Source organism: Callorhinus ursinus, unplaced genomic scaffold (assembly GCF_003265705.2).
Source record: "Callorhinus ursinus isolate GAN/ISIS: 27379988/994484 unplaced genomic scaffold, GSC_fseal_2.0 scaffold7, whole genome shotgun sequence".
Taxonomy (NCBI): Eukaryota; Metazoa; Chordata; class Mammalia; order Carnivora; family Otariidae; genus Callorhinus; species Callorhinus ursinus.
In genome coordinates this window covers 73019839-73091927 of record NW_027397069.1, presented here as the reverse complement: position 1 = coordinate 73091927, position 72089 = coordinate 73019839, and positions in this window count along the sequence as shown.

The following is a 72089-nucleotide window of genomic DNA, read 5'->3' as shown; positions in this document are numbered from 1 at the left end:
GCGCAGAGCCCCACTCAGGGGTCAGTCTCACAACCTTGCAATCATGACCTAGGCCAAAACCAAGAATTGGATGCTTAACCAACTGAACATCCAGGCAGCCCAAGGTTCATTTTTTTAAATTGTTATAGTTCTTTATATATTCTAAATAAAAGTCTTTTTTCATACATGATTTGCATAGTTTTCATTGTGTCTTCTTTTCACTCTCAGTCTCTTTTCAGTCACTTCTGAAACACAAAAGTTTAAAAAAATTTTTTTAATATTTTATTTATTTGACAGAAATAGACACAGAGAGAGAGGGAACACAGATACAAGAGGCAAGAGGCAAATTTCCCTACATACACTTTTCTTATAGTTCAGCTTTTTCCCCCTCTGTTTTCCTGTTGTGATTACCATGAGGTGTTAAGGGCACTTAAGGCAATAAGTTAGGAGAGCTAGTGTCTTTGTAGGAAAGGAGGCAACTTTTTAAAAAATTAATTTATTTGAGAGAGAGAAAATACAAGCAGGGAGGAGGGGCTGACAGAGAAGGAGAAGCAGGCTTCCCGCTGAGCAGGGATCCCGTTGCAGGGCTCGATCCCGGGACCCCGAGATCATGACCTGAGCTGAAGGCAACTGCCCAATGACTGAGCCACCCAGGCGCCCTAAAAGTTTTAAATTTTGATAAAATACAACTTATCCATTTCTTTTGTCACTTGTATTTCTGGTGTTAAATCAAAGAAAACTTTGCCTAACTCAAGGTCACAAAGATTTATCCTATATTTTCTTGTAAGAGTTTCATAGTTTTAGCTCTTGCATTTATTTTTTTACTTTTTTTCTTGGTTAAACTTAGATTTCACTTTTTTTTTTTATTATGTTATGTTACTCACCATACCTTACATCATTAGTTTTTGATGTAGTGTTCCATGATTCATTATTTGCATATAATACCCAGTGCTCCATGCAAAACGTGCCCTCTTTAATACCCATCACCAGGCTAACCCATCCTCCCAACCCCCTCCCCTCTAGAACCCTGTTTGTTTTTCAGAGTCCATCATCTCTCATGGTTCATACCCCCCTCCAATCTCCCTCCCTTCATTCTTCCCCTCCTGCTGCTTCTTCTTCTTCTTTTTTTTTTTAACATATAATGTATTCTTTGTTTCAGAGGTACAGGTCTGTGATTCATCAGTCTTACACAATTCACAGCACTCACCATAGCACATACCCTCCCCAATGTCTATCACTCAACCACCCCATCCGTCCCACCCCCACCACTCCAGCAAACCTCAGTTTGTTTCCTGAGATTAAGAATTCCTCATATCAGTGAGGTCATATGATACAAGTCTTTCTCTGATTGACTTATTTTGCTCTAGCTCTTGTATTTAGATCTATAACCCATTTTGAATTAATTTTTGTGTACGGTGTGAAGTAGGGGTTCAACTTCATTCTTTTGCATGTGAACATCCTGTTGTCCGGGCCCATTGCTGGAAAAAGTCTTCTTTCCTTCATTGATTCATCTTGGAACCATTGTCACAAGTCAACCAAGCATAAATATGAGGATTTATTTATCTGTTGACTCTCAATTCTATTCCCTTGATCTATATTTCCAGCCTTACACCAGTAACATACTCTCTTGAAAACTGTGTCTTTGTCATAAGTTTTGAAATCAGAAAGTGTGAGATGTTCATCTTTGTTCTTTTCTAGTTTGTTTTAGCTATTCTGGGTTCCTTCCTTTTCTGTATGAGTTCTGGGTTCAGCTTGTCCAATTCTGCAAAAATGCTGGCTGGTATTTTCTTAAGAATTGTGTTGAATCTATAGATCAATTTAGAGAATTTTGCCATCTGAACAATATTGACTTTTGATCTATGAACATAGGATATCTTTCCATTTAGGTTTTAATATTTCAACAATATTTTGCAGTTTTTAGATTTTTCACTTTTTTGATATATTTGTTTTAAAATAAATTTAATAAATAAAATACTTAAGAAAAAAATAGTAAAGGAATAAAAAATTTTATTCCATTAATGCTGTACATGGAATTATTTTCTTAATTTAATTTTCAGGTCTTTCATTGCTAGTTTAGAGAAATACAATTGATTTTTTTATTTTGATACTGAATCCTGTAATTTTATTGATTTGTTTATCAGTTCTAGGATTTTTGTGGATTCCTTGGGATTTTCTATATGCAAGATCATGTCATCTGTCATCTGTCATCTGTGAGTAGAGATAGTTTTACTTCTTCCTTTCTAATTGGGGTGACTTTTTTTTTCTTGCTTTCTTTGTCTGGCTAGAACCTTTAGTACAAAGTTGAAGAAAAGTGGTGAAAACAGACATCTTTGTATTGTTTCTAATCTTAGAGGGAAAGCATTGAGTCTTTCACCAAAAGGTATCATGTTAACTGTGGGTTTTTCATAGATGCCTTTTATCAGTTTAAATTGATGTTTATTCCTACTTTTTGAATCTTTTTACCATGAAAGAATTTTTGGATTTGTTAAATGCCTTATATTTATTGATATGATTCCATTTTTGTTATTATCTTATTAACAAGATAGATTACATTAATTTATTTTCAGATATAAACATGCCTTGCATTCCTGGGATTAATGTCACCTTGTAGTGGTGTATAACACTTTTATATGTAAGTAGATTACATTTGCTTGTATTTTGTTGAGGATTTTTTTGCATCTATATTAGTAAGAGATATTTGTCTATAGCTCTTTTGTGTGATATCTTTCTCTGATTTAGATATCAAGATAACATTGACCTCATAGAATGAGGTAGGAAGTGTTTCCATTCTTAAATTTTTTTGGAGAGTTTGTAAAGAATTGGTATTAATTCTTTTTTAAATGTCTCATAGAATTGACTGGTGAAACCATTTGATACTGGGTTTTTGTTTTTGTTTTGTTTTTTTGTGTGGAAAGTCTTTTGATTGTTAATTTAATCTCTTGTTACACTTGCTTAGTTGCTTTACTTCACTTGTTATTCAGTTTTTATTTCTTCTTGAGTCAGTTTTTATAATGCGTTTCTTGTAGGAATCTATCCATTTCATCTAATTTATCTAATTTGTTGACCTATAGTTGTTCATAGTATTTTTAATAATCTTGTTTCTGTAAGGTCTGTATTAATGTCTTCTATTTCATTCCTGATTTTACTAGTTTGAGTCCTCTCTCTTGGTCTCTCCTTTTTTTTTTTTTTTTTTGGTCAATCTAGGTGAAGGTTTGTCAATTAAGTCAGTATTTTTGAAGAAAAAACTTCTGGTTTCACTGATTTTATCTATTAATTTTCTACCTTGTATTACATTTATTTCTCCTTTAAACTTCATTATTGCCCTCCTTCTGCTTTCGTAGGATTTACTTTACTATTTTTCCAGGTAAAAATTTAGGTTATTGATTGGAGATATTTTACATATATACATATTGGCAATTACAGGTATAAATTTCCTTCTAAACTCTGCTTTAGTTGCATCCCATAATGTTGGTATGTTATGCCTTTACTTTCATTTATCTCAAAAGTATTTTCCAACTTCTCTTATTATTTCTTCTCAGACCCATTTATTATTTAGGAATATATTATTTAATTTTCAAATATTTGTGAATTTCCCAAATTTCTTTCTGTTATAAATTTCTTTTTTTTAATTTTTTATTGTTATGTTAATCACCATACATTACATCATTAGTTTTTAATGTAGTGGTCCATAATTCATTGTTTGTGCATAATACCCAGTGCTCCACGCAGAATGTGCCCTTTTTAATATCCATCACCAGGCTAACCCATCCCCCCAACCCCCTCCCTTCTAGAAACCTCAGTTTGTTTTTCAGAGTCCATCATCTCCCATGGGTCGTCTCCCCCTCCGATTCCCACCCCTTCATTCTTCCCCTTCTGCTATCTTCTTCACTTTTTTTTTTCTTAACATATATTGCATTATTTGTTTCAGAGGTACAATTCTGTGATTCAACAGTCTTGCACAATTCACAGTGCTCACCATAGCACATACCCTCCCCAATGTCTATCACCAAGCCACCCCATCCCTCCCACCCCCCATCACTCCAGCAACCCTCAGTTTGTTTCCTGAGATTAAGAATTCCTCATATCAGTGAGGTCATATGATATATGTCTTTCTCTGATTGACTTATTTCATTCAGCGTAACACCCTCCAGTTCCATCCATGTCATTGCAAATGGCAAGATCCCATTCCTTTTGATGGCTGCATAATATTCCATTGTGTATATATACCACTTCTTCTTTATCCATTCATCTGTCGATGGACATCTTGGCTCTTTCCACAGTTTGGATATTGTGAACATTGCTGCTATAAACATCGGGGTGCACATACCCCTTAGAATCCCTACATTTGTATCTTTGCAGTAAATACCCAGTAGTGCAATTGCTGGATCATATGATAGCTCTATTTTCAACTTTTTGAGGAACCTCCATTCTGTTTTCGAGAGTGGTTGCACCAGCTTGCATTCCCACCAGCAGTGTGGGAGGGTTCCCCTTTCTCCACATCCCCGCCAACATCTGTTGTTTCCTGACTTGTCCTTTTAGCCATTCTGACTGGTGTGAGGTGGTATCTCATTGAGGTTTTGATTTGGATTTCCCTGATACTGAGTGATGTTGAGCACTTTTTCATGTGTCTGTTGGCCATTGGATGTCTTCTTTGGAAAAAAGTCTGTTCATGTCTTCTGCCCATTTCTTGATTGGATTATTTGTTCTTTGGGTGTTGAGTTTGATAAGTTCTTTATAGATTTTGGATACTAGCCTTTTATCTGATATGTCATTTGCAAATATTTTCTCCCATTCTGTCGGTTGTCTTTTGGTTTTGTGGGCTGTTTCTTTTGCTGTGCAAAAGCTTTTTATCTTGATGAAATCCCAATAGTTCATTTTTGCCCTTGCTTCCCTTGCCTTCGGCGATGTTTCTAGGAAGAAGTTGCTGTGGCTGAGGTCGAAGAGGTTGCTGCCTGTGTTCTCCTTTAGGATTTTGATGGACTCCTGTCTCACTTTTAGGTCTTTCAACCATTTGGAGTCTATTTTTGTGTGTGGTATAAGGAAATGGTCCAGTTTCATTCTTCTGCATGTGGCTGTCCAGTTTTCCCAATATCATTTGTTGAAGAGACTGTCTTTTTTCCATTGGACATTCTTTCCTGCTTTGTCAAAGATGAGTTGACCCTAGAGTTGAGGGTCCATTTCTGAGCTCTCTATTCTGTTCCATTGATCTCTGTGTCTGTTTTTGTGCCGGTATCATACTGTCTTGATGATGACAGCTTTGGAATAGAGCTGGAAGTCTGGAATTCTGATGCCGCCAGCTTTGCTTTGCTTTTTCAGTATTTCTCTGGCTCTTCGGGATCTCTTCTGGTTCCATACAAATTTTAGGATTATTTGTTCCATTTCTTTGAAAAAAGTGGATGGTATTTTGATGGGGATTGCATTGAATGTGTAGATTGTTCTAGGTAGCATTGACATCTTCACAATGTTTGTTTTTCCAATCCATGAGAATGGAACGCTTTTCCATTTCTTTGTGTCTTCTTCAATTTCTTTCATGAGTATTTTATAGTTTTCTGAATACAGATCCTTTGCCTCTTTCGTTAGATTTATTCCTAGATATCTTATGGTTTTGGGTGCAATTGTAAATGGGATCGATCCTTAATTTGTCTCTCTTCTGTCTTGTTGTTGGTGTATAGGAATGCCACTGCTTTCTGCGCATTGATTTTATATCCTGCCACTTTACTGAATTCCTGTATGACTTCTAGAAGTTTTGGGGTGGAGTCTTTTGGATTTTCCAAATAAAGTATCATATCATCTGCAGAGAGTGAGAATTTGACTTCCTCTTTGCCAATTTAGATGCCTTTGATTTCTTTTTGTTGTCTGATTGCTGTGGCTAGGACTTCTAATACTATATTGAATAGCAGTGGTGATAGTGGACATCCGTGCCGCGTTCCTGACCTTAGGGGGAAACCTCTCAGTTTTTCCCCATTGAGAATGATATTCACTGTAGTTTTTTCATAGATGGCTTTAATGATATTGAGGTAGGTACCCTCTATCCCTATACTCTGAAGAGTTTTGATCAAGAAAGGATACTGTACTTTGTCAAATGCTTTCTCTGCATCTCTTGAGAGGATCATATGTTTCTTGTTCTTTCTTTTGTTAATATATTTTATCACGTTGATTGATTTGCGGATGTTGAACTAACCTTGCAGCCCAGGGATAAATCCCACTTGATTGTGGTGAATAATCCTTTTAATGTACTGTTGGATCCTATTGGCTAGTAATTTGGTGAGAATTTTTGCATCCATATTCATCAAGGATATTGGTCTGTAATTCTCCTTTTTGATGGGGTCTTTGTCTGGTTTTGGGATCAAGGTAATGCTGGCCTCATGAAATGTGTTTGGAAGTTTTCCATCCATTTCTATTTTTTGGAACAGTTTCAGAAGAATACGTATTAATTGTTCCTGAAATGTTTGGTAGAATTCCCCTGAGAAGCCATCTGGCCCTGGGCTTTTGTTTCTTGGGAGATTTTTGATGACTGCTTCAATTTCCTTAGTGGTTATAGGTCTGTTCAGGTTTTCTATTTCTTCCTGGTTCAGTTTTGGTAGTTGATACATGTCTAGGAATGCATCCATTTCTTCTAAGTCATCTAATTTGCTGGCATATAGTTGCTTATAATATGTTCTTAAAATTGTTTGTATTTCTTTGGTGTTGGTTGTGATCTCCTTCATTCATGATTTTGTTTATTTGGGTCATTTCTCTTTTCTTTTTTGATAAGTCTGGCCAGGGGTTTATCAATCTTGTTAATTCTTTCAAAGAACCAGGTCTTAGTTTCATTGATCTGTTCAATTGTTCTTTTGGTTTCTGTTTCATTGATTTCTGCTCTGACTTTATTATTTCTCTTCTCCTGCTGGGTTTAGGCTTTATTTGCTGTTTTTTCTCTAGGTCCTTTAGGAGTAGGGTTAGGTTGTGTATTTGAGACTTTTCTTATTTCCTGAGAAAGGCTTGCATTGCTATATACTTTACTCTCAGGACTGCATTTGCTGCACCCCAAAGATTTTGAACAGTTGTGTTTTCATTTTCATTGGTTTCCATGAATTTTTTTAATTCTTCTTTAATTTCCTGGTTGAACCATTCATTCTTTAGTAGGATGCTCTTTAGCCTCCATGTATTTGTGTTCTTTCTGACTTTCCTCTTGTGATTGAGTTCTAGTTTCAAAGCATTGTGGTCTGAAAATATGCAGGGAATAATCTGTATCTTTTGGTAGCAGTTGAGACCTGATTTGTGACCTAGGATGTGATCTATTCTGGAGAATATTCTATGGGTACTAGAGAAGAATGTGTATTCCGTTGCTTTGGGATGGAATGTTCTGAATATATCTGTGAAGTCCATTTGGTCCAGTGTTTCATTTAAAGTCTTTATTTCCTTGTTGATCTTTTGCTTCGATGATCTGTCCATTTCAGTCAGGGGGGTGTTAAAGTCCCCCACTATTATTGTATTGTTGTCAATCTGTTTCTTTGCTTTTGTTATTAATTGCCTTATATAATTGGCTGCTCCCATATTAGGGGCATAGATATTTACAATTGTTAGATCTTCTTGGTGGATAGACCCTTTAAGTAGGCTATAGTGTCCTTCCTCATCTCTTATTACAGTCTTTGTTTTAAAATCTAATTTGTCTGATAGAAGGATTGCCACCCCAGCTTTCTTTTGGTGTCCATTAGCATGGTAAATGGTTTTCCACCACTTCACATTCAATCTGGGGGTGTCTTTGGGTCTAAAATGAGTCTCTTTCAGACAGCATATTGATGTGTCTTGTTTTTTAATGCAATCTGATAGCCTTTGTCTTTTGATTGGGGCATTTAGCCCATTTACATTCAGGGTAACTATTGAAAGATAGGAATTTAGTGCCATTGTATTGCCTGTCAGGTGACTGTTACTGTATATTGTCTGTATTCCTTTCTGGTCCATGCTGCTTCTAGGCTCTCTCTTTGCTTAGAGGACCCCTTTCAATATTTCTTGGAGGGCTGGTTTTGTGTTTACAAATTCCTTTAGTTTTTGTTTGTGCTGGAAGATTTTTCTCTCTCCTTCTATTTTCAATGACAGCCTAGCTGGATATAGTATTCTTGGCTGCATACTTTTCTCGTTTAGCGCTCTGAATATCTGGCCTGCCAGGTCTCTGTGGATAGGTCTGTTGCCAATCTAATATTTCTACCATTATAAGTTACATATCTCTTCTCCCGGGCTGCTTTCAAGATTTTCTCTTTGTCTCTGAGACTCGTAAGTTTTACTCTTAGATGTCGGGGTGTTGACCTACTTTTATTGATTTTGAAAGGGGTTCTCTGTGCCTCCTGGATTTTGATGCCTGTTTCCTTCCCCACATTAGGGAAGTTCTCTGCTATAATTTGCTCCAATATACCTTCTTCCCCTCTCTCTCTTTCTTTTTCTTCTGGGATCCCAATTATTCTAATGTTGTTTCATCTTATCATATCGCTTATCTCTCCAATTCTGCCCAAATGATCCAGTAGTTGTTTATCTCTCTTTTTCTCAGCTTCCTTATTTTCCATCATTTGGTCTTCTATATCGCTGATTCTCTCTTCTGCCTCATTTATCCTAGCAGTTAGAGCCCCCATTTTTTATTGCACGTCATTAATAGCCTTTTTGATTTCGATTTGGTTAGATTTCAGTTCTTTTATTTCTCCAGAAAAGGTTTCTCTAATAACTTCCATGCTTTTTTCAAGCCCAGCTAGTATCTTTAAAGTCATAATTCTGAACTCTAGGTTCAACATTGCACTAATGTCCGTATTGAGTAGGTACCTGGCAGACGGTACTACCTCTTTTTCTTTTGGCTGAGGTGATTTTTTGCCGTCTTGTCATTTTGTCCAGAGGAGAATAGATGAAGGAGAGAACAAAGTGGTAACAGGTTAACAACGTCCCCAGAAAATATACTCTAATCAAATCAGAAAAGACCTGAAACCAGGGGAAAAGAAAGGAAAGAAAGAAAAAAGAAAGAGAGAAAAAAAGAAAAAGATAAAAACAAACAAAAACAGAACAAAACAAAACAAAAAAACAGAATATGATCAAATATGATCAGGCTGGTGCATAGATCAGTGCCACACACTAGATATTGGATGTATTTTAGTCTGTTAGAAGAACGTGCCTCCTAAAGTTTTAAAGAAAGAAAGACTCATATATGTACAAAAGAAGGGTTGATATGCTGAGATGGAATATGACTATAAAGATGAAAATTATAAAAAATTTTAAAAAAGGAATTGAGAAGAAGATGTTTGAAAAAAGAAAGAAGAGGATTTAACAAAGGAAAGAAAGAAAGAAAAAAAAAGGTGGGGAGAGAATGTGATCAGGCAGGAGACTAGAACAAAGCCATACACCAGAGAGTCAGGGTATCTTTTGATATGTTAGAAGAAACTGTATCTTAAAATTTAAAGAGAGAACAACTTATATACATATCTGCCAAAAATAAGGTTAACTGCTATGAAGGGATAGAATATGACTCTAAAAGTGAAAAATAAAAATGTTTTTTTAAAAAAAGGGATTGACAAGATGTTGGTTGAAAAAGGGAAAAAGAAAAATTAAAAAAAAAGAAAATTAAAAAAATTAACTTTGAAAGACTAAAGAATCATGGTAAAAAAAAGCCATGAATTCTATGTGCTGTATTCCCCTAGCGCTGGAGTTCTGCCATTGTCATTGATCGATAAAGTTGGTCTTGGCTAGCTGTTAGTGTTGATCTGGGGGAGGGGCCTGTTGCCGTGGTTCCCAAATGTCTTTGCCAGAGGCTGAATTGCCCCGCCCTTGCCGGTCCGGGCTAAGCCATCTGCTCGGGTTTGCTCTCAGGAGATTTGTTCCCTGCAAGCTTTCCGTACAGCGTTGGAGGATGACAGTGAAAATGGCAGCCTCCCAATCTCCACCCTAGTGGAGCCAAGAATCGGGGCCCCGCTCCTCAGTGCGCTCCCAGAGAAAAGCAGTCACTCCCGTCTCCCTGGTCTCCGGCCGTACTCTGTGCTCCCCTGGCCTGTGACCGAGCATTTCTATCTCTGGCACCCGACCCCGTGTGGAGTCTCCAAACCCAGCAGATCCCTGCGGTGCGCTCCCGCACCGCTCCTCCTGGGGGAGGAAGGGGAGTCTCCCCAGCTCTGCCGCTTTTTGGGTCCCTGCTGGAGGAGCAGTGGCCCGACTGGGCGGCGGATCACAGTTTATGGCCACCCTGAGCTGAGAGCCCGCGCCTCAGCTCCGTCTCTGCAGCCGCTCCGATACCCGGGAGCTCTGCCGCACTCAGGCACCCCCAGTCTTTCTGTTTCCCCAACAGTCCTGAGACCACACTGTCCTGCGAGGTTTCCAACCCCAGTTTAGCCACTGGAGCAACGTCCCTCAGCGGAGCCGACTTCTAAAAGTTCCGATTTTGTGCTCTGCGGCTCTATCACTTGCCAGAAGTGGCTGACGGAGGCCCCCTCTCCTGCCGTCTACCCTCCTGAATATCGCCTCAGATTCACTTCTCCGCACGTCCTACCTTCCAGAAAGTGGTCGCTTTTCTGTTCAGAGAGTTGTTGCTATTCTTTTCTTCGATCTCCTGTTGAGTTCGTAGGTGTTCAGAATGGTTTGATCCCTATCCAGCTGAATTCCTGAGACCAGATGAAATCCAGGTCTTCTACTTCTCTGCCGTCTTGCTCCGCCCCCTGTTATAAATTTCTAATGTTATTCTATTGTGGTCAGAGAGCATATTTTGTGTGATTTCAATCCTTGTAAACTTAGTGAGTTGTTTTATGGTCAACTATATAGCTGATCTTATAGTTCCATTTGTACTTGAGAAAAATATGTATTGTGTTGTTGGGTGCAATGTTCTATAGATTTCTGTTAAGTTCAGTTTTTAGATAGTGTTGTGAACATGTTCTATTTCCTTATTGATCTTCTGCCTAGTTTTTCTATCCATTATTCAAGTTTCCAACTATTATATCACATTATCACTTTCTCTTTTATATTTACTCTGACTTTTTCAGATATTTTGAGGATTTGGTGTTAGGTGAATATAACATTATCATTGTTATCTCTTCCTTATAGATTTTAGCTTTTATCATTATAAAATGTACCTCTTCATCTCTCCTGTCCATTTACTTTCAATCTATTTGTCTCTGAATCTAAAGTGGAGGCAGTACAAGTTAGATCCTCTATTTTTGAGTCCAACAATCCTTGAGTCCAACAATCCTTGCCTTTTAATTGGGTCCAACAATCCTTGCCTTTTAATTCAATTTTACAACTAATTTGCATTTAATGTTATTATTGTTATAGTTTAATTTACTTTTACATCTTATTTTTGTTTGCTTGCTATATATGTCATGTCTTTTTTATTCCTATTCCTCCTTTCCTGCTTTCTTTTGCATTAACGAATATTTTCTAGTGTAATATACTAATTCCTTTAATTATTTTTCAATCTACAATTTTTCAGTTATTTTATGAGTAGTTCTATAGCTTATAATATACTTCCTAATTAATTAATTAACTTCAGACTTTTACTAATTTAATTCCAGTACATTATAGAAAAATTATTTCTATATACTTGTATTTATTCTTCCACCTTTTTTGTGCTATCACTTATATATAATATCTGTATATGTTAAAAGTTCAAATATGCATTGGCATAATTATTAACTTAAATAATTTTATTCCTTTTAGGGAAAGAGAGTAAGTATATATTTATAGACTTTGCTGTATTAACCTTGTTGTTTTCTATTTCTGGTTCTTCTCATTTGTTCTTGCAATTTCACTACACCATTTTGTGTTATTTCCTTACTCTAACATAGTTTTCCTCCCACCCATCTCTTTTTTACTGGTATTGTCAAAGATATTACATATCTATATTTTAGAGGTCCAATTCCAATCATATTGCTTCACATAATTGCTTTTAAATTAAGTCAATAGAAGAAGAGAGAAGAAATATGCAATTACATTCTCTATAATTACATTAATAATTACCATTGACAATGCTCTTTGTTTTTCATGTAGATTTCAATTATCCTTTGGGGTCACTTGCTTTCAGCCTCAAGAGCTTCCTTAAGTATTTCTTGTAAAGTGATATGCTTCCAATAAATTATTTCAAGTTTTTTTTTCTGTAGAGAGTGCACTGTCAGGTTGCCAGTTACCATTGCCAGATAGGCTTTAGATAAATAACCTCAGATCCACTGAGCTTACCAAAGGAAACATAACCATTAAGGATGAGTTACCCCCATATATAAAAGGTAGAAAAACAAGCAAGAATAAAGATAGATAAAACAGAGAGGGGAATGTAATCCACAAACTAAAATTTGAGAAATTGTAAACTTTGGTAAACAGCTGAATGTCCATGAAAATGTAATATGTGTGTGTTGATAGTGGAGATCAATGGGAAGAAGTGCTCACTAAGGTCCTTTATATGCAGTGGAATGCACCTGGAGGAATCAGTGGAATATAGGCTACCAAACAGTATTTGTAAAGGTGAGTAGGAGTCAGCATCCTAATAGTCACCCTAGTAGGGAGCAGCAAGATCAGCAATATGATGTCATTATTAAATCACTTCAAATAATTTTCCTGCTCAATAAGAGATTACTATTTATTATCATTTATTTTTTGTTTTATGTCAAGTATGTCAGATATTTGAGCTTAATCATCTAGATTCTAATAGGTCTGTAAACACATGAGATATTGCATTAGGCTTTTTATCTTCATCTACCGTGGATTTTTATTAGAATCTAAGTAGTCTTCCAAGTGAATAAATCTAACCTATCAGACATGTGTATGTTGGAGGGCAGGGAGGGAAAGGGGCATGAAAGTGATGACAGTCATGGATAACTCCAAAGTTGTTGGCATAGCCAGTTGAGTGGATGAATATGACATTTACTGAATTAGAATACTGGAGAGTGTAAGAAAAATCATATTGGGAGAAGAAAGATTTGTTCAGAGTCCACTCAGACTGTTTTAAGAATCTAAAGAAATAGTTAAGCAAGGGGGCCTAATAAAAGGTAGTACACAACACAAATACTGATGATGATGATGATGATGTTTGATTGAGTACTATCTTGCAGTCAGATTCCTATTGTACAAATATTTTGGAACCACTTCTATTATGTTCAACCTCATATTAAACACTACTGAAATGTTTCTAGTTGTCTAACCTGTTTTGGCCCTAAATATAAATGTTAATGTTAATTCTTTTACACTCATTGGCATCTCCGTCTTCAGCTCTTTCTAATTTCACTGGGATAAACATAGCCAAGTATTTTTTTCCAAAATATATCTACAGTATATCCAAAGGTTTTCCTACAGACATATTCCCAGAACACCGAGCAAAAACTAAAAGAGGTAGTATAAACAAAAGCAACTCTATTTACAAAAATTCAGCCTAAGATTGAACAGAGGAAGAATGAGTCAACACCACTCACCATCAACAGATGTTAGAGGTCATGTGGGTTTTTTTTGTTTTGTTTTGTTTTGTTTTGTTTTTTTAATCTCTGTCAGTTGTTGTTGTTGTTGTTGTTAACCTTAGTGTGCCTAAGATTTACCTGGTGGGCTTACTAAAATGAAGAGTGCTGGGACCCACAGAAAATCTGATTCAATAACTGAATAAGGAAGTTGCATTGTTAACATAATCATAAAATAATGATGAGATGGTGTTGCCCATGGATCAAAGTGAGAGAAACTGTCCATCATTTTGGTCATTGATATTTGGCATGCTTGCTGTCTCTCTGCTTTCTTTTGAAGATTACAACTGTTGATAAGACTAAGCATACCATTATACCTTAATGCCACAGCTGTGCAAGGGCACTCTGCCTTCCCTGAATATCTGTAGATTTCAGACTCCTGTTGTTATGGCTCCCACTGAACACTCTGGAGTGCCTTGATGCTAGGACAGCTGCCTTAGAGAGAAAATGAGAAATGTTTCTAATTAAACAAATCCAATGATCAGTTATTTTGAAAACATTTCAGAAGCTGTTTACCAGAGGACATGTACAGATTTAAATTTGACTTTATGATCTGTGTTGAGGGGAGTGTATGTCAGAGCCAAGTATTACATAATTGCTTAAGATTTCCTGCTGTGTCTTTCAGCTATGTCCTCCTTGTAGAAGGCTTTTCTGGGGAAAAAGAAAATATTGTCATGACCTCAATTTCCCCTTGTCTTATGCCTTATTGGTGGAGAGATGTAAAGGTTATAGATATCAAAATTACAAAACTGGGATTGTCTGAGGAGGAACAAATTAGCTTTGGGAGATTGCAAGATTTAGACATGTCCTAACAGAAGATGTGTCTGAACTGTGATGTGGGAACTCTCCAACTCAGCAGAAGTAAAAGGAGATAAAAACTTTTGAAAAAATGGAAAGCAATTTTAAAAACTATCAATTTATAATCAAATAGACTTCGCAAAGTCTTTCAAAGTCTAACCTGTTTTTTATTTAATTTAAATGTTTCCTAAAAATTGATTTGTGCTGCAGCTTCCTTGGGCATGGTACAAAGCTAATTAGGGTTCTGAGAGGAAGTGTTCATGACTGTGACCCTTAAAAACATGATAGTCACTATCTTTTCATTCGTGGAAAAGGTGGGAGGAATTCCTAGAGCCATGAGGGGAACATTCACAGTCATTTCAAGAATATTGGGAAAGTAGCTAATAGCTCCTTTTTTTTCAGTTTTATTAAGGTACAATTAGCAAATGAGATTGTAAGATATTTAAAGTGTACAGTATCTTTATTCATTCATCTGCCAATGGACACACACACACACACACACACTATATATGGAATATCCATCAGCCATACAAAAGAGTGAGATCTTACCATTTGTGACATGGGATGGACCTAGCGGGTATTATGCTAAGTGAAATAAGTCAGACAGAGAAATACCATATGGTTCACTTATATGTGGAATCTAAAAACAAAACAAATGAACAAACAAAAACAATCAGAATCATAAATACAGAGGACAAATACTGGAGGGGAGGGTGTTGGGAGGATGGGCAAAATAGGTGAAGGAGACTAAGAGTTCCTCTTATAAAATAACTTCCAGTTATAAAATAAAAAAGTCCTGGGGATAAAAAGTACAGTGTGGGAAATTCAGTAAATAATGTATGGTGACAGATCGTAACTACTTATCCTGGTGACCATAGCTTAGTGTATAAAATTGTCAAATCACTCTGTTGTACACCTGAAACTAATATAACACTGTTTGTGAACTGTACTTCGGTAAAGTAAAAGAATAAATAATAAAAATTTGAAAATAAAATATATAATGTGATAACTTCAAATACATACACGTTGTGTATACATACATATACATTTCTTTTAGAGAAAGGTTTTTAAGCTTTAAGAGCCTGTCTTGTTTATTATTATTATTATTATTATTATTTTAGTACCTTGGTACATAGTGGATAGTCCATAAATAACGAATGAGTGAAATTTCCTAATTATTAAATTATTTTGTAATTTATTCTTCTCTACCAAAATATTCTATGTATTCACCATTCATCTCTGAGTACTTCTACTATTATTCCAAATGTTTGGAATATCTCAATTTTTTTTAAAAGCTCAGATTCTAGTCCTCCTGGAGTTACCTCTCTTGCCGGGAATAGGATAGGATTTAGATGGAGAGAGAAACAATAAATAAGCTGAACAGCAAATTTCATGTTATGCTAGAAAGTGGTCAGTATTACAGATGAAGAAAAAAGAAGAGAGGAGGATTAATTGAGGTGAATCAAAAGTACCAGGCTCAGGAAACACAGAGGAAGAAAAGACTTGAAGGAGATGAAGAAATTAGCCATGAGCCATGTGGGGAGAAGGACATTCAAGGAAGAGGAATTTTCTCATGCAAAGACTTTAACGTGGAAGGGTATACCTGGTGTTTCAGGAAGAGTCAGGAAGACAGTGTAGCTAAAGCAGGGTGGAGGGGGATAGTAGGACTCTGGGGGGAGAAGGTATTATTTAGGGCCTCGTAGACTCGGGTTTTTTTGTTTGTTTGTTTTTTGTTTGTTTTTGTTTTTATCAAATCCCCCAGAACTCTGCATTTTTGTGCTATCATTCTGGCTACTCTGCTGAGAATAGATTGTAAAAGCAGGTGACCAGTTGTGAGGCTATGACCTATTCGGGTGATACATGATGGGGACTCACATGCAGGTGGTAGCAATGGAACTGGCATGAAGTGGTCAGCATCTTTGCCTTTGGTTATGATGGTGCAGATTTTTACAAACCATCCTGATGGTTTGTAAACTATAAAAAAGCTGATAAAATTCAAACAGAAGCGACAATCTTCTGAAGGCACTAGAGAACACCCAAGGCACCTACAACTTGAGTGATGGAGAAGCTCAGAGCAGGGAAATGGCATTGAGTTGAGCCTGACGTGACTTACCAATTTTCTCCTCTAGGGCCCTGCCAGTTTCTAAGAGCGTGAGAATGAGAGGATAAGATGAAAGCAGTGGCAGAGAACTATAAAAGTTTCACAGGTATGGGGAAATAAATGAAATCTAGAGGTAACAAGGCAGCTTAGATTTGAGAAGAGAAAAGCCAGAGAAAAGGTAATCATAGAGAGCTGAGTCTATTATTTTTCATGGAGGCATTTGCTGGTTTTAAGCTGGGTGGGGGTTAGGTGAGATGGGGCTGTGGTAAGAGGCCAAAAAGTCAAGCAGAACTACTATAATTCCATGCAAGTCAAATCATTTAATGAAGCATTTGGCTGAGAATGCAAACACAAGTTCAGAACAAGACAAAGAGGAGGGGTCGTGCAACATCATGAACTTTTGGATGAGATCCTTAAAAGACTATTTTCTAGGGGAAAGGGGAAATTAGAAATAGATTACCCATTATTAAGATAGAAACCCAATTTGAAACATCCATTCTAGAATGGGTCGAGTTAATCTGTCCCTATTCTACTATCTTCCAAATAAAAGGAAATAAGTCCTAGATTAAGGTAATATCTGTCATGTCTGTATATTTGCACACGGTGTCCTCCATTCCATATTTTATTATCAAGCTCTTAGGAGATAAAACCAGGTAATGAAAAACCAAGAGAAAAAATAGAAAGTAGCAGCAGCTCCACAGGTGATAGTGTTATTTGATTAATTTGTTCAAGTATATAAATGATAAGATGGAATTTTTTGTCAGATAATGGGAATCGATTAAACAGAATCAAATTGAAATTATAGAGCTATAAAATAAAACAACTGAAATCAGCAACTCCACAAACAATATCAGCAGCAGATCAGACACAAGACAGTGGGCAAATAAGCTGGAGGGTAGGTCTGGAGAAAAGACCCTCTTGTGAAACACAGAAAGAAGCTTCTTTTTTTTTTTAAAGATTTTATTTACTTGAGAGAGAGAGCATGAGTGGGGGGAGGCACAGAGGGAGAAGCAGACTCCCTGCTGAGCAGGGAGCCAGATGCAGGGCTCAAGCTCCAGGACCCTGAGATCATGACCTGAGCCAAAGGCAGACACTTACCTGACTGAGCCACCCAGGCGCCCCAGAAAGAAACTTTAAAAATGAAAGAAAAACAGTATAGAAAATACATAAAAGACATTGTGAAGGATCTAAAATGTATATATTTGCAGTTCCAGATGGGGAGAGGCCATGGAATAGAAGTAGTATTTGGGAACATAAGAGCTGAGAATTTTCAAAACTGTTGAAAAATGCGAGTCAAAGATTAAAGAAAAGCTATGGACCCCAAGCAAGTTAAATTAAAAAGAAACAGAAAAAGCACATACATCTGCACATTAGCAGCATAGTAAATATGCTAAAAGACAAAGAGGAAAATTTCTAAAGCATCTAAGGAAAAATAGAAATATTACCTTAAAAGAAGCAATTGAGAGCTGAATTCTCAACAGAAATTATCTAAGTGTGAAGAAAATGAAATGACAACTTTAATATGCTGAAAGAAAAAATTAGCAATAAAGAATCCTTTATTTAGCAAAAACAATTATTTAAAATGAAGTCTTTTAGGTACGCAGAAGCTGGGAGGATTTATTTTTTTATTTTTATTTTTATTTTTTTAAAGATTTTATTTATTTATTTGAGAGAGAGAATGAGATAGAGAGCATGAGAGGGGGGAGGGTCAGAGGGAGAAGCAGACTCCCCGCTGAGTAGGGAGCCCAATGTGGGACTTGATCCCGGGACTCCAGGATCATGACCTGAGCTGAAGGCAGTCGCTTAACCAAGTGAGCCACCCAGGTGCCCTGGGAGGATTTATTTATTGGTAGCAAACCTGCAATGAAAGACATAATCAGGGAGCTCTTCAAGCAATTGGATGATGGTAGAAACATGGAAGCACAGAAAGGAATGAAGAACAATTAAAAAAAAAAGCGAATATTTGGGTAAATCTAAATGGTGATTTTTATCTATAAAAATAATAATGTGATATGCTTGAAAACATGTAAATTGAAAGTACATGACATTAGTAATATTAAAAGTAAAAGGGGGTTAATGGAATTCAACTTTGCATTGATGAAGTGAATTGGCCATTTTCTGGGCCATAAGGCAAGTCTCACCAAATTTTGAACCATTGAAATCATACAAAATGTATGATTTTGTATGGAAAAATACAAAGTGGAATTGAGCTACATAGAAATAACAAAAACGTCTAGAAAATCCTAAATAAAACATAAACAATATAATCTAATGCTATATAAAAATGATAATACATCATGGCAAGGTTCAACAATTTTAAGAAAGAAATAGGAAAAAAAAGAATCTCAGAAATGAAGACAGAACTGGAAGTAGCACAAAGAACAGTATCTGTCTCATGTGCGTGACCTTTCTCATTCTTCTCCTGGCCAAGCACTGTGCACATAGGGCCGCATCTGCTGGGATAGAGCCCTATTTCCTAATTGGTACAAAGGCACTGGAGAGGTGGCTCTGGGAAACTTCAAAGGAAAACAGAGTAACACAGGTTACTCTTAAAGCATAAAAGCAACAAGCAAACTGGGTTGACTACAAAAGAATTCAGATAATCGTGTTCCTATGAGCCCTAGTTAGTGAAACTGAGGATGAGTTCTCTGCAAATGGTAGAAATTTCAGGAAAATAAGAAAATAATTCAGGAAACTGCCCTTGCAACCATATTACTGAAAATGAGCAAAAATTATATGTGTCTGCAGAACTAACAGAATTATGGTAGTTAAGGAAAATAATGTAAATGTTATATTGAGAATGCAGAAAATGTACAACAAACAAAAATTAGGAGGGGAAAAGATCCTGAGAGGTAAAATGTGCCGATTGCTTCATCTCTAATAGTTGAAAGACAAAGATCGTAGATCATATAATACTCAAAAGAGAAGAAAGGATTTCTCATAAAAGAAATAAAGGATGGACACTAAGAGAAATAATATTGTCTGAAATTGGGTGATACAACAAAAGAAAAAGAGAAATAAGAAATGAGATGATTTCACAATTGATTGGAGTTCAGAAAATAAAAGAAAACAAAGCATGAACTAAATATATTATGCTAATATATGATTCTAATAATAATGGTTATTTCCAGAACAAAAATATAGCCTTTCCTAATTATCAAGACTTCATAAAGAAAATCAAACAGAGAAAGGTGGTCACATAGTATATAAAAGTTATAAATATAAATCTGAAACCAAAACACATTGGTCTTGGCAATAATATAAATAGGCTAAATGAGCAGCAATCACGTGTTAAAGAAAAACAAAATTTCTAATTAGAATATTTCATTCTTGCCCAAGAAGCACACCTAAATCAATGTGATCAGAAAGATTGCCAATAAAAGTATGGCAGAGGTGCACCAGGTAAATGCCAACATACAGAAAGCAGAGGCTTCCAGTTTCTGGTCCAACGTGTAAAAAGCTTAGAAGTTGTCACTTTATCCCAAGAAAAAAGCTGAGTGAAGTAAAACATCAATAACTCTTCTTAGATTTGTCAGAGAAGTGAGGTTACAGCACAAATGCCTGCTCCCCAAATAGGAATGACAGACAGATACAGAGAACTGAAACTTATAGGAGCAGAAACCTCGAAGAGAACCAGCATGGGAGTAAGAAGCCCTGAACTGTAATTGATGATTACTGGAAGCCTAGTGTGGACAAGTCTGAGGTAAAACTCCAGGGGCGGCCGGCATTAGGGGCAATCTCACACCTTCGTGGATTTTAGCTCCAGGTTTTTATAGTAAATTTTCCCTCATGCTTCTGGCAAGGGAAGGGGAAAGAAAACATTTTGAAATAAGCCAGAGCCATTGTTTTTCTTATAGAGGTCTGCCTTCAGGAGAAACTAGTTAGCCAGAGCCTAGCCTGCTGGGATTTTATCAGAGGCTAAGTGACCCGGGGGAAGGAAAATTGCCAACTCCAGCTCCTTGCGGCCTTCAATATGGGAGAAAGAAATATCTAACTCCAGATGCCTCTAGCCATCTTTTCCCACATGAGGTGGAGAGACCTGAGGAGCAATGGTGAAGGTCATGTTCTAGGGACACAGGCTCACCCGAAGACTGAAACCTGGTCACAAGACTAGAGAATGCTCCCCTTTCCTGCATACCTTACCTCTACATTACTAAAAGCCAATTTACTCAGTTTCTTTTATCTAGTACCTCATGTCCAACTTTTAGCAAAAAATTAAAGGCACACTAAAGCCAAAAAAAAAATACAATTCGAAGAGACCGAACAAGCATCAGAACCAGAGTCAACATCTGCCAGAGTATAGTAGACATTTTTAAAACTGTGATTAATATGCTAAGGGTTTAAATGGAAAAAGTAGGCAACATGCAAAAAACAGATAAGTAATGTAAACAAAGAGATGAAAATTCTAAGAAAAATCAAAAACAAATAATGTAGATCAAAAACACTAACAAAAATGAAGAATGCTTTGGATAAGCTCATTAGTAGACCGGACAAAGCTGAGGGGGAAAAAATCTATGAGGTTGAGGATATGATAATAGAAATTTCCAAAACTTAAAAGCAAGGAGGAAACTTTTTCTGAAGAAAAAAACCCCCAGAATATCTAACAGTGAGACATCTACAAAAGGTATAACATATGCTTAATGGGAGTACCAGAAGAAGAGAGAACAGACTAGAAGCAATATTTGAAGCAACAATGAGAATTACTTCAATTAATGTCAGACACCAAAACACAGATCTGGGAAGCTCAGAGAACATGAAACAGGATAAATGTTAAAAATTCTACATAAATATTCAAACTTCAGAAAACCAAAGATAGGAAAAAAATTTTTGGAAGAAGTCAAAGGAAAATACATCTTACCTATGGAGGAGCAAGGATAACAATCACATCGATTTCTCAGAAACATTGCAAGGTAGGAAAGATTGGAGTTAGGTATTTTGAATGTTGAGAAGAAAAAAAAAAAAAAACAACTGCCAACCTAGAATTCTACAAAATTATCCTTCAAAAAATGAAGAAACAAGTACTTTCTCAGACAAACCAACTATGAAAGAATGTGTTGCCAGAATATCTGACTTGTAAGAAATGTAAGAATTTCTTTTTTTTTTTTTTAAGATTTTATTTATTGAGACACCTGGGTTGCTCAGATGGTAAAGCACCTGTCTTCAGCTCAGGTCATCATCCAAGGGTCCTGGGATCAAGCCCCGCATCGGGCTCCCTGCTCGACAGGGAGCCTGCTTCTCCCTCTCCTTCTACTGCTCCTGCTGCTTGTGTTCTCTCGCTCTCTCTGCCAAATAAATAATTAAATCTTAAAAAAAATTTATTTATTTGAGTGAAAGAATGAGTGCAATGAAGGAGGGGCAAAGGGAGAGGGAACGAAAGAATCCCAAGCAGACTCCACACCCAGTGCAGAGTCCCAAGACCCTGAGCTCAGGACCTCATTCAAAACCTAGAGTCAGATGTTTAACCGACTGCATCACCTAGGCACCCCAAGAATTTTTTTAGAGACAAGGAAAATTATAGAGGTCAAAAACTTGGATCTACACAGAGAAAAGAAAGTATTGAGAAATGAAGATGTAAAAGTAAAATAACTTTTATTTGCCTTATTCTTAATCTAACAGATAATAGTTTGTTCAAATTAATGACAGTAAAATATATTTAATTATGTGGCTTATGTATATATACATGCTTAGGTATGCTAACAGATGAGTGAAATGGCAGTGATGGTACAAAGGATGAAAAGCAAGAATGAGGAGTATTTTGTTACTCTAAGATACTTGCACTATCCACAAAGTGGTATAGTGTTATTTGAAAGTGGACTTGGATTAGTTGTAAATATATTTTGCTGACTCTAGGGCAACCACTAAAAAAAGGTAAAAAGGGAAGTAAAATTGATATGCTAAGGGAGGAGAGAAAATAGAATCATATAATAAAATGCTCAATTAAAACCACAAATGTCAAAAAAAGAAGGAAAGGCAAAAATAGGAATAAATAACAAGAGTGGTGAATAGAAAGCAATAACAAATATGGTAGATACTGATCTAACTATGTCAATAGTCACTTTAGATGTCAATGGTCTAAATATACCAATACAATAGTCATTTTCAGTCTCACTTATTTCACTTAGCATAATACCCTCTAGGTCCATTCATGTTGGTGCAAGTGGCACAATCTTACTTTTTTAATGGCTGCATAATAGATAAATATTTAGCAGTGGAATCATTGGATCATATGCTGTTTCTATTTTTAATTTTTTGAGGAACGTCCAAATTGTTTCCATGGTAGCTCATACCATTTTGCATTGCCACCAACAGTGTCTGAGGGTTCCTTTTTCTCCACATCCTCGCCAACACTTGTTATTTCTTGTCTTTTTTATTTTAGCCTTTCTGACAGGTGCAAGATGATATCTCATTGTGGTTTGGATTCGCATTTCCCTGATGATTAGTGATGGTGAGCATCTTTTCATGTGTCTTTTGGCCATCTGTAGGTCTTCTTTGAAAAGGTGTTAACTATTCAAATTAAAAAAAAAAAAAGACAGATTGCCAGAGTGAACCAAAAAACAAGACCTAATTATGTTGTCTATAAGAAACACACTTTAAATATAAAGACACATATAGATTAAAGTAATCAGATGGAGAACGATAAACCATACTTTCACTAATCTAAAGAAAACTGGCTTGGTTATATTAATTTCAGATAGAGCAGTCTTCAGAGCAAGAAAAATTATAAGGGATAAGGAGAGACGTTAACATAATGACAAAATAGTCAATACTCTAAGAAGACATAAAAATCCTTAGTGGATGCACCTAACTAACAAAAAAGCATCAACATACAAGAGACAAAAATTGATAGAACTGCAAGGAGGAATAGATTAATCCACTGTTAGAGCTGGAGACTTCAAGACCTGTCCTCAGGAATGGACAGATCCAGCAGGCAAAGAATCAGTAAGAATATAGTTGAACTCAACAGCACCATCAATCAACTGGATATAAGGACATCTAAGGACTACTTCAGCCAACAAGAGAGAATACTCATTCTTCTGAAGCTTACATGGAATACAAGCCAAGATAAATCACATTCTAGGCCATAAAACACATCTTAACCAATTTGGAAGAACAGAAATCATGCAATGTCTGCTCTCAGAATACTATGGAATTCAACTAGAAATCATTAACAGAAAGATAGCTGGAAAATCTCCCAAATACTAGGACATTGAATTACATACTTCTAAATGGGTTAGAGAAGAAATCTCAAGAGAAATTTTAAAACACTAAAATTAAAATTAAAATTAAAGAAACCTCAAGGGAAGTTAAATGTTTAGTTCAAAACATTTGAACAGAATGAAAATGAAAGCACAACTTATCAAAATTTGTGAGATGTGGGGAAAACATTGCTCAGAGGTAAATTGAAAGCATTGAATACAGATATTACTTAAAAAAAAAAAAGAATTGGTATTCACTAGGAAAAAATAAAAAGCAGGTGCTGCCAATAGTATCCACACAGCGGGAGTGACCATGGTTCCCAGGCCTGCCCTGCAGTGGACCCTAGCACCTTTTACCAATAAGAACCTCAACAGCCCTTTCAGATGCTAGAGTATCCACAACTTTCATTAATGAGAACCTCATCATGGACTCCAGTGAACAATTCAACTGAGGGCCCCAGCAGCTTTCACCACTGAGGAAACCAATAACCAGCACAGCAGTTGTAGACCTGCTATGGCATTCAGTGCTGAGGGCCCCACAGGTTTTTGTACTCATAGACTCTAGGTCTCTGAGTTTCTCCTCACCCCACCACAAAAGCCTCAGGCCCCAGGATGCAGTGTAGCCACCACACCTTCATGTTGCTGGATCAGGCATGCAGCTGTTTGAGTGCATGCAGATGACCCCACCACTGTGCCCATGCCCAGCCCCTGAAGAGCAAAAGCACATTACCAGCTATGGCCCCAGCAGCATCCTGTCCGCCAACAGTTGGCCCTGGGCCCAGCCACCTGCCCCAGCCCTTACCACTGCATGGGTGCCTGTAGCAAGTCTCTACCACCACACAAGTACTTTCAGTTGACCCCCAGAGTAAAGCATGTGTATGCCACTGGCTCCAGCAATTACCGGACCTAGTCCCATACCACTGCACCTGGAGGTATTGCTTTGGCCTTAATAATCCTTGCAGCCACTGAGGATCCTCCCCAGCTCTCAGCACTAAGGACCATGCAGTCGTTGAAGTCATGGACCCCAGATTCCTGAGCCAGAGACACCAAGACCCCGGCCCTACAGGTACCACATGTCCCGATACTTGATGCTCCACTCCACCAGTCTCAATGTGCCCCCACCTGCATGTGAAGGTATTTCCTTACTGAAGTGTGTCCTGAAAGTCTGGAAGAGTGACTGCTTCTTCAAATGCACAGACACCTATGTAAGCCTACAGGGATCATGAAAAGCCAGAGAAACATGACTGGACCAAAGGAATACAATAAACTTCCAGTAACTGACCCCAAAGAAATGTAGATACAAGAATTGCTTGACAAAGAACTAAAAATAGTTGTTCTACAGGAGCTCAGCAGCTATGAGAGAACACAATTTAATAAAATCAAGAAAATACAAGAACAAAATGAGAAGCTCAAAGAAGTGACAGGAAATATGGCAAAGAACTAAACAGAAATTTTGGAGCTGAAGAATACAAGAAATAAACTAAAAAATAATTTAGAGAGCTACAATAGCAGATTCAATCAAGCCGAAGAAAATCACCAAACTCAAAGAGGTCATTTAAAAGTATTTAGTTAGAGAAAGAAAAACTGTCAAAAAAAAAAAAAAGAGTGAAGAAAGCCTATGGGACTCAAGGGAAGCCATCAAAAGAAAAAATATTCAAGTTTTGGGAGTCTTAGAAGAAAAAGAGAGATAGAATGGGACAGAAAGCTTATTTAAACTGAAAAATTCACAAATATGGGGAAAAATATGGACATCAAGGTCATGAAGCTTAAGGATGCCCAGTCAGTTTCAATTCAAGGAAGTCTTAACCTAAACACATTATAATAAAACTGTCAAAAATCAAAGTCAAAGAGGAAATCTTGAAAGTACCAAGAGAAAAGAAACTCATTACATACAAAGGAGCATACATAAGGCTGCATGCAGACTTCTTAGCAGAAGCCTTGCAGGTCCAGAAAGAATGGGATAATATATTCATAATTCTGAAGAAAAATAAGCTGACAACCAAGAATATTTTACCCTGCAGCTATTCTTCAGAACTGAAGAAAACATAGACATTCTCATACAAACAAAAGCTGGAGCCTGTTACCTCTATAATTGCCTTACAAGAAATGCTAAAGGGTGTTCTTCAAGCTGAAAAGAAAGGATGCCAACTAGTAAAATAAAATCATATGAAAGTATAAAACTCACTGGTGAAAGCAAATATATAGTCAAGTTCAAAATACTCTAATACTGCTATGGTAGTGTATAAATCACAAATAACTCTAGTGTAAAGGTCAAGAGACAAAAAAATTAAAAGTAATCATAGCTACAATAATTTGTTAGAGGACACACAATATAAAAAGATATAAATTGTGACATCAAAAACATAAAATTAGAGAGAATAAAAGCATTGAGCTTTTATACTCAAACTTAGGTTGTTTTCCTCTTAAAATGAACTGTTAAAAGACTAAGTTTTATGTGAGCCTCATGGTGTCATACACTAAAGACTAAAGGGATTAATATTGTTAAAATGTCCATAGTACCCTAAGTGTTATACTGATTCAAAGCAATCTCTATCAAAATTCCAATGGTATTTTTTACAGAAATAAAGAAAACAATTGTAAAATTTGTTTGGAAACACCAAATAGCTAAAGTGACTACCTAAAGCAATCTTGACCAATGAGAACAAAGCTGGAAGCATCAAACTTCCTGACTTTGAACTAATTTTAAAGCTATAGTAATCAAAACAGGATAGGTCCAACATAAAAACATACCTATTAGACCAAGAGAACAGACAAAAGAGCCCAGACATAAACTAATGAAAGCACAGTTAACTGATTTTTAAAAATGGTACCAAGAATATACAATGAGGAAAGGATGGTCTCTTTGCTAAGTGGTGTTGGGGAAACTGACTATCCACATGCAAAATAGGAAATTGAACTCTTATATCATCTAAAAAAAACAACTAAAAATGGATTAATTAAGACCTGAAACCATACAACTTCTAGAAGAAAGCATAGGAGGAAAGCTTCTTGGACATTGGTCTTGACAATAATTTTTTGGATTTAACACAAAAAACAGAGGTAATAAAAGCAAAAACAAATATCAGTCTACATCAAACTAAAAAAAAAAAAAAACACAGCAAAGGAAATAGTCATTATAATAGAAAAGATACCTACAGAGTGGAGTGGGAGAAAATATTTGCAAAGCCTATATCTGATAAGGGGTTAATATCCAAAATATATAAAGAAATCATAGAACTCAATAACAAATGTCCCAAATAACCTGATTAAAAAATGGGCAAAAGACCTGAGTAGACATTTTTTCCAAATGGCCTTAGGTAGATGTAAAGATGCTTAACATCACTAATCATCAAGGAAATACAAATCAAAACCATAATCAGATATCAACTAATACCTGTTAGGAATAGCTATTATCAAAAAGTCCAAAGTATTGGTAAAGGAGTTGAGGAAAGGGAACAGTTGTGCACATTAATTGGAGACAATGGATAAAGAAAATGTGATATACATATATATATATGTATATAAGGAAATATTATATTAATATATTATATATAATGTTATAACATGTTATAACATTACACAATACTATTATATTAACATACATGTTACATTATTATGTTATATACTATATGTTATGTTATATATAACACATGTAATGTGTTATATATAACATTTATATTATATGTATATATATGTTATATATAACATTTATATTATATGTAATGGAATATTATTCAACTCTGAGAAAAAGAAATCCCACCATTTGTGACAACAAGGATGGACCTTGAGGGCATTATGCTAAGTGAAATAAGTCAGACAGAGAAAAACAAATACTGTATGATCTCGCTTGTGTATGGAATCTTTTTTTTTTTTAAGATTTAATTTATTTACTTGAGAGACAGTGAAAGCAAGAGAGATCACAGAGGGAGAGGGAGAAGCAGACTTCACTGTAAGCGGAGAGTCCAGTGTGGGGGTCAATCCCAGGACCCTGAGATTATGACTTGAGCTGAAGGCAGACGCTTAACTGCCTCAGCCCCACTTGTATATGGAATCTTAAAAAATACCAAACTCCTACAAATGGGGAACAGTTTAGTGGTTGCCAGAGGCTGGGGATGAGGAGTAGAGGAAATGGGAGAAGATGGTCAAAAGGTGTAAATTTCAAGTTATAAAATAAATAAGTTCTGGGCATAAAATATACAGCATGGTGACCATAGTTATTGTACACTTGGAAGTTGCTAATAGAGTAAGCCTTAAAATTTTTCATCACAAGAAAAAAATTTGCCACTATGTGAATGACAGATGTTAACTAAACTTATTGTGGTAATCCTTTTGAGATATATATATAGACATATAGATATAGATATCTATATATATAGGTATATATATATAATCATTATGTTGCAGACCTTAAACTAATACAATGTTATATGCCAATTATATCTCAATAAAACTGGAAAAATATTGAAGACAAATTTTTAAAGAAATGATTATTCATGGCAAAATATAGGAACTCACCTGAAAGGATATCAAGAGTCTGGTTAAATAAATTATGGTAGACAAAGAGGAATCTCTCTTTTTATTGAAGTATATTGACATATGATAAGATGTCTTATCATATGAGATAAGCCTCTTCTCATAATTGTGTAGAATAATCTTCAAAGGTATTATTGGGTTTAAAACTCAAGTGAAGAACAGTACCTAAGGTATGCTACCATTTATATAAAAGAAGAGGGACAGAGGACAATGACAGAAGATGTAAGCATATTCCTTCCATTTGTGCAAAAATTTCAGGAAGGATTAGGAAGGATTTTAGTGTAAGATAAACAATGATTTTACTTTAGTATATGTATATCCCATGCAATAATTAGGGCATGCGAATACTAAAAAAGTGTTCATTGTTTATCTGAAATTTAAACTGAATCGGGAGCCCTTTGTTTTTTCCATTAAATCTGGCAATGCTAAAGAGGACGCACAAGTAACTTACAATAGTGTTTGGGTATGGGTTTGGAGAGGCTGGGGTACTCATGGACGTTATACTTCTTGACTTTTAAACCCTATAACTGCATTACCTATTAAAATAACAAAGAAATAAAAACAAGTATAATTAAAGCTAAATATTCATATAAGTGAACTACTACAAACCATGTGTCATTAGATAAGATTTCTTTTATATTCTGTTTATAGGAGGACCAGGTCCCATCCATCACCTTATAATTTGAAAATATATATATATCCACAATTGGGTGAAAGTTGAAACAATCTGTGATTTTTACAAAGTATCCTAATTCCCCCTAGGCTTCTTGTTGCCCCCATTTCAGCAGTGGAAGGAAAAAAAAATCAAACATCTGAGGTTTGGGATAGAGGATAAAAATGTCATAAAGTATTATTCTTGAGAGGGCATGCTCAGCCAGGTTTTTGAAATCTTCCCAAATCTTCCCAGCCTCTTGACAGCTTCTCAGATAAGTCAAATGGCCAGTCAGACATGTTGCTGTAGCAAGCACCAGGTGTGAAAAAAATCAAAGGAAGAGTATGACACAGACTTGTTAGCGAGGCAGGCTGCACATCGACACCTGGTGGACTCATATACGTGTGCACACACAGAAATTCATCTGCATGCGAACCAATCTGTAAAAATAACACAAAAATCTCTTGATCATTAGAGACTAATACAGTAAATGTCATACTTAATTGGTGGGGAAAGTGAAAAAAATGAAGTAATTCTGATTAGCTTTGTTCCCTCTTCTTAAAAAATAATGTTATGAAGTTAACACAATGAATTAACTTTTTGACATGAATATCTTTATTGTGTTCCTTTAAATTTAATTTTTCTTTTTTTTTAGATAGGATGTATGGCAAAATTACAATCAGAGGCCTCTTCACTGATAAAAATATAGCTTTAACATCTATTTTTTTCTCTTAAGCAGGGTCTTAAAAATATATAAGTAAATGACTTGTTCTAGGGGTGCAGGAAATATGAGTTAGAAGAGATATTTTGAGCTGAAAATTTCTGAAACTGTCATTGCTTGGCAAAATTGTAGGGCCGCCAAGGTTGGTTTTTTCATCATTTGGCATTTTGAAAGTAGAGTTTATGAAAATGCCATAACCATAGTCCTAATCAGCTGAGATTCCCAACCTCCAGCCTTGTGCCAGCTGGCTCATGTAACCTCAGACTTTTTTGGCAAATGGTCAAATACAACACACATTTTAAGCAGCTGGATTAATCATACGCTAATTGGAAAACACACACGGTTTTATTCCTAATCCATAGAATTACTTATGGAACAAAAGTGTAACTTTGACATTTCAATTGAAAAATGTTATTAAAAGTAAAAGCTCATAAATTTACAATTGTTTTCAATATATATTTTTATTTTCTTTTTCATTTTTAGTTATAATTTCATTTGAAAAGCAGGAAAAAATGGCAACAGTACCTTTCTGTATTAATTACCTGTTCTTTAAAATAAAAATCAAAAGAACAACATAATACAGAATAGAAATTTCTGATAAATAAGACACTAGAATTCTTAGCTGAGCATACAGGGTGGGTTTTTTTTTTTTTTCTGTCTGAGATTAGAATCAAAACAGTATTGGTCTTTCTTAAAATTTCACAGTCTCCATCATGATGATGTTTGCAGTGTTTTAAATGAGAACCACATGTTCTTCCCTAACCTATTTAACAGTGGTAGCCAGATGTTTGAACAAATTATGAAGGACAGCTCTACTAGCTTATCCTAACAGTTAAGCATAATGCTGACCACTTACCAGTTCTCACGATCTGTCCTCGCCTCAGCTCACAGAAAGAAAAAGAAAAGTATGCCTTTAGTAGCATATATGACTGGGACTCATTATTTTGATCAATGTTAAAAGGTGACAAGCCTTCTGAGAAGTAAACAAAAATACCTTTTAAAAATATTTATGGAGTTCAAATGGATTATAAAAACTAGTATCTTGGTTGCAAAAATACTGAAGTTGGTGAAATTCACAATAGTTTTATTATCAGCTACAGCTGTAATTTCTCAGTAGACAGTCTTTTGATTCTGCAAGTTCAATAATAGATTCCTTAATGTTAAAAGCTTTTGCTGCTGAAGCCATGCAAAGCAGGTAAAACAGATTAGACATTATCTCTTGAAGCATATGTCTGAGGTAACCAGCTCAGCATGTAATACATCGCTACCACTTCTTTCTACACATTAAGGATTAGATTTACTTGCAGTTGTAACTAATTATAACTAGTTACTTAAAACTATTACTGTTTGGGGAAAATGCACATATTTAAGGTATATTTTAAAATAAATGAAGAGACAAATACTTTTATACATGTGTTTATAAACAGCTCTGGACAAGCAAGTTGAATCTCTGGCTATTACTAAAAAGGATGATACATCACTACAATCTTCGTTATTTATCATATGGTTGTATTTTTTTTAACATTTCAAAATCAGTTCTCATAACTAACTACAATAATAGGGAATTGATTACAAAAAGAAAGTCTCACTAAAGTAAGAATAAAAAATCTATCTCAATATGATAAACCTAGAGTTAAATTATATTTAATGGTCAAACATTGAACACTCTCTTTCAATATTTGGAATGATTCAAGGAGGTCCTCTTTTATCATTTCTACTAACATTTTATTAGAGGTCATTTTCAGTGTAATGAGGCAAGAAAGAGAATCAAGAGACAGGTGGAAAAGGAAGAAGTAACATTGTCTTCATAGTTAGAAACTATGATGACATAAATAGAATAACCTTAGAAATTTACAAAGAAACTACTGGAACTAAATAAGTGAATTTAGGAAGGAGGAGGGAGGTAGATACAAGGTATATCTCTAAGATCAATTGTATGTCAATATACCAGCAGCACAAAAAGTAAAATTGTAACATAAATAACATTAAAATAGCAATAAAATCATGAAGAATTTAAGGATGAATTTAACAACATACATGAGCCATGAATTTAACAACATATATGAATCACTGAAAACACAAAATATTGTTCAGAGAAAATGAAGGAACTGATATACAACCCACTGTGAATAAATATTAAAAGCATTATGCCAAATACCTGAAACATTGTGTGTAAATTATACTTCAACTAAAAAAAAGCATTATGCTAAGTGAAAGAAAACAGACACAAATGACTATATGCTGTGTGAACCATTTATGGGGATTTCCTTAAAAAATTCTCTGTATTGACATAGAGCATTTTATTTTCCAACATTTTACATGGTATGCACTACCAAAATGGCCCCCAAGATTCCTCCCCAACCCTGGTATACATGCATTGTATAATCCCCTCCTTGAGTGTGTGTGGGGGTTACAATGAGATATCATGCCCATGAAAAACACAGTCTCTAGAGTGTTTTTAAAATCTCCATCCTTTCTACTATTGGCATCATTTCTCAGTTTACAAACAAAACATAAATCACTTATTTCCATTATGCCAAGTTATATGTTATGAAATGTTGGTAGAGCTCAGAGTGGAGAACGGAGTGAAAATATCTTGATTGTTCTAGAAGAAAGTTCTATGTTGACTGTCAGAAGGGTCTGCAAGAGTATAGGAATTAGGTGAGGAGCAATTTACTGTATTAAGCAAAGACCCATATCTCTGAAGTAAGTCTATTTAGTGAAAGATAGGAATTACCCAGCACATGCCTGCTTACTTTAGCTGTTACACCTCAATACCTCATGATGGATTTAGCTGGGGATAATTTTACCTTGGTCTGATAAATTCCTGATAACTCTGTTTGTGTCCATTGTTTTAGTAAGTCCCTCTTGACTCACCCCTTGATACCCCATGGATTTTATTTAAAGATTTTATTTATTTATTTGAGAGAGAGAGAAAATGAGAGAGAGAGAAAGCACATGAGAGGGGGGGAGGGTCAGAGGGAGAAGCAGACTTCCTGCCGAGCAGGAAGCGGGATGCGGGAGTAGACCCAGGGACTCCAGGATCATGACCTGAGCCGAAGGCAGTTGCTTAAGGAACTGAGCTACCCAGGTGCCCCACCCCATGGATTTTTTAATAAGATCATAGACTAGGACAAATTAGAAGAATAGTTATAAAAGCTATTTATTCTCATTTGCTAGTTTCCTTTCTTTGTCATTTCTGGGCATATTTCTAATGATTAAATTTTCTCCTCATTATCAGTCACATTTTTCCACTTTTTTTACATGCTTGATAGTGTTTGATTTAATGGCAGATATTGTAAATGTTACATTGTTGTCCACTGGAGTTTGTTGTATTCCTATAAATAGTGTTGGTTCTTTTTCCTGGCCTGTAATTATATTACTTGAAATCAGATTATTTTCAGACTTGTTTTTAAGCTTTGGTCAGTCAGGACTAGAGAAATCTTTAATATAGAGCTAATTTCACCACACTGCTAAGGCATGTCTAGTCATAGTAGCCTTAGCACTCCAGTGGAAACACAAACTATTCTCAGCTTTGTGTGAATCCCCGGAGTTTTTCTACCTTCTCTTTCCTAGTTGTGTTTTTTCCCCTAGCCTTGGGTCATTTTGACTCATGCATACACAGATAAGTACTCAGTGTAAACCCCAACGCTACCCCTCTACAGCTCTCCCTGTGCAGCTTCCACATTTATGTGTCCTGCCCTATAAATTAGGGGTGGCTTAGTCTCCCTGAGTTTCCATTTCAGTCTCCTCAACTTAGAGAGAATGGAAGGCTCTGTTTGAGCTCTTCTTGAAACCACCTGTAGGCATTTAACTAATACAACCATAGGTTTTGTTTTGTTTTGTTTTCCTTTTATCCACATTTATATTTGTTTAAGTTTGAGTGTTTGTGTGGGGAACAAGGGGAGTAGGGTTCTTAAATCCAACTCTCTTACTTCATCTTTACTGGAATTTACTTGATTTCTTTTTTAAAGTAATAAAATTACAATTTTAGAACCACAGAATTCTATAATCAGTCTCTTTAACAATTCAGAACAATTTTCAACCCATCCACAAATTAATAAATTTTCATCTGTGTTTTCGAAAAGTAACATTATACTGTGTTAATAATACTTCCCCCAACACATTTAATTATATTGGTTTGACACCACATTCATTTGGAACCAAGAACTAGGTTAAAGTTAAAAGTATGCATTATTAATTTCCCAAAGACTTTTACAACTGTATGCACATTACACATACAAATGTAATAGAGAACTATGATTACAAACAAAAACCCAGAGAAGAAAAGATGGAAGGAAAAGGACATTAGAAAAACTAATTGGGTCAACAACTAACTGAATCATATAAGATGAGGTATAGCACATGTATTTTATGATCAAGTGGTTTTCCACATCTTATATGTTTTCATTTCTAATTTGATGGTGACCAGACCACCCTCTAGTGGGATAAAGAAGCATGTTGATTGGTCAAATCATAAAGGAAAGCAACAAAATATTCTGCAGTATTTTCCTCTCATTTTCCTTTATTTAATAGATTTTACTTCAAATTTATTAGTATAATTTGGAATGTTTACAGTTTTACATATTTTGGAAATGTTTTAATTTTTTATTCTCATATGATGCTCATGAAGTAGAGAAGACGAGGATTCATAACCCTTCTTTACAAATGTTGAGGCCAAGGATTGAAATAGATTTGACTTACTTGGTCAGCTGTATTAATAACTAAGTGATGTGATTAGCATTCACAAGTCTGGTGTTAGGAGTAACATTCATTGTATCATGACTAGAAATGTAGACAGTTCTACAGAGAAGGCTACTGAGACTGCTTCTAGATTTTTAATGCTAATTGTTGCAAAATATCCATATTTCCCATTTGGGAATAACTTTCCAGTCCTTTTTATTATGTAATCTTGATACAAAGACTACTTAAGATTAAGATTACTAAAATCATTACAGAGAAATAAAAACATCTTCCTAATTTATTATATGTATTTTAAAACTTAAAAGAACAAAACCAAACAGCATAGATATCTCTAACCCTTATGATAAAATTGCCAAGAATTTTAGAAAAAAAGTTTTCTTTGTATGAAAAAACATCTATCTTCTTTACTGTATCATTTTCCAGTAAGTACTAGAAAACCTCTGACTTTGGGGGTCTCTGAGAAATTCCTAAATACCTCTTTGGTTTTGTGGTGTGAATTTATTTAAAGGTTCTATTAACTTTATTTTCTAAGAAACACTTTGTTCCCACTTATTCATTGTGGATTTTTGTCTTAGTGGCTAAGATAGATGTGAAGTTCAACCCAATAACCTAACTTCTAATTTTATCTCATCACCTCAAAAACATATTTTTACACCTATTACCTAAAGGAGTAATTAGAGGGAGTAGTAGTGTGGTTTAGTGGTTGAAGACTTAGCCCGAGAACTAAGAAACTTTACTCCCACTCCTTGAGCTGAAGTTATGTCATTGGTTAACCCTTTAAGTTCTATAAAAGTAGGGTTTTCAAAAGGAAAACCAACACTTCTCCAGAGGTGATGAGGCAAGTATTTTCCAGAATAGAGTCACATTGTAATTGTCCTGAATGACTGTAATTTATTTTGAGGTTTTACAATCAATGGTGGATTTTGAGGGCAGCTATTAAAAGATCATGACCTGGAGTGAGCAAACGACACATTTTCCTGTTGGCCCAGGTTTATGATTGCATGCCAGAGAAGGTACAAGAGAGTCCAGAGGACTTGCTTCATTATAGAAAACAACCCAGGTACTAAAGAAGGCTGAAAGTATCAACTTTATTTTACTTCTGATCAAATCCATAGTGCTCTCTAGAAAGTAGTACCCTATAAGAGCTGCCATTGGATCTAAAAGTACTAAAGGATTCAGAGAGAAAAGGCAGAATGATATCTTTCCAACTCTGCCCACTACACATCCTAAATGCACTGGAAAGAGATACAAAAAAATAAAGATAATTCATTTGCACTAAAGTTAGGATAAAACCCAAGTTTATATCTCAAACTCCAGGGGTTAATTAATTATTATATTTATAAGAACAATTTAAATCAAGCTGAGGGAGAACATTATGAACCTTTCAAATATCATAGCAAGTTAAAGTAAGTGTAAATTTTTTTGACAGATTGTACTTGTATCCCTGAACAATTTTTAGATTATGCAATTTTCATTCATGGAAATTTTTAAAAAATCAACTCTTTGACATAAAGAATAAGATAATAGAATGATATATATGAGACATAGTATATCTAAAGGACAAATCACAGGGAAAAAATAAAATTTTAAAGCATATGACAAAATATGACCAGAACTGACCCTGGAGAAAGTAAAATTAATAACATTGAGATATGAAATAATCAGAGTATAAGAAGTCTTACAATTCAAAAACAAACAGATACAACTCCAACTGAAAAATGGGCTAAGGATTTGAATAGGCATTTCTCCAAAGAACATATACAAATGACCACAAGCACATAAAAAGATGCTCAACATCATTAGTTATCAAGGAAATGCAATCAAGTACACATTCTGGCAGTTTCATCATGAATTTACCATATGACTCAGCAATTCCTTTCTTTGATATACATCCAAGACAGATGAAAACACATTTCCACACAAAATCTTTACACAAATGTTCCCAGCAGCATAATTCATAATAGCCAAAAGACGAAAACAACCCAAATGTCCAACAATGGATGAAGGAATAAACAAAGTATGGTAATAAATACTAGGAATGTTATTCAGCCTTAAAAGCTAGGAAATTCGGACATATGCTACAACATGGCTGAACCTGTATGACATTATGCTAAGTGAAAAAGCAAGACACAAAAGGACTAATACTATATAACTCCTAATACAGTCACATTCTGAAGTCCAAGGTGAATATCAATTTTTGAGGGACACTATTGAAAACCCAGTCATTTTTGTACTAACCAATAATTCTAAGAATACTTACATGTTATACATAATTTATTTCTCACAAAACCTGTGAGGTCATCCAACTTTTCAGATAGAAAAACAGGCATAGAAAATACATACAGCTAAGTGATTGAGTAAGGGTTTGGCCCAAGGTCATATTTAAAAGCATTTGGCCTTGGGGTGCCTGGGTAGCTCAGTCGTTAAGTGTCTGCCTTCGGCTCAGGTCATGATCCCAAGGTCCTGGGATCGAGCCCCACACTGGGCTCCCTGCTCTGTGGGAAACCTGCTTCTTCCTCTCTCACTCCCCCTGCTGTGTTCTCTCTCTCTCTCTGTGTCTCTCTGTCAAATAAAATCTTTAAAAAAATAAATATATAAAAAATAAATAAAGAAAAATAAAAACATTTGGCCTTGCACTAGACACTGCTGAAATGGTTTGGTTTGCCATATTTTTGTATCTTTACTCTCACCTACTTCAAGAATTTTTCTGCTCTTCCAAAAAATTTGAATTTTTAGTAACTGATTCTGAATTTTTAGTATATGTGCTGCTGAAGCGAGCACTGATTCTGAATTTTTAGTAACTGATTCTCATTATGTATTATTTTTAGTGGCAAATAATAATAATAGTGAATGTCTAACAATTTGGGTTAGTAATAAAAAATGTCTAACAATAAGATTTATATTTAGGGTTTTTTAATTATGTCTTTAATTTCAAAAACAATACATGTTAATTTCCCCAAAATGATAAATATAACAATGGAAAATTATATTCTTTTATCTTGTTTACCCAGTGATAATCATTATGGATAATCATATATGGATACCCATATCCATAATCAGAATATACCTTCCTATTCTATATATAATTTCTTTTGCTATGGAAACATGTTTTACATACTTTTCAAGTATCTAGTTGTAAAATTAGAGATTTAATTTGCTTATTTATTTCTTCATTTGTTCACATATTCAATAATTGTTTCCTAGGTACCTGTAATGTGTTGGGTGTTATGCCAGACATGGGGGACAATGGTGAACAATACATGAGGAGTTCCTGCTCTCAATGTACAGTCTGGTGGAACATACATGTTCTTATAAAATAATCATACACACAAAGGAAAACGGAGCTATAATGGGAAAACACAGGCAAAAAAATGAGAGAAAAATGTTTTCAAATGAAGGATACATCATGTGCAATGGGCCTATAGGTGCTGTGAGTGCTCAGTACATTCCAGGATGTTAAAGGATCAGCTAGCCAGAGGGTGAGTGTGGGAAGGATGCAGTTTGGGATTTATGAGAGTAGTAAGGGAACAAATCATGGAATATCCTATAGGCAATTATAAATATTTTGGATTTCATCCTACATACAATTGGAATCCATTCAAAGGTTCTGAGCATGGACATGACATCAATCCATTTTTTTTTTCCAAATACAGTTCTATTGCTAGACATTTAGATTGTCCCAAATAATAACCTACCTTCGTATATTTAAGTTGTTCTAATAAGTGGTTCTAATAAATATCATATTATTAAGGTTATGTTTGCTCCAACTAATTCTCTATCACTGAAACTTTAGTTTGTCCCAACTAATTCCTCATTTAAGACATTAGGAGAAGGAAGGGAAAAATGAAGGGGGGGAAATCGGAGGGAGAGGTGAACCATGAGAGACTATGGACTCTGAGAAACAAACAGGGTTTTAGAGGGGACGGGGGAGGGGGGATTGGTTAGCCCCGTAATGGGTATTAAGAAGGGCACGCACTGCATGGAGCACTGGGTGTTATGCGAAAACAATAGATCGTGGATCACCACATCAAAAACTAATGATGTATTGTATGGTGACTAACACAACATAATAAAATTTAAAAGAGTTAAAAAAAAAGACATTTAAAATATTTTCCACTAACTCACTATTGCTGGTCAATTATTTTGTTCCAACATTTGTTTTATAAACCTACAATATTTTATAAACCTAAAAAATATATTTTATAAATCTGAAACAATATATTTGAAATTTTAATTGTATTAAAAGGTGAAAATAAGATATTTAGAGAAATGAATAAAAATGTGTCATCTTATGAGCAGTTATTTATGCTTTAACTCTCAAATAATTGTCACATACATAAATAATAAAGAGAAAACTCCATGATGTACCAGATCAATAAAAATTAAGACCTAACAGCTGACAATACTCCTTTTTGGGTAAATGATTATTTAAAAGAAATCTTCTTGTTAACCAATTTCTTTTCACAAATTGTTGTATCATTCTGCAATCAATTCAGTTGGAATGGTCAGTTGGGATAATCATTCATCCTGCCTTTGAACCATCCCCTCTTCATGTCTTCAGATGTGGATCTTCCTGTCAATCTGTGCTGAGTTTTGTCTGATTCTGGAACTGATCACAAGAAGGGGATGGTGGAGATGGAGAGGAAGCAGCTGTAGCTGATTGTCTGTAGGAACTTCTCAAGAAGTTCTGAACCATGGAACATGGTTCAGTATGCCTCTATAAGGCAACATTTGATTCACTCTATGTGGAGAAATGTGGCTACTTGATGACTTTTATCACTCTGGTGGTAATTCTGAAATCTAAAAGCAACCTATAGTTTCAAACCTTTCTTTCACTGAGCACTGTAAATAGATTTGGTTTCTCTTTGGCCCTTGATTCCAATACAGGTCATGAGAGGAATAAATTCACCAAGAAACGGACAAAGATGAGAATGGTGATGATAAAGCAGGGAAAGAGCATTAGGAGGGTTGGGCAGGGTTGCAGTTTTAATTAGACAACCTTCACTGAGAGGGTGATATGCAAATCAAGAATTGAAGAAAGAGCATCTCAGTCAGGGAAAAGTAAATGTGGAAGCTTTGAGGCAGGTGCTTGCTTGATAAGTTGGAGAAAGGCAAAGACCAGCCTGGTTGAAGCCAAGTGAGCAAGGAAGACAATAAAAACAGTGAGGTCCCAAAGGGAAGAGAAAATGTGTGAAGACAAGGATCACTTCTATGTAATAAAGACAATGAGGGAAGATAAATTGAAGGAAACAAAGAAAGTTGGGTAAGTAAGAGCCATGTAAGACTGGTAAGGATGTCTTGAAAGTTACAGAGAATAAAGGAAATATGTTTTGGTATTAGGATGGTGGTTTATTATATAGTTAGTAACTCTTTTAGAAAGAAAGACCAAATTTCTTTCTCAAGATTGCTGATTAAGCATGTGCTACAACCTTCTTCTCTTGCTGCAAAATCCCTAGATAACACAGAAAATAATACTAAAATTTGCAATCTCACTGTAACACAAAAGGGAAACCAGAGGCTATGAAGAATCTCCATTGTAAAATAAACAGAATCAGCCTGAAAAATAAAAGGACAGTTGAAATTGTGCATGAAACAGTTGCAGCAAAATTAAGTACTGCAGTAAGACTGAGAGTATTCCCCACCCGAGGGGAGAGGTGCAGTTGGAGGAAGGGAATCCAGCAGAAATTTGCAGAGGGTTTCCTGGAGGTACTACTTCAGAAGTCATCAGTGTTCAAAGTCTACACAGCTTCTGTCTTCACAGCTTTGGCTAGGCTACAGTGACTTGAGAAGTCCACCGTTACCTGGGACACAGTGGGTCAGAAAGACACATGGCAGTGAAAATTGCTGGGAGGAACCTGGAGAACATACACAGAAGACTAGTCACTGTATCCTGTTGGACGGCTCATCCAGAACTTCCGCCTCTCTCACCTATAAAAAGGCTGTATATGAGCTATAGAGCTATAGCACCATACTCTGCCTCCCTTGCTTGCGGGCTGCCATACACATATACAGCGGGTAAATGAAACAGGGCATCTCGGTTTCAAAATTCACCATGAAAATGAGACACTCAACAAACTGAAGAGCTTACACCCGAAGAAACAAAATTTATAGAATGGTGAAATAGAGCTTTAAAATAATGCATTTCTTTTTTTTAAGATTTATTTATTTAAGAGAGAGAGAGGGCATGCTCGCAGGCATGCATGGGGGTAGGGGCAGAGGAAGAAAATCTCAAGCAGACTCCCTGATGAGCAGAGAACACGGCCCCTCCCCCATGGGGCTCAACCCACCATCCATAAAATCGTGGTCTGAACTGAAACCAAGAGTCCCACATTTAACCAATTGAGTCACCCAAGTGCCCCTAAAATAATGCATTTCTAAAAGCCAGAGGATGATACTGATAAAAATGTATCAAAAAAATGGGCGTCAGAGAAAAGATATACACTGTTGGTGGGAATGCAAACTGGTGCAGCCACTCTGGAAAACAGTATGGAGGTTCCTCAAAAAGTTAAAAATAGAACTACCTTACCACCCAGTAATTGCACTAGTAGGTATTTACCCAAAGTATGCAAAAATACTTATCCTTAGGGATGCATGCACCCCAATATTTATGGCAACATTATCAACAATATCCAAATTATGGAAAGAGCCCAAACGTCCATTGACTGATGAATGACTAAAGAAGCTGAGGTATATATACACAATGGAATATTACTCAGCCATTAAAAAGAATGAAACTTTGACATTTGCAACAATGTGGACAGAGCTAGAGAGTATAATGCTATGTGAAATAAGTCAGTCAGACAAAACCAAATACATAAGATTTCACTCATATGTGTAATTTAAGAAACAAAACAGATGAACATAAGGGAAAGGGGAAAAAAAAAGAGAGGGAAGCAAACCATAAGAGACTCTTAACTATAGAGAACAAACAGGGTTGCTGGAAGGGAGAGGGTGGGGGGGGTGGGCAAAATGGGTGATGGGTATTAAGGAGGGCTTGTGCTGAGCACTGGGTGTTATATGTAAGTGATGAATCACTAAATTCTACTCCCGAAATCAGTATTACGTTATATGTTAACTAGCTAGAATTTAAATAAAAATTTGAAAAACAAGAAAAAAGATATTTAGTGAGATGAAGAATTAAGTGAGAGAACTTTCCTACAGATGCATAGAGAGAGATTATAAAAGGGAAATATAGAATAAAACTAGAATATCCAATTAAAAGCATATCTAATTAAATAAAGAATTATCTTTATAAAAGAATATCTAATTAAAAACAATGTCAGTAGGGGGAAATGTGATGAATAAACATTTAAAGAATCAATAAAAGAATATTTATAATAACGAAGAGATGAATTTTCAGATTGAAAAAGCAATTGAGTTCTAAGTTGAGTTTATAAAGCAAACAAACAATCCTCCCTACAAACAGGGAAATCTTAAAATTTCCCAGAGGGAAGGAATAGATTATTTAAAAATCAAGGAGGGACAGGTGGACATTAAGCTTCTTGGCGACACTAGTTACCAGAAGACAATGGGGTCATACCTTCTATATCCTGAGGGAAAGTAACTTTGAACATAGAATCTTAAGCTAAGACATTCAGCCAAACTTTGTTTAAAGGGTGAAAGTAAAAGGATAACATTATACATGCATATGACAAAATCTCTATCAGTTACTGACCTTTTCTAAAATATGTATTAGGGGATGTATTTCAGAAAAAAAGAAAATAAATCCTTAAGGAAGATACATGCAAAAAGGAGAGATGCACAAACATTTATTATTTATCCAAAATGTGTTAAACATAGGTTTCTGTCAGAATTGAATCTGAAAATAATACAATGTATACAATTTTATACTTAAAAATCTTAACATATTTTCTACTGGCATGAAATTAACAAAACAAAATTATAATCATTTTAGAGTGAACAAGTCAGTGGCATTTAGGCTTCACCCCTTGCATTTTGGTATGTCATGTTTTCATTTTTATTTATCTCTAAGATTTTTTTTTCTAATTTCTCTTGTAGCTTCCTCTTTAACCCATTGATTGTTTAAGACTATGTTGTTTTAGCATCCTCTTGTTTTAAATATCTAAATATCTTAACTTTGTGCCCAGGATTGTTGTGAGCTGTTCAGTTAACCTTACAATGTTTTTGAGGACTATTCAATGTTTTTCCACCCTAAGTGAATTCCAGGATCCTCCAGACAAGTTAAAACAGAGAAGCACAATTATTTGTGACTATGATCTGTGGCGCTCCCTCCAGAGTCAGGTATCAGAATCCCACAGGGGGAATGTGGGCTGCCATCTTCAAAAGTATTGTGAGCCAGGAGGGAGTGGGATAAAGGGAATTAAAAATACCACAAAGCTTTCCTACTATTTTCAAGTTGCCTTTTCCTTGATTCAGGATTCAGTTGGATGCTATAAACTGTGGACCATTTTTCAGAGTTCTAACAAAGTTGGTTCTGTTTCTGCTTGATTTCTTGATGTTTCTGTGGAGGCACAGGCACTCAGAGCTGCCTCCTGGGCCATTTTTGCTGACCTAACTTTCCTGCACCCACATATTTTAATCCTATGGGGAAATGGCACACTTTCCTGGGGAAAATGTGAATGATAATTTTCTCAAGAAAAGGTAGAAAACTGAAATACAACAAGAAATAAGGAAGACATTGAAGTATGAATCAAGACCTGACCCACAGAATGGAACAAGGCGCTAGAGGCTTTATAGTTGATTTCAATGAGGCTTCTAAGAAATAAATAACCCTGAGTACCTAGGAAATCAAGAGTTATTCATTTCACGTGGTTGATGTTTGCTAAGGTCTTTAAAGAATTATGAAATATGCCCAAGAAAGTTTATCAGGAATGTAATGATGGCTCAGTATTTGTCTGTCAATGCTATCATCTATATTAATAGAGTTGATGAGAAGAAAATAAATCATTCATATAGATGCCTAAATGACAGTTGAAAAATTCGCCACCCATCTGGGGTGAAACTCTTATTCAGTATATTATAAAAACATGAAAAAAATGCATATCTGCTCTAGAAGAAATAAAGTGTAGTCTCCAGGTATCAGAAACAAAGAAGGGACTTGTAACTGAAGAGTAAACCAACAAGTTAGAGATTCAGTAGTCCCAAGGGATGTTTTGAACAGAAATATAAATTTTCTGTCTGTGCTTATATAATTGGACTGATTTCCCCAAGAAAAATTCAGCCTAGAGGAAGAGAAAGACATGCAACTTAGACTAATACAAGACCTTACTTGGCCTCTAAAAGTATGGATAGCCACAATTGAAGGTTGCAATGGTATCCCCAGCTTTCAGAGGTCAGGCAATATACTTTGTAGCAGCTGAGTTTAAAGCATAAGCAATGGAGGGAACAAGAGTGAGCTGAGGAGGGTGACCCATATAAAATATTTAAAGTCAAATTTTAGAAAGTGAACACTGCAAACAAAGAAATCAATTTGATTCACAGTTGAATAAATCCCTGGCTGGCTTTGGCTTCTGGAAGACCTGTCTACAATGGTGTGGGGGAACTCACATAATTCCTTGATGTGTTTTTGGTCAGTCCTGCTCATATTTTTACCCACAGCCAATGAGGGCTCCTTTCACTCTGTTTCATGTCAGCAAGCTGTTCATGTCAATCATCAAATTAAAATAAGTTGTTCTCAACCTTCCCTCACAAACATAGATTTGTAGGCAAACCACATTACAATGGAATGTAAAGAATATCCATCTTGCCTGTTTAAAATATTGTTTGAGCCCTTCAGCACATTTTTTAATATGTACCCTGATTTCCCTGATGTCACAAGTAGGTTTTCAAAAATTGTTTAGTATTTATATAATCCCTACATAAGCTAGGTAGAGGATAAAATGGCAAAAAAGAAGATGTAAAAATAGCCATTGACTAATGTAATTGGAAATTAGGATAAGAAATAAAAAGGCAATTAATAGAGTTCATTAAAATAGCAAAAAAAGCAGTGTACATGGGTTGTGAGTGTATTTGAAGTCAAGGACTACTTTAGATGTGTGAGTGGTCATGAGAGGCCCCATTGAGGCACAGAGCCTATGTTCAAGGTTGATTTATGCCTTGCTTTCACTTTAGGTCAACATGGTGTTTAAATTTGCCTGATTGAACATGTAATGTTGTTATTAAATGTACCTAATTAGAATGTGCAAACCTAACACAATTCCATTTATTATTATAATAATGTTTTTGAACCAGATTATTAAAATAAATATTCTAAACTTGCTAATAATGTTTTTAAAAGACTGCCCAAAGAAGCTTGCTCTACCCCATATTATGATGGCTTATAAAACTACAGTAATTAAAGCTGTGTGATACTGATAGAAATAAATCAATGTAGAAGAAATTCATGAAAGCTATCCAAATAATTGAAAGCTTATGTAGATATAAAAGTTATAAATGGCTATCCCTATGTGCTATAATCATAGCTATAATCATTTCCCACCATTTTCTCTTTTTGCAATACATAATTTAAAGACCACAGCAAGGGACTTCCTTGAATATGGCTTTCAGTTGGGTTTAGCCAGTGAGAAGCATACCAGGAGATTAAGGGCAGGAGAGGACAGTGAGTTTGGAGTATTTATTCCTTCAAACCCCTTGCTGACGTGATACTGGAGCTTGATTATATCCCTGTGCTGAAAGCAAAGCTCCTATCAGGTGGCATTCTTTCCAGCTACTCAGCTTTGTTCTACTATCACTCTCTCCCCTTACTTCTCCAAGTTAAGCTAGCTGCAAGGTACTTTACTGTTCTTTATTCATTTTCCTTAAACTTGTCCATACTATTAAACTTCCTTCAATTGTCTTATGTGATTGCTCCATATTTGTCCTATCAGGGCTCTAACCAATTCAGCAGAATGGGCCTGAAGAAACAAACTTTCAAAGTGGATCTGGGATTGAGTTTGCCACACATTCAAGGAACACAGGGATAACCTCATTGCTGGGTAAGTAGGGAAATACCTTGTTAATTCATCCATGTGGTGGCATTGGTTATTCATAAGATATGCTACCATCGGGAAGAAGTGCTATTAGAGGTCAAGACATTGGGAGCAGGAGCTCCTGAGTGGCTCAGTCGGTTAAGCATCTGCCTTTGGCTCAAGTCATGGCCCACCGTCCTGGGATGGAGTCCCATGTCTGGCTCCCTGCTCAGCAGGGAGTCTGCTTCTCCTTTTCCCTCTCCTCCTCCCCCTGCTCTTGCTCTTTCTCACTTCTGCTCTCTCTCTCTCAAATAAATAAATAAAATCTTTAAAAAAAAGACACTGTGACCAGCAGCAGTGAGTTTTTTGGCAATAATGATAATTTTTGGCAATAATGGTGATTATGATAGTAGGGCCAAGAGCTGATTCTGTTGACTACAGATATTGTACTCTGGGAAGAAGTAACATTGAATGCCTTGAATAAGGCATATAACTTGTGTGTGGCGGTGGCGGGGGGGATAGAAATCAGACTCTATGATCCTTTTGAAGGACTCCCTCCCAGTAGAGTGGCAAGATTGCAGAGTTGTGTTGCTCTGCCCCACCAGGTTCAAAAATTGTTCAGTCTTTATATAATCCCTATATAAGCTAGATAGCTGTGAATGTCTGGGAACTCATAGAACAAGAGAGGGATCCTGAAATATGGGAGGAAGAACTTTGGGTAGATACAGATAACCTGAGAATTTTGAAAGCCTTGATCCCCTGAAATTCTCCTGTTGATTAAGGAGGCAGTTCCTTCATCTTTTCTGACAGAAGTTGCTCCCAGACAAACATCCTGAAGTAACTGCTTCAGAGGTGATTGCCTCTTAAGGGATGCTGCTTATCTTCAGAATTCATTTCCACCATTCCTTCCTGACTGCAGTTGCATAAAGAGATGTGTCCCAGAAGAACCCAGACCTAGTGAAGCCTAATCTTGAGAAGACTTGTAGGACCTCGCAAATTGTACCAATGGGAATCTGGAGAGCAAATATGGGAATAGTCTTAAGTGATAAAACAAGGAGGATAAAATTTTGAGTTCCAATCTGGCTAAATTTACTCATATAAATAGGCTTACCTGAAATTTGGAATTTAATGTGTTGATTTAAGCACCTAGAAGTGGTTAAGTTTGTTTGTAGTTTCCTAGACTCAACTCATTGGCTTATAGCCAATGAAGTGCCATGCTGGAACTTTGTTGACACACTATGGAGGGAGATGTCTGAAGGCTCAGGGAGTTAAGAATGTTGGATTGGATGGATTATGTACATATTTCTCCAATTCCTCTATCATATATTTTTAAAAGCTCTGGAGAACATTCCTTTCTCCTCAACGTTAAGAAATGCATTAAGAAGAGGTTCACTGAAATTCTTGAAAAGCCCTGTGGTGGTGCCCTCTCTGGGCTGAAGATGGTGGTGGAAGACGAATCCAGGCTGACGTCATGATCTCTATGGGAATAATGGATCTGAGAGTGGGAGATGTCTCAGAGGAGGTGATGCAAAATGTCATAGCGGACATTTTGTCATGCAGGGGTCTGTGGTGATAAAGTACATGGGTAAACTACCAAGTTTTTGTTTTATATAAATGTTTTTGAGATGTGAAGTGCAGACACATAATTTGAAGCACCATGGAGGATGTTCACATCAATTTACCCAGTCTGCAGCAAACACAGTTTAAAAATAGCACTTCAAATGAAGAGGATGCCATGCCCCTTAAAGGAAGGGCCCTTCAGCATAGGTACCAGTATATACAGTTAACCCTTGAACAATGTGGTGTTGGAGGTGCCGATCCCCTGCACAGCTGAAAATCTGCATATAACTTTTGACTTTCTTCAAAACTTAACTGCTAATCTGAAGCCTCCCTGTTAATCTGAAGCCTCTGTTAATCTGTTAATCTGTTACTGTTAATCTGAAGCCTCCCTGATAACATGAACAGTTGATTAACCCATAATTTGTATAAGTACTATATACTGCATTCTTACATTAAAGTGAGCTAGAAAAAAGAAAATGTCAAGAAAATCATTAGAAAATACATTTATAATACAGTACTGTAAAAAATCCACATGCAAGTGATGCCTGTAGTTCAAACTATGTGTTTCAAGGGTCAACTCTACTCTGAATTGTCTCTGCACTTATTCCAGAAGGATCTGCAGTTATCTGTCAGTTTGCACCAAGGAAAGGGAATACCTGGTCTTGTTGGGGGTCATCAGAATGGAACTTTAAGGGACAACAAACTCCCAGAGACTCACAAAGCCACTGTGGCCCCACATCAGAGAGGAGTTTTGGCCTAAATCCACCTCTCTCTGAGACCAGTGGATCCATTGCTCTAATTCCAGGTCTCTGTTGTCATGTAATGTCCTAATGTGGTCTCACAGGCCCTTGGTGTTTCTGATGTTCCACTGAGCATTCCCTTACTGCCATTGTGCCACCTGGACATAGGTGCAGGCATTTCCCAATGCATCATAGCTCCAGGTGCTTGGGCCTCTGCACTGTCTATTCTCTACAATGATACTCTTTCCCCAGACTGCCTTATGACAGACTCTTCCCCTTGTTAATTTCTTACCCAGATGTTTCTGCTTCATAAAGACTTCCCTTATTACTCTATTTAAAACCCTATTCAGTGTACATGTTTTACAGAAACCTCTTTAATGTTACATGCATTTAAGTAGGGGCTCATGTGGGGATGGGGAACAGAGAGAAGGAATATTAAAATGAAATAGGAAGGCTGATGACAAATAGTATACCATGAATTGTGGGATATTTAATTCTTTCCATCTAAAAACCAAAAAAGAAAAAAAAATTGGAAAGGACACCATGAATTATATTGTAAAACTGGGTATAGTCTATCTTACTTATGCATAGACACATATATGGTAGATATATAAAAAATGAGCCTGCAATCTTCAAGAATAGTAATGTTTTGGGGAAAGGTGAGAAGGAAGAAATGGGAGAGAGAGTTTGCTCTGTATTTATGGCATGTGGGAAAACCTTAATATCTGTCCTGTCCCCACGGTCAATTCATAGATGCCTCAGATGGTTTTTATATCCATAGCTTCAATTCATAGATGCCTCAGATGGTTTTTATATCCATAGCTAAGTGTCATTCCCTAATTTTCTTAAAGGAGGCAGACAGGAGTGTTGGATGAAAATGCAGAGGTAGACAAGGGGCAGCTCAGGGAGGACCCCGTATTCCATTTTAGGAGGTTTAAACTTTGTCTTATGGGAAAAGACAAGCCACTGAAACACTCTCAAAAGCAAACAAACAGTCATTTTTTTTCCTTTTGTGGGAATCACTCTGGCTATCATATAAAGGAAAAAAAAATCGAAGCAGGGAGTCCAGTGCAAGGCAGCAAAGAATGAGTGCCCCGGATATGCAGAAGTAGTGGGAATGAATACAAAGAGGAAGCGAAAATCGGGATCTTCACTTGGTTGTGTGTGGCTTACCATTGCGTAATAGAGCATAGGAAAGAGAAGTGGAGTGATTAGATCCAGTTCTGCATCCAGCCTAAATCCCTGGTCTTAGCACAATGTGGATTCATCCTGCTGAATTTGGTGCCGATCATCACAGACCAAAATGTGATACAGGATGATAATGAAAGTCCAAGAAATATTGTTTAGCACTCTATCTAGGTGATATGAAGTATTCCTTATTTGCAAGGTCTGGAAAAAGAAAAACTGTTTTAAATAATTCCTCTTAATTGCTGCCTAAAGTCCATAAAATGTAATGGTTGCCACCTCAAAGTGGTGGTAACACATGCATTGCATTTTCTTAAAATTGTATAAATTGAACTTCTATGAAAATAAATCAATAATTACACAAACTTTTTTGAATCATCAGCCATCATTATATAGAGCTCGACTTATAAAAATCCTGTATGGGGGCGCCTGGGGGGCTCAGTCGTTAAGCGTCTGCCTTTGCCTCAGGTCATGATACCGGGATCCTGGGATCGAGCCCCCATCAGGCTCCTTGCTCGGCAGGAAGCCTGCTTCTCCCTCTCCCACTCCCCCTGCTTGTGTTCCCTCTCTCATTGTGTCTCTCTCTGTCAAATAAATAAATAAAATCTTAAATAAATAAATAAATAAAATAAAAATCCTGTATAAAGTAGATAAAAAGTATAGCAAAATTATACATAGTTAAGAATACTGAACAAACACCCTAATGAGTAACAGAAAAATAAAAGTAGCATTTATGTAGTTTCAAACAATAGTTTTGGTAACATTCAGTAAATAAATATCAAAGAAAATATCTGATCTATGCCATTATAATTAATAAAATGGAAGGGTCAGACAAATTTACCAAAGTGAGCTGTGAAGTTACTGGTTTTCATAATACGTTAAAAATCTTAATTTCATCTTTCTTGGTTTTTATCCATAGAGTTCACAAAAGTTGAAAATCTAACACATAGAAATTATGTACACATGTATATTTTTACATGAGTCCCAGTAGTAATACACGCAAGTGTTTGGTTTACAATTCATGCACATATAAAGGTCAAAGATGTTGGTACAGCATTTTAATTCACCTATGGGTCACCAAGGTTAAACAGGAGCCCAGGGGAAAGTGACAGAGACAAATTGAATCCTTTATAGTTCATTATATTCAGCTACTGAAAATCAAATATTCATGGCTAACATCCTCTCTAGGAACCTGTTTCTATACTTCTTTCTCTAGATGCACTGAGAATCACTATTTCATCATGCTTTGGGAAAAGAATGGTAATACATATCTTTGAAATATTAACTAATTCCTATGATTCATGATTTCTTGAATAGAAGGAAGGAAAAAAAAATCCCATCTAAGAAAATGGTCTCTTTTTTTTTCTGAGGATCTCAAACCTCGATTCATATTTTCAGCATTTGGTAATAAGTTAGAGATGAAGTGAATTTTCTAATCTTTACTTGTACTTGAAGGCAGAGAAAGAACTAGGGAAATTATAAATCATGAATATTTACAAGGTAGTCCTCTGAATGTTGGGAGGCATCCTCCCAAGGAGCCACCATCAGGTAAAGAAGTTCAGATCCTTTAGCAGGTGTAATGGTGATTGTCAGAGATAGTGTCTTCTTGTCTGCACTCAGCAAAGAAGCAGCATGTGGCTGGGTTTGAAGGAGCACAGCCAATGCCCCAGCTTGGCATTCCCCGCAATGGGCATCTCCAGGGCCAGCAGCCTAGGAAGTGAGGACATAGAAGCAGTGAGTTACTCTTTCTGGAGTGAGCTGACATGTCCTGAGGACACAGGCACAGTGCAGCCTCAGACACAGGCATTCCCAGCCAAGACAGATTTGAGAGACTGGCAGTCATCCTGGGGGTCTGTTCTTACCCTTCTCCCATCTGCAGTACACAAAGAACACCCGGATGCTCTTGTTCTGTTGAGCTGAGTGCTCAAAAATCTGTGCTCCTCCCAAGCTGCACTGCATGGACCAGCCCACTGAAACATGCCACCAGCCTAACTTACTAGCCTTTCTCACCTCCTGAATGAGCACAACTTAAACCTTGCATGCGGGTTTCAAGATGTGAGCTTGAAACAAGAGTCACCCTGCATTCATCACCCCCTGGTTACCCATGACTGAGGTTTGATAGGCTGTTGGGTGGTTGTCAGTCTTCTACCTCGTGCCCTACGTTAACCATGTGGAGCTGGCTTCCTAACTGCAGCCTCAGCAACTCGTGTGGCCCAGACATGCAGTCTCTGTAAATCCTTCTTTAACGCAGCAGGGCCAAATTGGGAGTCTCAGGGAATAGGCCAAGATGGTTTATCTGAGCGCCTCCTTCTGTTATTCCGGGTGCATGGCAGTATGTTTGTCCCAGACATGAAACTATCTTCATTTATAGAGGAACAAAACAAAAGAGGAAAATAACAAAAAAAACTTTGAAAATACGTAAAAGCCGGGTGCCTGGGTGGCTCAGTTGGTTAAGCAGCTGCCTTCGGCTCAGGTCATGATCCCAGAGTCCTGGGATCGAGCCCCACCTTGGGCTACCTGCTCAGGGGAAGTCTGCTTCTCCCTCTCCCTCTGCCTGCTGCTCTGCCTACTTGTGCTTTCTCTCTCTCTCTGTCAAATAAATAAATAAAATCTTAAAAAAAAAGAAAATACGTAAAAGCCCAACTGAGCATGAAATTGTTGTTGGGAAACACCTCAATAATTGTGATAAATATTGCAAGTGATCCAGAATTGACATGTGGATTAACCTAAACAAAATCAGTTTTCATTGTGAAATAGCGTCATTCCATTTAAGACTTCATTCAAATGATCCTTAAGCAGGAAAACCTGCAGCTTGAGCTTGCCTGAACTCTACACCGCAGGGTTGCAGGCGGTGGGAGGCTTCCTGGCGTGCTGGCCCTCTGCACTTGGGTTTCAGAGCAGGAATGCATACACCCCATACCCCTGCAGGAAGCAGGGGATCTGCAGGAACAGGAATCGAAAGACAACTACCTGGCACCAAGCTGCTACAATCTGTTCAAGGAGCTTGTCTGCCGGCATGGGGTCAGCGTGAGAGAGAAGGACCTGGTAACAGATCTTTCCTCCAGCCACGGAGTTTCCCAGAAATGTTGAGTGATTCGTGCCAGGTCTTATGGCCAGAAGGAAAGCGGAGGGCTGCATCTTTCAATCTTTATTATCTATGCAGAAGATTTTTTATGTTCCAGAAATTGAGGCCCTAGCATGTTTGGGGGATGTTTACAATCAGGACTTTCCCTCTTTGCCTTCTCTCTGATAGGTTATATCAGACAAGTAATTATTGTATTGGCCAGAGTAAAGGCAAGAGAGAAGAAAGAGCAGAACATACCAAAACAAGGCATCAGTTAAATAGCAAATAAAAGCCTAGGTAGGTAGCAATGTAGTTAGATTTTGTTTTGGAAATCCAACTACTTCTACTTCGATTTTGGAAATCCAACTACTGTTTTAAAAAAGGACATATGTGATTCTTGGTGTAGTTTTACTTTGTTATTTTGGCTAAAAACTCAGAAAATACCTTAAGACCATGACTCTAGAAATGATAACAAGGGATATACTGGGTAATCACGGAACCTTCCAGCCCTGCTGCCTTAGGTGTTTCTGAAATGATACTGAGACTAGGGCTTTACTCAGCTTGTGTCTCCTGTAGAAATAAAGCCTCTTGACCTCTCTTTGGGAAAAGAGCTGGTATGTAATCTTACAAAAAATATACAATTTCCACATACATTTATTTACACATAGCTAGGCAAATGGAAGACAAAGATGCAATGACTCAAAGACTGGTTTCTATAGATCCTTTTCATGGGAAACAGACTGTACCTACTTTGTGCAAAATGTATTATGATCACATAAACAAGTAATAGCATATATTGAAACAAGTAATGTCTCTTACATCTGGATTATACTATTTTGCCCTATAATAATAATGAATGTACTTATGAGTTTGAGAACTTACCATATACTAGGTATAATGCACTCAGCCATTATGTATCCTAAAAGAAAATTTGGAGAGCTTTACCTGATGTGAATGCATTATAGAGTGAAAAACAAGGCTGTTTGTGAACAGGGAGACTTCTAATGGGAAAGTTGTATGAAAATCACAGTCATGACATTACGGGAAGGCTTAGAAAGTGAAAATGAGGAAGTGGTTTCACTTCTTACTGATTGGTTAATCCAGTAGGAGTTTCCAGGCAACAGAGGATTGATTAAAAGTGATCTTATATCATTTTACAAAAATGACTTAGGTTTTATTTATGATTTTCAGAGGCATTTCCAAGAAATAAGTTGTTACATATATGCTTATGAAATAAGCTAGGTGGCCTAACTGGTATTGTCTGTTTTGGGGGATTTGCAAGCCTGGGTTCCAGTTTATTTCATTTCATCCAACAATAGATAAGATTCCCATTTTCTAGATGAGCAAGTTGAAGCTTTATATTCATTTAACCTAAATAATCCTACCTGGAAAGATGTCAAAGATGTCAACTTGGAAAAAAAAAAGTAGATATAGTATGGTCTTGTTCTATAAAATAGATGGCATGTTAGCACATGTATTAAAAATGTGACCTTTTATTTGGGTGGTTTATTTGCACACTTGGGAACAAGGTGAAAGAGACTTTTTTAATCTTTTGAATTATATTTTTTCTCTCTCATTTATTTACTATAGCATTATCAAAAATAAAGGTAGATTAAAAACAAATATAACAAGCCTAAAGGACAGTGTTCATGAAGAGGTTACTATTATAAACAATGAACAGATGCTAAATGAAAGAGGTAGGTGACCACTAAATTTTAGAGAAAAATGAGACTTTTGTACTGCTGAAGTCAAACCAAATAGTACCATAAGGAAATGCTTCCATACTTTCTTTGTTGTTGTTTATGTTCATCTTCTGTTTTGTTTTTTAAAGCTTTATCAAAGTTGAGCCTTTAATCTCTGATTGTTAAGGAACAAGAAAGAGAATTGAGGACACCTGGGTGTCTCAGTCAGTTAAGCCTCTGCCTTCACCTCAGGTCGTGATCTCCGGGTCCTGGGACTGAGCCCCACATCGGGCTTCCTGCTCAACAGGAAGTCTGTTTCTCCTTCTCCCTCTGCTTGCTGCTCCCCCTGCTTGTGCTCTCTTTCTCTCTCTCTCTCTCTCTCTCTCTCAAATAAATAAATAAATAAAATCTTCTAAAAAAGAGAGAATTGAAACTTTTGACTTTTTAAAAACTTTTTAAAAGATTTTAGTTATTTGACAGAGAGAGACACAGCAAGAGAGGACACACAAGCAGGGGGAGTGGGAGAGGAAGAAGCAGGCTTCCTGCAGAGTAGGAAGCCACCCAGATGCCCCAAAACTTTTGACATCTAAGTGAAAGTGATAGGTTTTAGACACTGTCTGGTAAACTTGAGTTCATGAAGAGTGGCCAGTCCAGACCAGGTCATGAGCAGGTACAATAACAACATGTCTGCACATCTATCTGCCAGACACGTTTTAGAGTTTTAAAGGCCATGGTCCTTCTGAAGTATCTCCAGGATGACAGCTTTTATCAGAGTGCTGAATTCGTCATGATCACTTTCAGAGTGCAAGAACTGCTCTCCAACACAAAGTTTGGACAGTAAATAATCTCCTAGTTTCCCCCTTGATGTTTTGCGAGATTGTGACTGGTGTAAGTACATTCCAAGTTACCAAAGCAAAGGGCAAAAATAGACGAGATGTTTTCAAGGATTCCAAAATTTGGGATGGAAATTCTTAGTGCAAATGCCTTTGAAGATAACAGGAGATGGAAGCCAAAATTCTTGACAACTCAGAGTCAAAATACTTTTGGAGATACCCCTGAAAGTTTGGACAAGTCCAACCATGGCCACGGCCACAGCTGCAGAGAATCCAAAGCTGTCTGAAGAGTAAATGTCAACCTTCTGAGAGAGAATTCACCTTTCCTTGATCTCTTTACATTGATTTCACACTGTTGCACTTTTGCTCTTATCCTTTTATTACTTTTTTTTAGTATAATTGACACACAATATTACATTACTTTCAGGTGTTCAACATAGTAACTCAATACGTTTATGTCCTTTGATTTTAATCCATTAGTACATAGATCCAGCCCACTAACAAGAGTTTAAAAAATAAGACAAACTTCCTATGAAGCATCAAGAAAAGATCACTCCCCATGTGAAGGAACTCAAGCTCTGTTTTTCCAAGTAAAATACTGAGTGTATAGAAAGTTGAATTAATGGTGCCTTGAGCCAACCTTGTCCACAATGTGCACTTAATGTAAAAGGCATTGGGAGAATGTGTTCTCTTTTCATCCTGGATTAAGGATGTTGGTGAGCTAGAGCAGATCAGAGTTTACTTTTGGCTCAAGAGCTAACTGGGTAACCCTCATCTCTCCAACACTGTTTTCTGACTGTGAAATCAAGGGGATAGACTGGATCGGCAATAGACAAACTTCTTTTTTTTTCAGTTTAGGAAATGCCTTACAGAAGAAAATTGTATTTTTTAGAAAAGCAAAAGGGATTTGGGAGAAAGCAACCTGCAAGGGCTTAGTAGAAAGGCTAGAATGAAAATTGGAAGGTTCTTCCAAAGCTCATGATGTGTACTCCTCAAGCCCATTGCGTTCCATTCAAACTTGGTTCATATTTAAAATAATTTAGAGGTTTTCTTACTTAATAACTGAAAAAGTTTTTTTTTTAATTTTATGATTTGCTCTACATATTCAATGTATTTTTCCAGCATTTTATCCATTATATACCCAACTTGCTACAAGTATCTAGTAGAATGCCCAAATACAATAATTCCAATGAATAATACACATGGAAAAAAATAAATGGTTTGAGAATTTTGGTTTCAGACGTAAGAGAGAAATAAAGTCATATTCATCAATAAATCATCTGGGCAGCAACTCTTCATTCTAAACTCCAACTGAATTGTGGAACTGATTACTGGTGAGAAGCTTACCAGCCCATGATGCCAAGAGTTCACCATCATAATTGGCAGAAATTCAAGCTGTTTGAGATTTATATAAGATCTCATATTTATTTGACACCTTAAAGACTATATTGCAAGGTTTAACATTTCTTTCATTTACTGGAGCAGATAATATAGTACCCACTTCATGGATAAAAAAATTTACAAGAACTAGCAGGAAAGGAAGAATGAAGGGGGCAAAATCAGAGGGGGATACGAACCATGGGAGACTCTGGACTCTGAGAAACAAACTGAGGGTTCTAAAGGGGAGGGGGGTGGGGGGATGGGTTAGCCTGGTGATAGGTATTAAAGAGGGCATTTTCTGCATGGAGCACTGGGTGTTATACGCAAGCAATGAATCATGGAACACTATATCAAAAACTAATGATGTAATGCATGGTGATTAACATAACATAATAATAATAAAAAAATTTCCAAGAACAAAAGATTAATTGATCTGCTTCCATTCTTTCATTCAGTTTGTTATTGGTACTAATGATGAAAATTAGGAGTCTTTTGAAAATAGGTTTTTGTTGTGCTTTTCTCTAGACCAGTGTTTTCCAAATAATTTGGGATCTATATGAAAAAGTACTTCCCATTCACAACCCAATAAAGGTATACACCGACCAAAACTAAAAAAGTAAAGAACTTCATGAAACAAAAAAAATCCTTTCTTTTTTCTTCTCTCTCTCTCTTTCATGGTTGCCATTCTAGTCACTTACTCTATTTCTTTTCTTTAAAACCAAACATGCTGCTTTTCCAACCCTTTAATGGGTCCAGATATGCAAATTGAAATATACTGCTTTAAGTTTTACATCCTCACATGCTTTTTCTGTTGTACTTTTTTCTATTATTAAGTTTTAGAAAAATAACACAATAAGAAAGGCACTGTCAATATGAGTTTTCCAGGAGACCTTTCCAGGGAAGAACCACCCTTTTGCTGACTACTAATTCTTACCACTATTTGGGACTACAATCCCATCCCACTTGTACCCCAGCACCTTTTGCTTTTTAAAATGATGATGATATTGGGCACCTGGGTGGCTCAGATGGTTAAGCTTCTGCCTTCGGCTCAGGTCATGATCCCAGGGTCCTGGGATCGAGTCCTGCATCGGGCTCCCTGCTCAGTGGGGAGCCTGTTTCTCCCTCTACCTCTTTCTGTCCTCTCTATCTCTAAAGTAAAATAAAATAATGATGATATTATCTCAACAATTATCTTTGTTTTTAACATCTTGGAAATAATTAAATAGTTGTCAATTTTGATATAAGTCCTCTAAATTATATTGGTTGTTGTTAAAAGTTTTGGTTAGTGTTGAAATGTTTATGTCTGTTGATATTTTTAGGAACTTGATATCAAATGTCTGAAAGCTATGAAAATTTGACCCTATTATCTGTCTACTGCTGGCTCTGGAGACTTATGTGTTTCTATATATGTAAGTATTCTCTAAAAAGCTGACTTTGCTAAAAGAATATAGCTGTTCTTTCAATAAGAAACAATTATTTCACAATTTGGAAAAGCAAGCTTGTCTGAGAAATATTCAGTATGATGAGGCTTACGTTGTGCAGTGTGTTTTTGGAGGGAAGATATTACCTATCTCTTTAAATCTGTTGAAAGCGACCAAAGTGTGCTATCCAAAAAGGTAGATAGTAGCCACACGTGCCCACGGAGCATTGAAATGTAGATAGCATGGCTGAGGAACTAAATTTTTAATTCATTTAATAACAATTAATTTACATTTAATGTAAAAAATAATAAACTAGTTAGTGGAAAAATTTTAACTCTGGAGTAACTTGTGTATGTAAATCTATTTTTCATAAAATCTAATTACAGTCCAAGTATTTCCAGTGAAGATATAGTACAATTGAGATATGCTGTAAGTATAGAATATACACCAGATTTCAAAGACTTAAACAAACAAACAAAAAAGAATGTAAAATCTGTTGGGGCGCCTATGGTTCAGCTGGTTAAGCATCTGTCTTCAGCTCAGGTTATGATCTCAGGGTCCTGGAATTGAGCCCTGCTTTGGGCTCCCTGCTCAGCGGGGAGTCTGCTTCTACCTCTCCTCCCCGCGCATACTTTCTCTATCTCTGTCTCGCTCTCTCTCAAATAAATAAATAAAATCTTTAAAAAATAAAAATAAAAATAATATAAAATCTATAGTTAATAATTATGTCAATTTCATGTTGGAAAACCATATTTTTGATATATCAAGTTAAATAAAGTATATAATTAAAGTAAATGTTACAGTTTCTTTTTACTTTTCCAGATCTACAAGCAAAAAATTGCATATGTGGCTGTATCTGTTGATATATCTGTTGGATAGCACTCCTATAGACCTTTCCCCTTCCCCATTTTACACACATGCCCAAACATCAAAATACTGTATATAATTCAGGATTAATAGACTCTTTGAAGCCTAGTCATAAGCTCCTGTCCAGGTAGCCAAAAGAAAAAGCCATGTCTCATCACTATCTGCATTGTGCAGAAGTGGAAACTGGATCTGCAGGAAGTTTAGTGACTAGATGTGGGTCAGCTAGTAAATGCCAAAGCTGGAGTAAAACCAGGTTTGATTGCTTTCATTATTTTCTTAGTTTGTACTTAAGTATATAAATTCTAATCTCACTTGCATGGACTCATTATTAATTTTTCAAATGATTTTTGTATGAGAAAGATAAACACATATTAGACCCAATAAAACTTTAAAATGTTCTAGAAGGGAGGGGGTGGGGGATGGGTTAGCCTGGTGATGGGTATTAAGGAGGGTACGTACTGCATGGAGCACTGGGTGTTATACACAAACAATGAATCATGGAACACTACATCAAAAACTAATGATGTAATGTATGGTGATTAACATAACAATAAAAAGTAAAAATAATATAAATAAATAAATAAATAAAATGATGTGAGCACTTTGAAAACAATGATCTGTATTTGGAACATACCATCACAAAGCCCACAACTGATAAACTGAAAATATATAGAAGTAAATCAAGCACATACTTTATTTATCAAAGGATAGCATGTTTCCTACCTGTAATCTTTAATTTATTTTATTTATAAAAATGCTAGTACTAATAGTACTAAGTACCATATAATTGGTACTGAATCTGTGTCAGTATTTCCTTGATGCTTTAAATATATTATCTCATTTAATCTTCAGAATAATCACTCAGTAATAAATCTATCTAATGACTCAACAATATCATTTGTCAGGCCATTCAGAATTTTACAAATGACACATAAGATGGAAAACCTCATGGCACTTAGGAACCTTCCAGATCACAGAACCAGGGAGGGAAGAGACAAGTTTTAACCCGGGCCTGTCCAACTCCAAGCCCAGAGCACTATGTTATCTTGTTAAAAATCTCTGGGCAATTAGGCTCTGTTTCTGTGCCCATATTATTTGTCCTAAAACCAGTGGGAGAGAGGGGATGTAGAAAAGAAACTAAATAGGATGTTTTTTAACCTATCATGCATGACAGACAGCTTATAATAAAAGACATAAACAAACTGAATCAAAAGGAAATTGGTTTGTCTCCTGTGGAGAAAGAAAGGGCTGGCCATAATGGCTTCAGAACATTTATCTATTTCATGAAGTTGTGCTTAATTTTAAGAAGGTGAAGGAAAATAACTGTTATGTAAATTTCTGGTTCCTGGTCCGCATGATGGAAAAAGCAAGGTAACTAGCAGTACACTCAAGAAGATGGCAGGTTGGAGAGAAAAACAGTGCAATTTAAAATAAAGTTATGGTAAGGTTTAAAAAGAATCAAAATATCAGCATGGGACTCTGGATAGTCACTGAGCATACAAGATTGTCAGTTTTCTACTTTGTGTAATGGGTATTTAATATATCAGGCCCATGCCCACTCTACTCAATATCAGCTTTTAGCTGTCACTGTAGTACCCACAGGGCCATGTGCCCATGTGGCCTAGTGTGGGGGGGGGGGACTCTAGCTCAACAGGGACATCGATGATAAACTATGCATTCTGTCTGACTCCACCCAGAATTTTGTTCAGAGGGTACAGTGGGGATTTGCCAATCAGAAAAGAGATAGGAAGCTGGAGGAGAAATACGGAGGGAAGTGACTGTGAGCCTTGGAAAGATGGCTTGTGTTGAGAGTAGCCTTTGCTTCTGGCAGATGTCTGGTTCCCCTGAAAATCCAAATATGTCCAAGAAGTAACCATCTCATGTCACTCTGTAAACAGACTTCCTGGATATGAAAGCTAGCTTTCCATTTATTAGCTGCATAACCTTAAGCAAGTTACAAACCCCTCCAGGCCTTGGTGTTCTCATCTGTGAATGGGACTAATAATGAGGCAATGGCATTTAGCTGACCCCTAAGGATGGTGGGCACTAGACAGATATGTGGGCAATACATGGCATGGTCTAAGGAGAGGGAACAGCATATGTGAAGTCATGAGATGGACAAAGTGGGAAGCATCCAAGGCACTGAAAGGCCAGTGTGGCTGGAGTATAGGGTACAGTGGAGCGATAACACCTGCTGAGGCTGGAGAGGTAGACAAAGCCAAACTATATATGGGCTGTCATAGGAATTTTGTCCCAAACCCAAGAAGAAACCAAGAAACACACTTCTGGGTTAAGACCCCCTTGGTTCTCACAAGAAAAATGCAGTAGCCCCCAGACTAGCTCCAAAGCCTTTAAACTTGCCCTCTACTCATTTTATAGATTACTGCTAGATTAATCTTCCCAGAGCAGTGGTCTGACTAAAACATTTCTCTACTTAGTGCTGCCTATAAACTGTAATCCCAGTGCCTCAGGCAGACATTAAGTGTCCAGTTGACTCCGCCAAACATTTCCTGATTGGTTTCTCAGCATTTTTTATCAACCTCACTGCATTCTACTACTCCCTATTATGGAGGCATGTGCCATGCTTTTGTGCCCTTCTGTCTTTACTTACACTGTTCTGTCCACTTGGAATGCCTTCTATGTCTGTATACCCTAAATGCTGTCTTTTAAGGGCTTATGCCACTTCTCATGGAGACTTCTCTGACCTCACAGACGGCAATAATTGTGTCATTTTCTGATTTCATAGAAAGTTTTGCCTATACTTCTCTTATAATGCTTATCGTATTCTCACTTGGACCAATGTTTTCAAGTTGTGAATAGTAACCCATTCATAACTCACATAAACCTTGTGTAGTGGGACATTAAAAAATGTAGCACAATAGAATAGAATGCAATGAAATTTAAAATATCAGAGTGCATTTTTATAATGGTTTATGTATATTATTTTATGAAAGTATAGTATTTTATGCAGTGTTCCATTTGAAAAAAAATAAGAAACACTGTTAACTAGAATGTATTTTTCTTGAGGACATGTGCTGGATCCTATTCATCTATCTATTCAAAATGTTGAGCACAGAACTAAGCATTGAAAGATGTTTGTTCAACATATGCATCATAGTTTTCCATGTTCCTGTTATCTCCCTTATTAGACTGAATTAAGTATAAATACATTAATCATCACCAAAAAATGTGAATGTGGTAAATCACTTATTAAAAAAATAGAAACAGGGGTGCCTGGGTGTCTCAGTCATTTAAGCAACTGACTCTTGATTTTGGCTCAGGTCATAATCTCAGGGTCGTGAGACTAAGATCCACATCAGTCTCGTGCTCAGTGCACAGTCTATTTGTCCCTCTCCCCCTGCTCATTCTCTCTCTCTCTCAAATAAATAAATAAATAAAATCTTTAAAAAAATAGAAACAAATGAATAACAAACATTTCTGTGCATTTCTAAAGAGGAATCAACATTTATAGACTACTATTGACTAGACATTATTCTAACTTCAATTATCTATTATGTAATTGTGTTCTAATTAAATATCTGCTTAATTATGATTGTCCCCACTTTACAAATGAAGAAACAGACCATGCCAAATATCTTAGGTTGGTCTCCCCAGGAAATAGATTCTTGTCTTAGTGCAGGCTCTGATAGCAAAATATCATAGACTGTGTGGCTTCTAAACAACAACAATATATTCCTCACAGTTCTGGAGAATGAGAAGTCCAAGATCAACTGATTCTACTGCTCTGTGCCTGGCAAGGGCCTACTGATTCTGTGTCTGGCAGGGGCCTGCTTTCTTGTTGGTGGTCATCTGTCTTCTCCCTGACTCCTCACATGCTGAAAGGAGGGAGCCCCCTGGGATCTCTTTTATAAGGGCACTAATCCCATTTATGGGGGCTCCACCCTCATTCTCTAATCACTTCCCAAAGGTCCACCTCCAAATACCATCACATTGGGGTTTAGGCTTCAACACATGGATTTGGTGAGAGGGATATACAAACATTCAGTCTGTAGAACTCTGAGGCAGAGATTGGCATCTAGGAGGTTTATTGGCCAAGATCCTGTGGGCAGAAAGAGAAAATCCACACCTATGGTATGTGTTGATTTTGGGCAGGGTGAATCACTTCCCATCACAGTGGGAGATATTCAATGTAACCAAATTGCACAACTGGTTTTTAATTTCCTTAAAGGATGGTGCTATACTGGGTGTTTCATTTTTGTTTCTGTTGCTAGCAGGTTGGCCGTTTGGTAGCAATAATAATAGATCAGCCTTGGGGAGTGGGAACCAATGCTTGGTTTTAGGCATGCCTCCATTCCTGAAAACATGACTAATTATCTCCTAAATTCATTGTGCCAACACTGGAGTGGGCAATGGTAGATGCTAACAACACTGGCTGAGTCATTTTGTCTACATCCTTGTTTAGTGCTTCTTCCACGGTGGGTGCTCACTAATTGGTGCTGACATATGATGCAAAAATCTTTACACTTCCAGTCTAATTCCATAGGTCTGTATACAGGCTGCTTCTCCAGAACACCTTGTCCTCTAGCTTTTAGGTCCCTGGCGAAAAGCCAAGACATGGAGCATTTCCCATGAGTCCATGTATATTTTTACCTCAGACCAATTTCTCTTTCCACACAAAGCAGTGTGACCAAGTGTAGTGTCCAAAACGTTGTCCATTTGAGGATTTCCTCTGAACACTGTCTTTCAGCTTACACTTATATACTTAGCTAGCCCATTCACGAATAAATCTTGATCTTTTCCCTCTTTGTCAAGCAAGTCAAAAGACACCACTTGTCAAGCAAGTCAAAAGAGACCACTCATGTAGCTAGAAGTGCTAGCCAAAGCAGTTGGTGGATACATGGGGAACTGGTTTCTTTGTTTATGCAGTTTATTTGTTATCCCTGCTTGAATACAATCTTGCATGTACTATGCCATCTTGTTGCTGTTGGGCCTCATGACCCAACTCATTTTAAACATCCATCACTGGCTGCATGATCACTAGATGTTATAAGGTAAGATGCTTCATTTCTACCAGCGTAGTAGGATGCCAGGAGCCATATTTCTTTTTAATTAATTATTTATTTATTTGAGACAGAATGAGAGAGAGAGAGCACATGAGACGGGGGCGGGTCAGAGGGAGAAGCAGACTCTCTGCCGAGCAGGGAGCCTGATGCGGGACTCGATCCAGGGACTCCTGGATCATGACCTGAGCCGAAGGCAGTCGCTTAACCAACTGAGCCACCCAGGCGCCCTCCAGGAACTGTTTTTCAAAGGATATTTAATTCTCTATGTTGTCTGGCATTTTCTGGTCTTGCTCCAAAACCCCAAAGATCTACATTATAAATCTCTTATTGCTGTTTGCCATAAACTCCACATGGCATCTTCTCCTACCACAGTACCTCTAGCACTGAAGAGTCTGCTAGGTCATATGGCCCAAGGAGTGGGGCTGTTTCACTGCAGACAGAACCTACTACAGAGATCTTTACTCTTCTAGGCTTCTTTCAAAAATGGCAATCTTTCATTATTCTTGGTATGTGTTGGGACAGTATTTCCACTACACCTAGGTAATATAACCATTAATTACAAGAATCAAGATTTGGAGTCAGCTAGTGTGGTTCAACATCCCACAGTTTTAACTTATGTGCTTCACCACCTCTGTAAGACTGATGAATCACAGACCTGTGCCCCTAAAATAAATAATACATTATATGTTAATAAAAAATTTAAAAAAAAAGAACTAAATAAGATGACTTACTAAACAGAAGGATATAAGAAAACAAAAAATGAAAATACAGACATAGCACTCTTAATGTTAAGGTAAAATTTAAGACAAAGCATATTAAAAGGGACAAAGAGGGATTAATAATATTGTTAACATGAAATACACACTAAGATACAGACAGACATGAGTCTTTAGATGCTAAATAATATAACTTATAAAGCAAATTGGGAGATACTGTGCATCCAGTGTTGCATGTACGGTGCTTAGAAACCTCCACTTCCTCCTGACAACAAGTAAAAAGTTGAGCACACTGAAAACTCAACTCATTTTAGATCCATAGGAGAAATGAAGTCACGGTGCAAACTGCCCCCATTGTTAGACAGGTAGACAAAACACAGAGACAGATAGACACAACTTAACTGGAGCAAAAATCCCTAAGCAGAAATCTCTGTAGAAACTAGTACCAAGGTAGGAAAACCTGAATTATAATTGATAAATTGCCAGAGTCTCAGTCTGGAAAAATCTGTGCATTAAAAACTCCAGGGATGGGGGCATACTTGTGAGTTTTATCTCCTGGAGCTCTACCAGATTTGAAGAGTGAAGATAAGAGAAGGATCCCTCTTGCTTCCAGGAGGGGAAGGGGAAAAGGAATAATTTGTAAACATTCCTGAGGATTCTGTTCTTCTTAAAGAGGCCTACCCTCCAGGGAAATTATTTAACTAAAAGCCTAATGTCCTAAGGTTTTATCAGGGCCTAACTGACCTGGGGGAAGGAAAATACTCAACTCCACCTGCATCTAGCCAACCTGTCCCATCTAAGAAGCACTTGTGAATTTCACAGCCAAGAGGCACAGTTTACTAAGAGACTTGAACCTAATCATAGAACTATAGAACATTTCCCCTCCCCGACACTTACCACCTTATTACTAGAGACATATTTTTTGAAGTTTCTTTCACCCAGGGAGTGGAAGTACCTCATCTCTGGCTTTCATCAAAAAATTACAAGGCACACTACACAGAAAAACACAGTTTGAAGACAGAGTAAGCATCAGAACCAGACTCAGATATAGCATGAATGAAAGATTCAGAACATGAATTTAACTATGACTAATATGCTAAGGACTTTAATGGAAAAAAATAGCATACAAGAACATATAAATGGAAAGATATTTCATGTTTATGAATAAGAAGACTCAAAATTGTCAAAATGTCAATTCTTCCTAACTTGAGCTATAAATTCAAACCAAACCCAATCAGAATCCCATTGTTTTAATTTTTTGGATATTGATAGATTGATTCCAAGGTTTATATGGAGAGGCACAATACCTAGAATCTCCAGCTTGTATTGAATAAGACCAAAAATGTTGGAGGACTGACACTACCTGACTTACAGACTTCCTATGACTACAGTAATCAAGAGTGTGGTATTGGTGAAAGAAGAGACAAAGTGATTAGTGGAACATAATAGAGAGTCCAGAAATTGATCCACATTCATAGAGTCAACTGATTCTGAACAAAGAAGCAAAGGTAATACAATGGAGCAAAGATAGTCTTTTCAAAAATGGTGCTGGAACAACTGGACATCCATATGTCAAAAAAAATCTAGGCATAGATCTTACATCCTTCACAAGTCTTAACTCATGATAGATCATTGAACTATATATAAAAACAGTCAAAGAAACCTGAAAAATAGCAGTACATCCAAGAAAGTAGAAAGATGTCATTAATAAAACATGAAAAAGAGAAGACAATAACATTGATTTTCAGAAAATAGATTTTTTTGGATAACTTCAAAGACATCGAAATTAAACATTTTAAATGGAGCACTGGGTGTTATATGTAAACAATGAATCATGGAACACTACATCAAAAACTAATGATGTAAGGTATGGTGATTAACATAACATAATAATAAAAAAATCTAAATTAAAAAAATCTAAAAAACAGTTTGTGAAAAGGAATTTGTAACATAAAAAGAAAAAAACAATGCTTTATTTCCCACATTATGTGTAGAACACCTATAACTCAGTAAAGAAAAATCAAACAACCAAATCAAAGGAGCAACAGTCTGGGAATGCATATTTGGCCATAGAGAAATACAAATAGTTGGTAAGCATTTTAAAGGCTTCATGACTGGCAATCATATACCTATGTATTTCAGCTTTGTTTATAGTGGAACAAAATAGAAAACAATCTAAGTGTCTAATAGAAAAATTGGTAATTAAATTATTATATTGGAAATAATGCAGTGGAATAATATATAATGTTTAGAAAAGAATAAATTAGATCTTTATGTATTGACTTAAACAAATCTTAATCCCTACTTGCACTAGAAAAAATGGATATTGCAGAGCCGATCTGACATACAATATGCTATTCTTGTCAAAATATGTAAGAAAGTTATACAGTACTAGAGTGTGATGGTGGTTACCATTGACTGAACAGGGTGGGTGGTGGCCAAAAGAGTGTATTTTATTTGTAATGTGTGATTTTTTTTTTTTTTGAGAGAGAGGAAAAGAGAAGGTGGGGGTAAGGAGCAGAGAGAGAACTTTCAGCAGGCTCCACACCCAAAACAGAACCTGACTGGGACTCGATCTCACATCCCTGAGATCATGACCTGAACCAAAATCAAGAGTCTGATGCTTAACTGACTAAGCCACCCAAGCACCCCCGTAATGTGTGAATTTTTTACATTGAATATCTACTCATAACTTTCCAATGTACTTAAAAATAAAATGTAATAAAATTCAAACTAAGGAGAAATGAAAAATAAAAAAAATTAAAAATTTAAATTTGTTTATAGTAAAAAGTAAAATTTATAGAGTTTATATATTAACACATTTTTTGAAGTGTTTTTGCTGATATTAGCTTATTTAACAATCCTTAGAACAATTCTGTAGATCAGGTACTATTTTTATCCTCATTTTATAGATTAGGAGAATCACAGGGAATTTAAGTATATTTTGAAGGAAGAAATGAGATAGCAGCTTATGCTTCTAATACATTTAAGAAGGAGAGGAGTTAAGACGTAAGCAGAGTTAGAGTTAAAAGTGGACAGGCTTTTATAAAGAAATAGTTATTCAGTGCCATCCATAAGAGATTTCTATAAACATTATAGGAGAGTATGTGGTACAAATGGAAAACTCTAAAATAGACCTGATGATATAAAACTTAAAGTTTGACGCAGCTCTGGTGGTAAAGGAAAGAATCTTGTGTACCTGCCATAAACTGCTAGATCCTCATTTCATTATATAGTCTTTATATTTAGCTGCTTTAAAACAATTCAAGAAGCCTCATGATTATTCTCAGTCTTAAACCGCAGTCTTTTCTAAAATTGCTTACTTGCATCTGCCTGCCAAATTAGGAAATCAACTTGTCCCCACAAATCTGGTAATAATGCAGGTAATTAGTCTAGAGAGTTTTCTAGTATTCGGTAAGGAATACCCACAAATATATCACATGGCAGGACCAATAGAAATAAAAGGGGGCACGCACCCCAAAATCACAGGTACTATTGTCAACCCTCTAGGCTCCTGCTTTTGCTTTGTATTCCTTTCCATTGTCTCTGGGCTTTTGCCATTTATTTCCTTTAAATTAACTCCCCTTTCCAGATCTGGCTCATCAGCATCCACTCATAGTAAACCTCTTATATAGACTGTTCTCCACTCAGCTTCCTTCACGCCCTGACCAGTGTCTCTTGAGTGGACTCTGTGCAATGTATTCTCTATGAAATGTTGGTGGAGCGGAAAAGTACCTTGAAATTCTACAAATTTTCTCCCTGGTCCAGTCTTACCAACAGTGGTTCTTTTGCTAAGTAGTCACTCACGAAGTTATAATTGTTTGCACTGTCCCTTAGCTTACATGCTATGCAACATGTACTGACATTCTGTGTGTGCAAGGCACACTGTAGGTGTGTATGAGGAAAAGAAAAAATTTTAGAAGATCCTTTCTATATTTGTTGAATGAATAATAGACAAAATCATTACTATGCAATGCATAGAAAAATAAGAAATTTAAGTGCATGAATAACATGAAGTATATTCTTCTTAGAATCTGCAAAATGTTTGAATTATGCACTCTGTTTTCCATAATGACATGTTACTCTATAATCATACTTTATTACACATTGTTTCTCAGAACTTTATGAATTTGTGGGACAATAAATAAACAAGAAAATAATTCAGCAAGGACAAATAAGACTGTGGTAGATTTTTCCCTGGAATGTACATTTACACCATTTTTCCTTCCAAACCACATTGTGCATTTGATTCTTTTAAAAATGTGTGAGGGAACCAAAATGACAGGTTAGTCTGGATATGATATTCCTCTCAGAGCAATTTATGTGATTTTTTTAAATTCTTTGATCTTAAATCAAGTTCACCAACCATAAATCCCTAGAGCAAAACTAACACGGCAAGAAAGTTTTCGTGGTTGAAATATATATCGATACTTTATAATGTTCTAAAAATCATTTTTTTCTGACAGAAAACATTTTTTAAAGACAAAAATTAAAATCCAAGTATTGTGAGTGATTTGTGCCAATATATTATTAGTATGTTTGAAAATTAAATTCAGGGAAAATGGTAAAATGGACGAAAATGTTTAACCATCAACCTGGTTTAACATTTTGATCTCAGCTGTTGAAAGACCAAATATACTTTTAAAGTAGATCTGGCTACAGATGAAATAGTGATGGGAGAAAATGTTGTTTTTGGTGTTACCATTCTCCAATCTTGACATGGAGTTTCTTTTTTTTAATTTTTAATTGTTATGTTAATCACCATACATTACATCATTAGTTTTTGATGTAGTGTTCCATGATTCATTGTTTGTGCAAAACACCCAGTGCTCCACGCAGAACATGCCCTCTTTAATACCATCACCAGGCTAACCAGCCCCCCCACCCCCCTCCCCTCTAGAACCCTCAGTTTGTTTTTCAGAGTCCTTCATCTCTCATGGTTTGTGTCCCCCGCCGATTTACTCCCCTTCATTCTTCCCCTCCTGCTATCTTCTTTTTTTTTTCTTAACATATATTGCATTATTTGTTTCAGAGGTACAGATCTGTGATTCAACAGTCTTGCACAATTCACAGCGCTCACCATAGCACATACCCTCCCCAATGTCTATCACCCAGCCACCGCATCCCTCCCACACCCCCATCACTCCAGCAACCCTCAGTTTATTTCCTGAGATTAAGAATTCCTCATATCAGTGAGGTCATATGATACATGTCTTTCTCTGATTGACTTATTTCACTCAGCATAACACCCTCCAGTTCCATCCATGTCATTGCAAATGACAAGATCTCATTCCTTTTGATGGCTGCATAATATTCCATTGTGTATATATACCACTTCTTCTTTATCTTCTTATCTTATCTTATGTTCTATCTTCATCTGTCAATGGACATCTTGGCTCTTTCCACAGTTTGGCTATTGTGGACATTGCTGCTATAAACATTGGGGTGAACATAGCCTTTCGAATTCCTACATTTGTATCGTTGTGGTAAATACCCAGTAGTGCAATTGCTGGATTGTATGGTAGCTCTATTTTCAACTGTTTGAGGAACCTCCATAGTGTTTTCCATAGTGGTTGCACCAACTCGCATTCCCACCAACACTGTAGGAGGGTTCCGCTTTCTCCACATCCCCGCCAATATCTGTCGTTTCCTGACTTGTTCATTTTAGCCATTCTGACGGGTGTGAGGTGGTATCTCATTGAGGTTTTGATTTGGATTCCCCTGATGCCGAGCGATGTTGAGCACTTTTTCATGTGTCTGTTGGCCATTTGGATGTCTTCTTTGGAAAAATGTCTGTTCATGTCTTCTGCCCATTTCTTGATTAGATTAGTTGTTCTTGGGTGTTGAGTTTGATAAGTTCTTTATAGATTTTGGATACTAGCCCTTTATCTGATATGTCATTTGCAAATATTTTCTCCCATTCTGTCGGTTGTCTTTTGGTTTTGTGGACTGTTTCTTTTGCTGTGCAAAAGCTTTTTATCTTGATGAAATCCCAATGGTTCATTTTTGCCCTTGCTTCCCTTTCCTTTGGCGATGTTTCTAGGAAGAAGTTGCTGCGGCTGAGGTTGAAGAGGTTGCTGCCTGTGTTTTCCTTTAGGATTTTGATGGACTCCTGTCTCACGTTTAGGTCTTTCAACCATTTGGAGTCTGTTTTTGTGTGTGGTGTAAGGAAATGGTCCAGTTTCATTCTTCTGCATGTGGCTGCCCAATTTTTCCAATACCATTTGTTGAAGAGACTGTCTTTTTTCCATTGGACATTCTTTGCTGCTTTGTTGAAGATTAGTTGACCATAGAGTTGAGGGTCCATTTCTGGGCTCTCTATTCTGTTCCATTGATCTATATGTCTGTTTTTGTGCCAGTACCATACTGTCTTGATGATGACAGCTTTGGAATAGAGCTGGAAGTCCAGAATTGTGATGCCGCCAGCTTTGCTTTTCTTTTTCAAGATTCCTCTGGCTATCGGGGTCTTTTCTGGTTCCATACAAATTTTAGGATTATTTGTTCCATTTCTTTGAAAAAGTGGACGGTATTTTGATGGGAATTGCATTGAATGTGTAGATTGCTCTAGGTAGCATTGACATCTTCAAAATGTTTGTTTTTCCAATCCATGAGAATGGAACGCTTTTCCATTTCCTTGTGTCTTCCTCAATTTCTTTCATGAGTATTTTATAGTTTTCTGAGTAGAGATCCTTTGCCTCTTTCGTTAGATTTATCCTAGGTATCTTATGGTTTTGGGTGCAATTGTAAATGGGATCGACTCCTTGATTTGTCTTTCTTCTGTCTTGTTGTTGGTGTATAGGAATGCCACTGCTTTCTGTGCATTGATTTTATATCCTACCACTTTACTGAATTCCTGTATGACTTCTAGAAGTTTTGGGGTGGAGTCTTTTGGGTTTTCCACAGATAGTATCATATCATCTGCAAAGAGTGAGAGTTTGACTTCCTCTTTGCCGATTTGGATGCCTTTGATTTCTTTTCGTTGTCTGATGGCTGTGGCTAGGACTTCTAATACTATGTTTTATAGCAGTGGTGATAGTGGACATCCGTGCCGCGTTCCTGACCTTAGGGGGAAAGCTCTCAGCTTTTCCCCATTAAGAATGATACTTGCTGTAAGTTTTTCATAGATGGCTTTTATGATACTGAGGTATGTATCCTCTATCCCTATACTCTGAAGAGTGTTGATCAAGAAAGGATGCTGTACTTTGTCAAATGCTCTTTCTGCATCTATTGAGAGGGTCATATGATTCTTGTTCTTTCTTTTGTTAATGTACTGTATCACGTTGATTGATTTTCGGATGTTGAACCAAACTTGGAGCCCAGGGATAAATCCCACTTGATCATGGTGAATAATCCTTTTAATGTACTGTTGGATCCTATTGGCTAGTATTTTGGTGAGAATTTTTGCATCCATGTTCATCAAGGATTTTGGTCTGTAATTCTCCTTTTTGATGGGGTCTTTGTCTGATTTTGGGATCAAGGTAATGCTGGCCTCATGAAATGAGTTTGGAAGTTTTCCTTCCATTTCTATTTTTTGGAACAGTTTCAGGAGAATAGGTATTAATTCTTCTTGAAATGTCTGATAGAATTCCACTGGAAAGCCATCTGGCCCTGGGCTTTTGTTGTTGGGAGGTTTTTGATGACTGCTTCAATTTCCTTAGTGGTTATAGGTCTGTTCAGGTTTTCTATTTCTTCCTGGTTCAATTTTGGTAGTTGATACATCTCTAGGAATGCATCCGTTTCTTCCAGGTTATCAAATTTGCTGGCATAGAGTTGCTCATAATGTGTTCTTCTAATTGTTTGTATTTCTTTGGTGTTGGTTGTGATCTCTCCTCTTTCATTCATGATTTTGTTGATTTGGGTCATTTCTCTTTTCTTTTTTGATAAGTCTGGCCAGGGCTTTATCAATCTTGTTAATTCTTTCAAAGAACCAGCTCCTAGTTTCGTTGATCTGTTCTACTGTTCTTTTGGTTTCAATTTCACTGATTTCTGCTCTGTTCTTTATTATTTCTCTTCTCCTGCTGGGTTTAGGCTTTACTTGCTGTTTTTTCTCTAGGTCCTTTAGGTGTAGGGTTAGGTTGTGTATTTGAGACCTTTCTTCTTTCTTGAGAAAGACTTGTATTGCTATATACTATCCTCTTAGGACTGCCTTTGCTGTATCCCAAAGATTTTGAACAGTTGTGTTTTCATTTTCATTGGTTTCCATGAATTTTTTAAATTCTTCTTTAATTTCCTGGTTGACCCATTCATTCTTTAGTAGGATGCTCTTTAGCATCCTCCATGTATTTGTGTTCTTTCTGACTTTCCTCTTGTGATTGAGTTGTAGTTTCAAAGCATTGTGTTCTGAAAATATGCAGGGAATAATCCAAATCTTTTGGTGGCGGTTGAGACCTGATTTGTGACCTAGGATGTGATCTATTCTGGAGAATGTTCCATGGGTACTAGAGAAGAATGTGTATTCTGTTGCTTTGGGTTGGAATGTTCTGAATATGTCTGTGAAGTCCATTTGGTCCAATGTGTTATTTATGGTCTTTATTTCCTTGTTGATCTTTTGCTTAGATGATCTGTC